The 72,089-nt window shown below is 36.0% G+C and overlaps 1 protein-coding gene and 1 non-coding gene across 2 annotated transcripts; one reads left to right on the top strand and one right to left on the bottom strand.

Moving 5' to 3' along the window:
• The first annotated feature begins 21,233 nt into the window (after window positions 1-21,233).
• Window positions 21,234-21,304, top strand: TRNAG-GCC. Its single transcript has one exon. It is a non-coding gene; the product is annotated as a tRNA-Gly (tRNA).
• A 2,098-nt stretch (window positions 21,305-23,402) lies between these two features.
• LOC120069280 (thiamine biosynthetic bifunctional enzyme TH1, chloroplastic) lies at window positions 23,403-42,257 on the bottom strand. The gene is made up of 10 exons (XM_039020998.1): window positions 41,942-42,257; window positions 40,867-41,094; window positions 39,247-39,321; window positions 38,891-38,966; window positions 38,735-38,810; window positions 33,720-33,854; window positions 32,277-32,341; window positions 32,053-32,180; window positions 24,705-24,961; window positions 23,403-24,048 (listed from the first exon to the last, which is right to left on the bottom strand). The coding sequence occupies exons 1-10, from the start codon at window positions 41,975-41,977 to the stop codon at window positions 23,517-23,519; spliced, it is 1,608 nt and encodes a 535-aa protein (XP_038876926.1). The 5' UTR covers window positions 41,978-42,257; the 3' UTR covers window positions 23,403-23,516.
• Between the last annotated feature and the right edge of the window lie 29,832 nt (window positions 42,258-72,089).

Raw genomic sequence — 72,089 nt, 5'->3', positions numbered from 1 at the left:
TTGCTCATAGGATCTTGAAAGCCAACATTAAATACTATCAATACCAGAACGTCATTGTTGAAAACGATGTTCAAAGTAGAAACAAAAGCAGGAAACATGTGTGTGAGCGAAAAAGGTCGGCGACCTGGCGAGGATGGTCATCAAAAGTTAGCCAAGACGATGGAATTCAAGAAATGGTTACTGAACCAACGATTGCGAACATGAGATTGAGAAGGAGAAAAAGAGATTTTAGGAGGCGTCTAAATGAAAAAGATGAAGAAAATGAGATTTAGGGTTTTTTATTATCTTATTTTAATAATAATGATAATGATAATATTAATTGTTATTAATATTAATATTAATAATAAACTGAACAATATATATATATATATGATAACTTGTAGAAATACATGTTATTGTCTATTAAAGGTTGAAACAATTAGAATTCATAGTGATAAAAACACATTCATATCAAGGAAAAACTCATGAAATTCCTTAACCCATCACGAACGCTACAAAAGTAGTATTCTTGTTAAATCTGCTTCACTAACGAAGTTGATTGCAGGATATCAAGACATTTCACCAAATGTTGCAGACCAAGCTAACGTGAGGACATGGGTCCAAATATGTCCGATGCAAAAGAGATACGTTGGCTCGTGTGTTTTTTTTTTTTTTTTTTTGGTCAAATCATCGGTTGCGGGTATGGGCATCTAATTGGCAATGTCTGAAAAGCTCTGAAATGGTAAACAGCTGACCAGGGCATAGAATTTAATGTATCTTGTCACAAGTTGCTGAAGAAAATGCCTATAAATAGGGAAGCTTGCTAACAAGAGAAACAGTTGGACACATTAGAAAACTTAGAGTATTTAAATAGCTAGAAGCTCTGCAATTTCAAGAAGAATATAGGAGGAAAAGATCCATTGTCATCGTTGATCAAGAAGAGTTGTTGGAGACTAAGCTCGAGAGAGAATTCTTCATCACCTCTTTACCAAGTTGGTTGCAGCAAGCATTTAAATCAAGCCAAAGGGACAAGAGATTGAACTTTGCGACTTGACTTCTTTCTCTTCTTTTACTTCTCACTTTTATTTACCATCTCATTCGATTAAGTTGAGATTGTTGTAAATATATTTGCTATCTTTAAATTCATTCTTATATTTGATAAATCCACTCTTGTTCCTCTGTTTACATTCAAATTTATGTGTGCCTGCCATTTTTTTTATTTATTGCATACTTGAATTTCTTGCTTTAATCATCTTGATCACTTGATTGAAGTTATTACATGGTTAAACTATTCGAGAGAGTAGGTTAACTAAAGAGCGCATTAAGTCAAAATGCATAGTAAGTTTAGAGATAAAAATACTTGCGCTTTTTTACCATTCTCTGTCACCAACATATGCACCCTAGAGATAGGAATATATGTGACATTCACATTGAGAAATTCTGAACAACACGATCTAAGGAACAGAGACCTAATGCATACACATACACTTGGTTTGTAAACAAGCATCCATATCATCTTCATTCCATTCTCACACCTTCACACTCTTGTTCATCTAGTTTGGAATCAACGCATATCCCCAAACACTTAGCACCATTCACCCCTAAATTCCCCTTTTTTCTTGAACTTCTATGTTTTCTTGTATGCATGCATCGAGATTAGTGTAAATAATCTTCACTCTCACTAATCTGGGAACCATCTACAATTGAAGCGAAGTAAGGACTACGTTAAACTATCCAAAAAAATCTAAGTGTTTGACTCTAGACTTACCAGGAAGTCTAAGTTAGATTTATACTTGGGTTTGATTCAAGAAAGGTTGTACAGATTATATAACTGTGCAACATCCACTTCGACGCATCGCGTACTCTTCTTGAAGGAAATCAGACATGAGGATTTCCATGAGCAGTAGAATGATCATTCGAAATTCCATTCAAAATTGATCATGCAGAATTACAGTCAAGAAACGGAAATTAACCGATCATGCACAATACGAAATTACAGCATGTTTTACAAGATAATAAAGGAAAAGTTTATACATACCTTTGAAGACTCATTTTTTAAACTCCCTCGATCATGAACGCTCATTCAGTCTCCAAGACAGCAACACATGAACGCTTGAACTCAACAATCTCCAAGATCACAAACCCAACGAACGGCCTCCAAAACCTCGAACTCAGTCGAGTTGAGTGAGTACACCACCACAATGGCTACCTTGGTATTCTCGGTGTGAGAATCCAGAAGTGCGAGCTCTGTGTGGACTTGGTTAGAGGAAGAGAACGAAGGAAAAATAATCGTGTAAACGATTGAGCAAGTGGAGATGACAAGAGTCTATCATATAGACGAATGCTCAATCGTGTAAGAAAAGACAATCTATCATATAGAAAAAGGCATGTGATCGTTTAGCTACGATCAGCTGAGTAACTATCGTATAGTTTCACTTCAATGATCGTTTAGCTCTTCTTTTAGCTATCGTTTAGTGAAAACCAATTCACTTGACAGAAATCCATGAGTTCCTTTTCGAGAAAATAGCAACTCTACTAAATTAGGAAAACATTTTCCCTTTTATCTCACGGTTACAATAAAACCACCAGTAACTTCCCACTCAATTTGTTATTAAGAAATAGAGATAATTATCCATAATAATATATATATATATATATATATATAATATATATATGATAACCAATTAGCATATTAATATTTTATAACCCTATAGTTTTTTAATATTTCATCTCATGAAACATATTAAACCATAGCTCTTTTTTCTTATTTTATGGTACTTAATGTAAATTGCTTCATTTACCATTAATCTCCACTTGATGTATCTCATACACCACACCGATCAATCATATATAATCTAATTTTCTCCTGGTCAATTTAAAATTTTCAAATCAACACCAAGACTGATTTCTCAACTTTGAATCCATTGAGTTACGTGTTATAACTGACTAACTCTGAGTCAAGAAGATCCACCATCGTAACTATCAGGCACTCCACTAAAAAATGACAGATGGCACTCTCTTACTACAGATATATTTTTTTGTCCATGATCAACCAATCAACAGGGTGCAAAAATAAACTCTTCACCATATCGGCTCGTAGTTAGCTGGGCCAAATAATCTTTATGCCCTGAAGGTTACATCTAAACTTCTTTAAGTAACCACTGAATCCCTCTATGAACATAAATCATAGTCCTACTATGACTGAGTCCTCTCTTCCAAAGAGAAGTTGTGTGGCACTATGTTCAAGACCCGAAATCAGCCCTTAAGGAGTAATGTATCACTTAACCTGCTCGGGAAGGAGTGAATTCCATATTTTGTAACTTGAGTTTCCCAGCTCCCAAATCAGACAAATCCCGAAAAGGTAGTTAGGTTAAGTGGCAATTTGGCCACTCATCACCCATTACTAATTAAAGAACCACCCTCAAAGGCAGAAGTTTTTAAACACTCAGATTGATGTCATGTCACCTATGGTCGTTAGGTGAGATTGTAAGTCTCAAGTATCAACGGGCCATTATATAAAGAGACTAGTCACACGTGTCCGGTCTATAACAAACTTTTGTATAGGACACCCCCGCCGCATTTGTCTCCACATGAATGGTCCAGATCTACCATCTGTAGTAGTTCACAACCACTTGTAACCTCTACAAAGAGGTTCGTTATCCATGTGATTCACATAGGATCAGGTATCCCTCCTTAATCCTATATTACATACTTTAAGTATATCACGGTAAGGCATGATCCACTGGATATATCTCATATACATGCTTATGTTTACATATAATAACCATGGAGCTTTGTTTATTGGATATGAGTAAATGCCAAATAAAAAACTTTATTTACATAACAATATGTTAAGTTTTACAAAACTTACGGAGACTCCAAAAGAATTTAGGACACCAATCCAACAATCTCTTCAACTTGTCCTAATGCCTCGGAAGACTAATGTACATTATGAAAAATTACAAGCACAAATCATACAATAAACTAAGACATACCTATACCCCAGTATCATCTCCCACTTGCCCTAGACAAGATGTCACATGTCCTGTAGACCCAGACTCTCCAGATGACCCTCGAACACTTTAGCCGTGAGAGCCATTGTAAACGGATCAGCAACGTTGTGCTCCAATACGATCTTCGTGACTATCACATCACCGCGATGCACAATCTTCCTGATCAGGAGGTTCCTTCGATTGCCACAACCCCACTGTTATCACAATAAAGAGTGATCGGCAAATCCATATTTGGAACAACTTCCAAATCTGTAAGGAATTTCCTCAGCCAAACATCCCTCTTAGCTGCTTCACAAGCGGCTACATATTCGGCTTCCATAGTGGAGTCTGTGATGCATCCTTGCTTGATGCTTCGCCACACTACAACCCCTCCATTCAGAGTGACACTGACCCCGATGTCGATTTACGAGAATCTCTATCAGTCTGAAAGTCAGAGTCTGTGTATCCTGTAAGGATGAGATCCTTATCTCCATACACGAGCATGTAGTCTCTCATTCTTGAAGATACTTGAGGATCGTTTTGATCGCTATCCAGTGATCTAATCTTGGATTGGACTGATAACGACTAACAATCCCCACTACATAGAAAATTTCGGGTCTGGTACACAACATTGCATACATTAAGCTTCCAACAACTGAAGCATAGGGAATCCATCTGATCTTCTCAACTTCTTGAGGTGTCTTAGGACATTGATCCTTAGACAAAACAATTCCATGTCTGAAGGGTAACAAAACCCTCTTGGAATCCTGCATCCTTTACCTGATCAACATTTCATCGATGTACAATGCCTGAGATAAGGCTAACCTCTTATTATTACAATCCCAAATGATCTGGATCCCTAAAACATACTACGCCTTACCCAAATCTTTCATTTGGAACTGGGCGGCTAGCCACTTCTTAATGTCAGTCAGAAACCCACATCATTCCCAATGAGTAGGATATCATCCACATACAGTACCAGGAAAGCTACTGAGCTACTGATGATTTTCTTGTAAACACAAGACTCATCAATGTTCTAATCAAAGCCAAACGATTTGACACACTGTCAAATCTAATGTTCCATGATCTAGACGTTTGTTTTAGCTCATAAATGGACCTATTAAGCTTGCAAACTCTTTACTCTTGATCTAGAACTACAAACCCCTCTGGTTGAGTAATGTAGATGGTCTTCTCAAGATTACCATTAAGAAAGGCAGTATTGACGTCCATTTTCCATATCTCATAATCATAAAATGTGGCTATGGACAAGAGTATCCGGATAGACTTTAGCATGACAACAGGTGAGAAAATTTCCTCATAGTCCACTTCCTCAAACTGATTATAACCATTTACCACGAGTCTAGCCTTAAAGGTTTGTAACTTTCCATCTACATCTCGTTTTCGCTTGTAGATCCACTTGCACCCTATAAGTTTTACCCCATCAGGTTTATCCACAAGCTCCCAGACATTATTGAAGTACATAGACTCCATTTCCTAGTTCATGGCCTTAATCCACTCATCCTTGTCAACATCCTCCATTGCTTGCTTAAAAGACAATGGATCCTCAACCTCATCATTAGAAATGACGTTTTGGGCTTCAGTCAAACCCATGTAATGGGTGTTCATAACCCTCTCATTACGTCGAGGCAATCTCAACTCTTGAGCTGGTTGACTAAATATACTGACATCAACAACTCTTGTTGATCTATCGGCCTATTCAACAACTCTTGTTGAACCTTCAGTAATCTCAATATCACTAGAAATCTCACGTAAAACAAGCTTACTTCGTGGCTTATAATCCCTGATGTAATCTTCTTCTAAGAAGAAAGCATTTGTAGAAACAAACACTTTGTTCTCACTCGGATCATAGAAGTATCCACCCCTCGTTTCCTTGGGGTAGCCTACAAAGAGGCATACTTTCGAACGCGGTTCCAACTTCTTCGGGTTAGTCACAAGCACATGGGTCAGACACCCCAAAATCCTAAAGTGGTGTAAACTACCTTTACGGCCTCTCCACAACTCAAAATGTGTTTCAAAAACACTTTTCTAGGGAACATTGTTCAGAATATAGCATGCAATCTCCACTACAAAACCTCAAAACGAGTCTGGAAGATGAGCATAACTCATCATAGACCGAACCATGTACAACAAGGTTTTGTTTCTCCTTTCTGATACACCATTCTGTTGAGGTGTACCTGGGGCCGAGAGTTGGGATGTAATTCCATGTTCTATCATGTAGTTCTGGAATTTGAGGTCCATATACTCTCCACCACAATCAGATCGTAGTGTTTTTATCTTCTTACCTAACAAGTTTTCAACTTCAGCCTTATACTCCTTGAACGTGTCAAGGGCTTCAGACTTATGTTGCATTAGGTAGGGATACCCGTACCTTGAATAATCATCTATGAAAGAGATGAAATATTCATACCCACCTTGAGCTCTAACATTCATCAGACCACAGAGGTCTGAATGTACAAACTCCAAGGCTTCCTTGGCTCTGTAATCTTTTCCAGTAAAAGATTGTTTGGTCATCTTGCCTTCGAGGCATGATTCACACACCAGCAAAGAGTTTCTTCTAAACTCTTTAGAAGTCCACATTTCACCAACTGCTCAATCCTATTCAGATTGATGTAACCTAACCTTGGATGCCAAAGATGGGTGTTTTCCTTAGGAGAAATCTTTGATCTTTTAGCTGTTGTCGTCTGCTGAACATTTCAGTGTTAAACAAGGCTTTTATGACTAACAGCCTTAGAATATATAAGTTACTTTCCATTGAACCAAAACCAATCTCCATACCATTCTTGAAAATAAATACTTTACTCTTAGAAAAGGAGATGGTATAACCTTATTCAATGAGACAAGAAACCGAGATTAAGTTCCTCTTGATATGAGGAACTACAAAAATATTATCCAGTAGCAGATAACATTTCTTGTCTAAAAATAACTTCAGCCTGCCTACAGCAACAGCTGAAACAATCTCACCGGTACTGGCTCGAAGAGTTATCTCTCTATGTGGCAACATTTGTCAGGAACTAAATCCTTGGTAATAAGAGGAGCTGACGTGGTTAGTAGCACCCGAATCAAGGATCCAAGCATAATCATGCTTCTCTACCAAACACATCTCTAAGACTAATAAATCATATTTACTGTCTTTAGACATCCTCCTCTTTTGGAGAGTAGTGGGATCAGTGTTAGAACCTAAATAAGCTCCATGTTCAATGTCAGAGAACACTTTTTGTCGATGAACTTCAATAGAGTCAGCAATACTTGTTGTCTCTTCCTGAAGTTTAACTTGGGAAATGACACTAGTGGTATTGTCATCCATCCCTTTATGCTCAAAAAGTAAGAACTGACATTCAAACAATTCTTGCAACGAGTCTATGATCTTACGTGCAATGACCATGTTCTCAACCCTTTTGGCCAAAGCATCAGGTATGCTAGCCAATATGTGAATTCGAGCCAATGAATTAGCCTTCATCCACAATTCATATGCATTACGAACACGTCACGGTGCATCAAGGGTCGAGACTTGAGGACACTCCTCAACCATGACAAACTCGAGGTCGTTTACCACGAAATACGTTTTACAAGACTCTTTCCACTATATTAAATTGATCAAATTAGAGACATTTAACGAAAAAACAAACATGTTGTTGAAAACAAAAACACATTGACCTACGTTAGGTTTTAGGCAAATACTCATTGAAAAAACATACAACTGAAGGATCTCTTACCGAAGAGTTCCATGAGCATGTTCGGATCGCTCTTATCTCATAGTGACCGAAATACATATTATACATTCAAAACATATAATTATGCAAACAAACACTAATTATCGGCATGCTATGAACAACAAAATAACAAGGGAAAGAGTGCCATATTAGTTGAAGACGTTCTTCAAACTTCAGCACTCAACGTAGTGGAAAACCTCCATGCGATCTACCAACACCCAGCAGAAGCGTCGACTACAGCAGCACGAACAACTGCGAACATGAACGTCGTGGGGACGACACCATCAGAAAAGAGCCCCGGGTATTCTCGGAGTGAAAACCCAAAGCGTGGTCTTTGGTGAATTTGGTAGAGGAAGGAGGAAACACTAATCGTGTAAGCGATAAGCAAGTGGGAGGGAAAAATACGTTGTCGCATAACAGAATGCTTATCGTTTAGGAGAAGCTACACGATCGTGTAGGTTTACTGAACGATCGTTTAGGAAATGGTATACGATCGTTTAACAAAATTGGACTATACGATCGTTTAGAGAAGCTATGCAATCATGTAGGAAATAGTGTGCGATCGTTTAAGCACGCAGTGGACGATCGTTTAGACGCGAGGCAACTATCGTATAGGCTGTCAATTCTTTAAGTGGTCCTTTAACTTTTCACCAACGCACGCTCTCTCTATCTTTCGGACGACGATTAAACTCACCAAAAAATGAAACAATTTCATTTTTATTTCATCGGTTACAAAAACCGACTCATTCCCACTAACCCACGTCCAAACGTGAAAATTGGCTTAATTATCATATAATTAAACAATTAATTAATAATAAATATAATCATATTATATTTTTATCCTATAGTTTGATATCACATATCTACTATAGTATTTTCTCCTTTATTTGATATAAATCATATTTATATCTAATTTCCTCCAAAATAATGTATCTCATACATTTAGCCAATTATATCATATATATAATTAACTAGTCCAATTATATCATATATAATCGAATTTCCTCTTGTCAATTTGAACATTTCAAATTAACCCAAACACTGGTTCTCGACTTTATACAAGCTACCCAGGGGACCAGATGGACCTGTGGCTCGAAGCTCCAATAGTCCGTGAATAGCTGACTAAACTCTTTAGCCACGAGATCCACCATCTGTTAACTGTCAGGCATTCCACTAAAGACCAACAGCTGAACTCTTCTTACCACATGAGTACGATGACCCTTTACAGATGCTCGTAAATACAGCTGGGCCAAATCATCGTTTTGCCCTGTAGTTACATCTCACTCCTTAAGTACCATTGATTCCTCTAATGAACAATACAACATAGTCCAACTATTTGTGAACACCTCTCAGGCCAAAAGAAGGTGTGTGGTGCCACGTTCAAGCCCCGGATCAGCCCTTAAGGGAGCTACCTATCTACTTACCCCTGCCTCGGGGAAGGAGTGAATTCCATCTTGTGTTGCTGAGTTCCCAACTCCCAAATCAGATGAGTCCCCAAAATGGTAGGTTTGAATCGGAAACCTGGCCACTCGCACCCATACAAATCAAAGGACCGCCTTCAATGGCAGGAGTTCCCAACTCACTCAGGATTGAGGTCATGTTACCTATGGTCATCCTAGTGAAGTGAAGTCTCTTTCATGAACGGTGTTATATAATGAGATGTTAACACTTCATGGTCCGATCTTATACAAACTCTTTGTATTGGATGCCCCCACTCGCATGTCCCCAACACGAATGATCAGGATCAGATCATCTGTGATAAGTCACAACACTTGTGACCATTCCAAAAAGCGAGTCGCGTCCGTAGCGTTACCAGGATAAGGTTTCCCTCTTATATCCATATACTACAGACCATTTTGGTTATCACTCAAGACATGATCCACTTGTATGTCACCACATATATGCTTAACTCACAAACAGATAACCAGAGATTTTATATTTATTGATTTGTGGTAAAGAAAATAAAACAAGTAACCGAGCAAAAAAAATGTGAAGTAAATATCATATATTAACAACACAAGCGTTCGTACAAACTGTTTACAAACTACAGAACACGAGACTTTAGGGCATCAACCCCAACAACAACATCCAATACGGTTTAGCAAAACTAACATGAACCTCGTGTAACATCTAGTTTTGCAATGACGCTTCAAAGGTTTAGGAAAAGAGTCGCCGAAGGGTGGTCAATTTATCCCTCCTCTGAATTAAGACATACTCAACCAGTCATTAATACCAAAACAACTCTTGCTCCTATAACGACTAGCCATTATTAATTTGGTCAAGAAATCATTAACTTAATTAACAATTTTTCGTGAGAGTAACCTGCCATTTTAGGCCCTAGAATTTTGCCCCAAGTAGCCAATCCGAAGGGAAAAAATCGATTGAGGAAAAAACTAAAGTGACCTTATCCATTTCTGGAGTTCACCTTGATATTGACCAACTGCACAAAACCCATTCGGAGGGGGACACTCCCAGGGCACCACGAGGGAGTTTAGAATGATCTCACAGTGCGAACCAATGACAGAGACCGTAGGACATGTTGACACACACCCTTTACCTACTTACTGTAAACACTCTCTCCATCCACCTTGATATTGACTCATGCAAACACCATCCGAAGAGGGATGCTCCCAGGGCACCACAAGGGCAAGCATCAATCTCATAGTGTGAACATTCAGGGAGAAATGTGAGTGGAATCATTGACATATGAGATACATCTCTTCCTTCCACTGAGTATTTTATAACCTAGGATTTAGTGTATTTAGAAAAAAACACAGCTAAGAATTTTAACTAAGTGACTTTTTAGGCTTGCCCAAGAGTAAGATTTACCTTGGATAGTTGAACAACTTCTGATCATCATCCATTAAAATCTTTAGCGGAGTCTTTGATCAACTGTCGCATGCTTGCAGAAATCTATCTAATTCACCTTTCCAGGTAGGTTCCTAGGTAGGAGTGTTCCGTTTCCGTCAGCTTAAGTACCCCAGCCTAGATAGAACCCATCTTAGACAAAAAGTCCCTTATAGATAGATTTAATACAATTTTAATCTTTTATGCTAATCAATTTAATCCTGTTAAACCGATTTAAAAGATTAAACTAGGTTACTAATCCCATTAGAACGTTGAACTTAGGTCTATCTCAATCCAATTTTAAAACATGAGTTTGCCTAAGTCCGCATGCAACTCTTTCTTATTGATTTTAGTTCTAATTTCTATTTTAACACTTATAATAGAAACAACTAAAACCAACCACAACGCAAAACAAACACATACAAGGCATTCATAACTTTTACAAACAGCCTAAGTGCTATGCTCCATGTATTGCTCATTCATTGCTAGTTTTATATAACACTTATACAACACAGCAACGAACCAAGCAAAACATGCTTACATTCACCCTTAACTATAATGCTTATAACATAAAGATGATGCACTTACTACATGCATGAATATAACTCTTATATTTCATGATGCAAGGGCATGCATTCTTGTAATTTCATCATGCCATATTATAACACTTATAATAAATGATGCATGAATAATTGCACAACCTAAGGTGGGTTTCAAATCTGTATGTCATTCATTATGCCATATAAACCACATACATCTCATGTATATTAAACAAAAGTTGATGAACTAGGATAATTTGCCTCAAATCCTCAAAAACTAAAGCTAACTATTACAAAAACAAAGAATCTCCGGTTCAAATAGGCGAACCGGGTCTAAAACTATTCGGTCGAAGTCCGCGTCTCCACTAATCGTGTACCAAAACCCAAGCGATCGTCTACATGAAAGAATAAATGCTTTACTCAATCATTTACCTACACTTCTAGAGCTAAACGATCGTTTACCTTTTACTATGCGATGAAGCATGAGGTACGCGATCGTGCAGCGGGCAACACGACGCAAGCCTTATACGATCGTCTAAATGACAGTGATGCAGTGAAGCACTATCGTTTAAACAATCACTGAGTGAGCGCCTAAGTATCATATACCGCGTGATCATGTAGTCAGTAACTATGCGATGAGGCATGTTAACTACACGATTGTTTAGAGCGTGCGTCTTTTAATAAACAATGAGCATCAAATGCTCCCACTCGATCGTTTACCTCCAACGTCAACGCAATTAAGCAACCAATGCTACGAGATAGAGCAAACATTTTACCCCATCGATTAGCATTAGCTAAACAATCATTTACTAAATATTACACAATCACATGCTTGTAATTACTACATGAGCTCAACTCCACCTCAAGAATTAAGGGAACCTCGACGTAATGGGAGGGTTGCGAACCCGTCTGATCGCTATCTGGGTTTCACGAAAATCCTAGCTATGGTGACAGATGGCGACGTTGAGGATCCTTGTCTATAAAAAGGCAATGGAGGATGTTGATCGAGATGAATGGGTTAAAGCCATGAATCTCGAGATGGAGTCAATGTACTTCAACTCGATATGGGATCTCGTAGATCAGCCTGATGGGGTAAGACCTATAAGTTGTAAATGGACCTACAAGCGCAAACGGGGTACTGATGGGAAGGTGCAAACCTTCAAGCCTCGACTTGTGGCAAAGGGTTATACCCAGGTGGAGGGAGTCAACTATGAGTAGACTTTCTCACATGTTGCCATGTTAAAGTCGATGCGCATCCTCTTGTCCATTGCAGCTTATTATAATTATGAGATTTGGCAAATGGACGTCAAGACGGCTTTTCTGAATGGCAATCTTGAGGAGACCATTTACATGGTGCAACTCGAAGGATTCATTGCCCAAGGTCAAGAGCAAAAAGTTTGCAAACTGAATCGGTCCATTTATGGGCTAAAGCAGGCGTCTCGATCTTGGAATATTCGATTTGATGTTGCGATCAAATCGTATGGCTTTAACTAAAAAGTTAATGAACATTGTGTTTACAAGAAAATAGTCAACGGTTCAGTAGCTTTCTTAGTATTGTATGTAGATGATATTCTACTCATTGGGAATGATGTAGGTCTACTGACTGCAGTTAAGAACTGGCTAGCGACCCAATTCAAAATGAAAGATTTGGGAGAGGCTCAGTTTATTCTGGGTATACAGATCTTTCGGGATTGTAAGAAAAAAGTGCTAACGCTGTCTCAAGCATCGTATATTGACAAAATCTTGCTCAAGTACTCGATGCAGAACTTCAAAAAGGGCCTATTACCATTCAGGCATGGAGCCACTTTGTCTAAGGACATGTGTCCTAAGACGCCTCAAGAGGTTGAGGACATGAGACGGATCCCATATGCATCTGTCGTTGGCTACACTAGGCCAGACATTTGTTATGTTGTGGGAATAGTCAATAGGTATCAGTCTAACCTAGGCCAGGGTCACTGGACCGCAGTTAAGAACATCCTCAAGTATCTTTGGAGAACGAAGGACTACATGCTCATGTATGGGTTTAGGGATTTGATCCTTACTGGATACACGGATTCTGACTTTCAGACTGATAAGGACTCTCGAAAATCCACTTCAGAGTCAGTATTTACTCTTAACGGAGGAGCTATAGTGTGGCAGAACACTAAGCAAGGGTGCATCGCCGACTCCACGATGGAGTCCGAGTACATAGTGGCTTGTGAAGCTACTAAAAAGGTCATCTGGCTTAGAAAGTTCTTGACAAAGCTGGAAGTTATTCCAGATATGTCTAGGCTCATCACCCTCTATTGTAACAATAGTGGTGCTGTGGTGAACTCCAAGGAGCCCAAAAGTCATAGACACAACAAACACATAGAGCGAAAGTATCATCTGATCTGCGAGATAGTGCATCGAGGAGACGTGATCATAGTGAAGATCGCCTTGGAGCAAAAAGTTGTTAATCCATTTACGAAGGCTGTCATGGCTACAGTGTTTGAGGGTCACCTTCAGAGCATGGGTCTACAGAACCACCCGCAGCTGGACTAGGGCAAATGGGAGATTTTGTTGCACTTGGTTTTTATGCCCTACTTTATTGTTTTGAACATGTTTTTCTATACTCCCCACTTCGCTTTAGGACAAGTGGGAGATTGTTGGGGTTTGTGGCCTAAAGTCTCTTGTCCTATAGTTTGTAAACAACTTTGTAAGAACACTTGTGATGTATAATATATATGATATTTACTTCACTTCTTGACTTTGCACATTTAGATGTTTTTTATTTTACCACAAACCAATAAACTTAATATCCCTGGTTGTCTTTATGAACTTAAGCATATATGTAGTGACATACAAGTGGATCATGTCTTAAGTGACAACCAAAATAGTCTGTAGTATATGGATATAGGAGGAAAACCTTATCCTAGTAACACTATGGACGCAGCCCGCTTTGTGGAATTGTTACAAATGTTGTGACTTGTCACAGATGGTCTGATCCTGATCATTCGTGTAGTGGACATGCGAGCGGGGGAGTCCTATACAAAGAGTTTGTATAAAACCTGACCTCGAAGTGTTAATGTCTTGTCATATTTCATGATTGAGACTTTACTTCACTAGGATGACCATAGGTTACATGACCTCAATCCTGAGTGAGTTGGGAACTCCTGCCATTGAGGGCGATCCTTTGATTTGCATGGGTGCGAGTGGCCAGAACATCGACTCAAACCTATCACTTTGGGGACTCGTTTGATTTGGGAACTAGGAACTCAACTTAACAAGATGAGTTCACTCCTTCCCCAAAACAAGGGTAAATAGATAGATTGCTCTCTTAAGGGCTGATCCTGTGGCTTGAACGAAGTGGCGCCACGCACCTTCTCATGGCCCGAGAGGTGTTCACACATAGTAAGACTATGTTGTATTGTTCATTAGAGGGATCAGTGGTACTTAAGGAGGAAGATGTAATTACAGGGGAAAAACGATAAATTGGCATGCTGTAATTACGAGCATCTATGAAAGGTCATCGTACTAATGATTGGTTATATCCAATGGACATAGAAATATATCTATGGTAAAAAGAGTTCAACTGTCAGTCTTTAGTAGAATGCCTGACAGTTAACAGATGGTGGATATCGTGACTAAAGAGTTTAGTCAGCTATTCACATACCGTTGGAGCTTCGAGTCTTAGGTCCATAAGGTCCCCTTGGCAGCTTGGATACAAGTTAAGAGTCAAGTTTTGGGTCAGTTTGAAATGTTCAAATTGACAAGAGGGAATTCGATTATATATGATATAATTGAACTAGTTAATTATATATGATATAATTAATTTTGTGTAAGAGATACATTAATTTGGAGGAAATTGGATATAAATATGATTTATATCTAGTGGAGGAAAAATACTATAATTAATATATGATATTAATTTATATGTTATGAATATGATGAGATCACATTCATTGGACGGTTAAAAAGGAAATGGGATGGCGTCTCTTCTGTTTTAATAACAGATGAGTGTGTTGAAACACTTTGAGGTGCATAAATAGCTCACGGTGTGTTAAGCATGAGATGCGCGGACATTGTGTTAAAAAGTGTGTCATTGCTTAGAAAATCAGTGTCTATACGATTGTGCCTACACGATCGCTTACATATACGAAATTTCTAAGCGATCGCTTATCGATTACACCTTCACGCACTATTTACTAAACTATCGTTTACCTTTTCCTAAGCGATCGTTTAGCTCCGGATATTTATTAAACGATCGTATAGACGATTGTTTAGTTTTTCCTACACAATCGTTTAGACGATAGCTTACCCTTTTTTCCTACACGATCGTTTAGACGATCGCTTATTTTTTCCTACACGATCGTATACTTCACCTAAACGATCAAGCATCTTTTCTATGCGATAGACGAGCTCATCTTCCACTTGCTTGATCGTTGTGCACGGTCTCTTTTCCTCTTCCCCTCTACCAAACCGAACAAAGCCCACACTTTGGATTCTCACTCCAAGAATATTGAGGGCTCTAAGTGGTAGTGTCATCTCCGTTTCCTTCTTTTCGTATGGTGATTGTTTGAGGTAGACGATTGGGTTTTAGATTTACTGTGAAGAAGAAGTCTTCAACTGGTACGATCTCTTGATCTCTTTAGCATTACGAATGCATATTAGTATGTTTTAATGTATATGTGGTAATTCTGTCACAATGAATTGGAAAGATCCGCTTCCACTCGTAGGTACTCTTGAATAAGAGTTTCTTCAGTAAGTCTCAAGTATCAATGGCATTATATAAAGAGACTAGTCATCTCGTGGTCCGGTCTTATACAAACTCTTTGTATAGGACACCCCCGCTCGCATGTCTCCACATGAATGGTCCAGATCTACCATCTGTAGTAGTTCACAACACTTGTAAACCTCTACAAAGAGGTTCGTATCCATAGTGTCACTAGGATCAGGTATCCCTCCTTAATCCTTATATTACATACCTTTTTAAGTTATCACGTAAGGCATGATCCACTGGTATATCTCATATACATGCTTAAGTTTACATACAATAACCTGGAGCTTTGTTTATTGGATATGAGTAAATGCCAAATAAAATAACTCTTATTTTATTCATAACAATGTGTACAATTTATAAACTACGAGACTTCGGGAGAATTAGGACACCAATCCCAACACTTCTCACATAGAGAAGCAATTCATCATTCATCACTATTCATCAGTTATCATCTTTCACCTTCATTCATAAGCACTTTTAAATACAAATCACAAGGCGGACAATATATATATATATATACGCACAAGTTTCAAACATTTAATGTTTAATTCCCATTTATATGTTACTTTTTAAGTACAACAAGCCATTTTTACGTGTTTCTATATGAAAAAATGAAAACATTGAAAATATGAAGAAAAATTATATATCAAATTAATTTGATAAAAATATATATAAAATAAAAAAAAATATTAGATACAATTTAATTTGTAACAACATTTAAAAAAAATTGAAAGTTAGTTGGATAAAATCAAATTTTATGATAAAAAAATAAATTCAAATATAAATTAGTGAAAAAATAAGGAATATTTTGTTTATTGTGATTAATTCAATAAGTAGTTAGATAAAATCTAATTTGATAATAAAATATAAATTCAAATATAATTCAAGGGTGAAAAAAATCATGAAGGGAGTTCGTTGATTTACAATTACACAGTATTCATAATTCCATTTTCATTTAAAGTTTCAACAATTATATTATATTTATAATTCCATCAACCACAAAACCTACAAAAGAAGTCTAACTCGTTGTAGAAGCATAGCAAAAACAGCAAGATTACAAAAGTGAATACTTATTTGTTTGTCAAAAAGACAAATTAATGGTATAATAATATAATAAGATGATAATGAATAAAAGTTGATTAAAGAAATACAAAAAATAATAAAAATTTAAATAAAATATGCAGCTTGTTAGATGATAATATGTATGAAATATGAAGTAAAATCCTAATCAGGATAAAAAAAAATTAATCCGAATTTAAAATAATAAAAAACGAATAAAATTATGTGAAACTTAAAGATATTTTATAAATTAAAATCAAAATGGTGGTAAACAAATTAAAGACAGATTAATTCTGAATATTTTTGAAAAGTAGTTAAATGAAATTAAAACTAATTTGAATCAATTAGGGGAGGAATGGATTGGTTTATTTTAAATAAATTAGTGAAGTAGTTATCAAAATCTAATTTGAATATTAAAAATAAATTCAAATTTCAAAATAGGGCAAAAATTAGAGAATGGCTCTCATTTTCAATTTTGAAATTGGATCTGTTAGATTATAATATGATTAATTTGATTATTAATCAAGCTCTCCAATTTCATTATATTTATATCTGATTATCAATCAAGTTCTCCACTTACACTATACTTATATCTTAGTTATTCATAAAGTTCTACCTTTACACTTAATTAATATTCTGAATATACAAACCAACTAAGGGCAAGTAAGATATTATCAAAATGTCGACTAAAATAGTGAATAAATATGAAATATGTACAACTGAATCTAATAACATGTACAAAACAATTTAAACCTTCAAAAGTATGAAAAAATATTCAGTTAATTTATTAAAAATATGAATAAAATAATGAAAATCAATTCAAACATTTGAATAAATTTAAAATTTGATTAGATAAATGAAATTTGATCATATATGGATATTTAAAATATAAATTTGGTAGAAAAAATTGGATATTTAATTCAGAAAGTGGTTAAACAAAATCTAAATTAATAATAAAATCTGCATTGAAACGTTAACTACGTCAAGAATTCGTCATTGTTTATGATTCTACATTTACCATGTATTTGTAGTTTCATCAATAACAAAAGCTACGAACGAGACAAAGGTAAAACAGGATCTGAAAATCTGTGGCATGTGCATGTCATGTGAGTTGCCATAAATCTTATTATTTATCGGTTTTGCCATTTTTGAAAATCAAACCCTAAACTTTGTTATACGTTCCAACTCAAAAAAATGAAAGAAAAGAAAAGAATTTGAGGCCTAAAGCACCGTCTAAGAAAGTATTCAAAATGGTTCAAATAAGCTTGATGGGTCAATCCAAGAGCAAGGTTGAAATAGTGAGAAATTCAGCTCATGATGACAAAGAATGTCACGAAGGCAGCGCAAAATCAGAAAAGTTATATTCTCAATCAAATCGGACCCGCAATCATAAATGACTAAACCATGAATCACAACTTCAAAGTGGCAGCCAATGTTGTGGAAAATTAATTTTGGACGAGCCAAAATAAGCTAAAAGATAGGAAAAAAGGGTTGATTGCACAAATAACAACCAGACCCAAAATAATTAAAGATGTAGAATAAAGATAAATATATTGGGGATATGACACAAAATTAGCATTAGATATCACCGATAGCAGCTATCAGTCATAGCTTTCAATTTGAGAAATATTAATACAACCTTAAAATAGTAACACTTGAAATATCACCTTTCAATTTTCTATCAGTTTTCAATGGCTATCATTAATATACTTTGATCAATTGGAATCAAACTTAAAATATTAACACCTATATCAATGATAGACTTTTATGAGTAATTATCAACTTTTGAAAAGAAACTATCATCTTTCAAAGATTAACATTTAAAGCTATAAGTGATAGAAATTTATCAATGAGAAGTCTATAAGTGACTATCTTTGATATTTACCTAAGTTATATCACCAATATCATTAATATCATTTATTTTATTGATATATATCTAAGTCATATAACTGATATACAGATATCATTGATGCTATAGCTATCATTGATAACTTCAATCAGTGACTATCACTGATAACTTTTAGCAGTGGCTATCAATGATAGACTTTCATCAAATAGAACTGACTTTTATATCATTGATATCATCGATATATGGATATCACCTAAGTTCAATCATCGATATATTGATATCACCTAATTTCAATCATCGATATATTGATATCACCTAAGTTCAATCATCGTATCACTGATAACACTTATATTATAATTATCGATGATAACTTCTATCATTGATAACATGTTACATAGATAACTTATGTCATTCCTTTTTATCATCAAATAACATGTCATCGTTGATAGCTTCTATCACTAATAACATGCTATTAGTGATAACTTTTAGGCATCTCACTTACACTTTAGTTCGAGATTCGACTTTATTAATTAAATTCACTAAGTTGGCTATCAATGATAGATTTCTATAAGTGGCTATTAACTGTGAAAAAAATCATCAAAGATTAAGCTATCAATGATAGAACATTTTAATGGCTCTTACTGATAGACTTTAATTAGTAACTATCAACTTTGAAAGATTAACACTCAAAGCTATCAGTGGTTATTATTAAGAAACTTAAAATTAAAAACTAGATAAAGGAAAGAAAATTTAAAAAATAAATAAATAAAATAAAATAAAATAAGCAAAAACTGGAGAAAGAAAAAAAAATTAAAACAAGAAAAAAGAAAGGAATCAAAAATCAAATAAATTAAAGAAAATTAAAAAAAGAAAGGGAAGAAGAAAACATCGAAGAAAGAAAAGAAAATAAAAATAAATAAATAAATAAAGGAAAAAAGCAAAAATCGGAGAAAGAAAAGAAAATAAAAAAATAAAATAAAAAAAGGGAAAAAGCAAAAACCAGAGAAAGGAAAGAAAATAAAAATAAAGGAAAGAAAATAAAAATAAATAAACGGAAGAAGAAGGAAAGGAAAGAAAATAAAAAGATAAAAAAATGAAAAAGAAGAAGCAAAAACTAGACAAAGGAAAGAAAAAAAAGAAGCAAAAATCGAAGAAAGGAAAGAAAAAATAAATAAAAACAAACGAAAGAAGCAAAAACAAAACAAAAGAAAAAAAAATAAAAATAAAAGAAAGGGAAGAAGAAGGTGTGCAACCAGACAAGACAAGGGATGACGAAATTGAAAATTATAAAAAATTCAAAAGTTGACTAGTCAACACTTTTATATTTGGAAATATTATAAAGATGTGATATATTTTTAGATTTTTCTCTTATTTTATAATCTATTACAAATATCCAGGAAAATATATACTACGAAAATAAGTCTATAATGAAAGTAGACATGAGCTCAAATGAATTCTAGGCTAACTTATAATTGATCAATAATCCTAATTTATTCAAGATTAGAAAAAAACTCACATCCTAATCTTTAAAGGAAAGAGAAATCATATGTCATGTCATTGTAACCCCATAAAAGTAACTTTAACTTTTGACTTCTTCATTTAAAAAGTTTTTCATGGTTTTGGCATCAGAGCCATCTTTCTTTGTTTTGCTAGTCATCTTTTTTCTAAATTACAAATTTACCGTTAAAGTATTCTGAAGGTTAGGTGAGATTGTCCAGCTATGTACCTAAAGATTACTTGATACATAGTATGACAGATATTTGCTCTACTATGTGTCTTGAAATCACTCGGTGCATAATAATATAGAGATTGTTCTACTGTGTGTATTTAGATTACTCTGTGCTAGCATGACAAAGATTTATGTACATATTTGGTGATGGTTTTTACCAACTTATAACTACTTTTTCCAGAGCTACTTCTACAAAACTTCTATTTTTTAGTTATCTCGAAATTTAAAATTGCTCACTAATCATATAATTTTATAGAGTTTCAGATTTCTATTGAGAATGTGAAAACTTTTGTTTAAAATTATTTACTTATTTAACTACTACTATTCATTGGACTTTTTAGCTCATTCTTTTCTTAATTTTTCCACCAGATAGCAATTAAATTTTCGATAGATCTACTGGAGTTTAGATCTATCACCAGTTTTATTTATACTACATAGAATTGCATACGTTAATGTAGTACAATTATTTTAACTTATAATTAAACAAAATGGCTAATCATAGTTTGAAATATTTGAAAAACAAAACTTAGCATGTTCTTATCCGACGAGTGTTCATGATTTCGTTTGAATGTTGTGTTTTGAATTTTATTTTCATGAAGTTGAATAATGAGTTTCTTTTCTCTTGGTACAATTTTGTAGAAGTTTAATCATATGAGATTGCTAATATTTCAAATACAACCTTTATTATTATTATTTCCATTATTTTAAAATATAGTGAGTGTCCTTAAAACATTAAACTTAGTCTAAAATATCGTTGACATCAAATAGCACCAGTGGTCTAGTGGTAGAATAGTACCCTGCCACGGTACAGACCCGGGTTCGATTCCCGGCTGGTGCATTCTTTTTTTCTCACTTTTTTTTTCCTTCTCTTTTAGTGAATTTTATGAAACTTCTTTATAATGTGAAAAGTGTAAGTGTTCCAATTTTATTAATAATCAAACTTTAGCTTTTAAATTTTGTATCTACTAGATTATTAATTTAAATTTTAATAAATTCATAAGGTCCTTTTTGGTAATTATTTCATTTTTTATTATTTGCTTTTAAAATTAAGTCTATTTCTTTTCCATTTTTTGAAATAATTTGCATATTTCTTGAGTACAATTGTTGAATTCTCAGATAAATTCAAAAAACAAAAACAAGTTTTTAAAAGCTATTTTTGTTAGTTTTCAAATTTTGGCTTGTTTTTTAAACCATTGGTAAAAATAGATATCTAAGAAAGAAATTTGGAGGTAGAAATAATGCATATAGGCTTAAATGTCGAAAAAACAACAAAAAAAAAATGTTACCAAAGAAGGACTAAAATTTTGATTTTCTTTTCAATAAACTCCTTACGTATTTGAAAATTTTCAGACTTAATTTTACTATTAGACATAAAATTTAATGTTATGAACAAAAGATTCGTGAATTTGAGAAAGTTTTGCCAACATGAGTGTAGCTCAATTGGCACCGTGTTTGTAATATTAATCTCGAGGTCAGAGATTTGATCCACCCACCCCTTATTTAATATAATACCTTTGCAAAATAAAATTGAGAAAGTTTTTAGTACTTTTTAGATTTTTTTAAACTCAACGAATTAAATAGACATAAATTTAAAATTTTGAGAACTAAAATTATAATTTTTTTCAATTAATGTTATAGGCTTAGATTTACCATTTCAATTTTTATTTAACGTGGATATTATTCATTTTTTAGTGAGAAGTTTATGAGAAAGATAGTGAAATGGATGCTATTTAGATGGTTCAGATATTACCCTATTTGAAATATATTTTCAAATATTTAATTTAAAAATAAGTCATTTAAAAAAAAAATTGAGTGTTTGATAATCACTCAAAATAGTTTCGAAATGTATTTTAAACCATTTTGATAAAAAATACTTAAGTAAAAATGAATTCTTTGAAAATACTTTTTTCTCAAATCAATCTAAATGGGTCTGAGCATCAAATTTGACTTTAGAGACTTGCAATGTTTAACTTAAATTTAAATAATTATCACAAATTTTTACCTTCTAATGATCATTCTCTTTTTCCATTGACAAAAATTGAAAAGATCAAATTTTTTACCTCTAAATTAATCGATTCATGTCAATTTTCACTATAAACTGTGTCATCAAATTAAATCAAACTTAATTGTGATTATTTTTATACCATGTGCAGATTTCGCTAAATTCACCATAAATTGTAACTGAAAATAAAGTAGAAACCTTCAAAAACACACTAATTTCAAACAAAAATTAAGTTTTGCACAAAATTTATATCTAATTAATATACTAGATTGGTGATAAAAAGGACATTTGCAATGGATAACACTTTTAGTGTTAATAATTAAGTGTATACATATTTTAATAATTATAAGTATAACAAAATTTATTCGTAATAGACTCTATCATTGATAGAGTCCAATCAATAACATAGTCTATCACTTATGAACTTTGAGAATTGGACTTAATTTTTTTTTATATTTGCAAATTTTTTACATTCTATTATATCTACTAACACTTTGAGCATGATTGCTATATTTACAACTGTTCCAAAAAAATGTCAAATTTTTTTAAAAGTTTCATTAATTTAGAACCAAATATTTGTTTTTTATTTATTTGAAAAATTATTAGAGGGTAAGTGTGACCTTGTAAACTTAAAATACTTATTTAAGTTTTAAGATTATAACTCTAATAAAAGTTTGCTAACACATACGACTCTTCATACGATACTAACATTGATATTGGGAGAGAAACAGTATACAAATACGAGAAGCCAACTCATGCTCTGATAGACACCATTTCGTTCTTGGTACTAAATTAATGGGGCGATTTCGATCAAATTCTTCAAACCGACCTCATCCCAACCTACTTGCCCTGACCAGATCTCTACATCAACAATTCTTATTACAATGGATATACCATTATCATGCTTATTACCATGGATATAAATATGCTCTACTTTGTATGAATAGAATCTCATATGATATATATAATATATTGTTATTGTATAGTCACATTGTGACAATTATTTTTATTTCAAAGTTTCTACAAAAATCAAAGCATTATAAATTATTCAAACATTTGATGTTGTAGCCTCCACTAAAGTTGCATGTAACTTTAAGGCTTCCTCTAAAACACATTGCCTATCAAAAAGAGCTGACACAACAGCAACACCTTTAAGATTTGGGACACCAATTTCCATCACAGCAGCAGCATTACTATGATTAATACCACCAATTGCAACCACAGGCAATTTCGAAGCTAAGCAAACTCTTTTCAATCCTTCAATCCCAACAGTCAGATTGTTTGCTTTTGTGTTTGTGGGATAAACTCCACCACACCCAATGTAATCTGCCCCATCAAGCCATGCCTGTTCCGCTTGCTCCGGTGTCTTGCACGACACACCGATGATCTTATTGGGGCCAAGAAGTCTGCGAACCTCATGAGCAGGAATATCGGACTGTCCAACATGTACACCATCAGCATCACACGCTAGTGCAATGTCAATACGATCATTGATCAACAATGGAACTCCATGTGCGTGACAAATTTTTATACATGACTTTGCTGCTTCCAAGAAATCGCGAGTTTTAGCCTCTTTTTCCCTGTTCATAGAAATAAGAGAAGATTAATCACAGAAGAAAACTAACAATTGAATACAAGTTTCCATGAATATGCAAGTATTAAACTTATTGTCAAGTTAATTAAGGCCCCATTTGGTAACCGTTTGATTTTTGGTTTTTGAAAATTAAGTTATCTCCTCTCAATTTCTTACCATGATTTTTCATCTTTTCTTAAGTGAAAGAATTGAATTCTTTGTTAAATTTTAAAAAAAAAAAAAGTTTTTAAAAACTATTTTTTTAGTTTTTAAAAAATTGCTTGGTTTTGAAAACATTGGGGTAGAACGTAGATGTAAGAGATTAAGATAATGAAAATAGAGAGTGTTCATGGGCTTGATTTTTAAAAACTAAAAACCAAAAATCAAATGGTTACCAAACGAGGTCTCTAAGATATTCAAATCTTACGGTCGAGTCTGAATACAGAGAACTACTTCACTATGCCTAAGGAGTACCATTCGGCCTACATTTTATGGGTAAGTTCTAAAGCCATTTAACCTTTGAACTGAGGTGTTGAGAGGATATTAAAATGCAAGAAGGAATTCCATACATTTGAAGTTATGACTTGAACTATACATCAACTTGTGAATGACCTTTTTAACAAACAAAATATCAAATTGATAGATAGAAGCCATTAGACAAACCTTATTTGAATAATAGTAGCACCTCCTTCCACTGCAGCTTTAACAGCATCACTGATAGAACGGTCCCAACGCTTATTCATACCTGAGTCCGTAACGGCATACAAGAATAAGTCAGCTGGATTGAAACAGCCTTGTCTATAGGAACTTTGTTCTCGACTCTTGAGACGGCATAGATGATCGAATGGCCCTTGAGGTCCATTTCCAATGCCGATGTCCTTGCTGTACTTCAATGCTCTTTCAATAAACTGTTTGCTTGTCTGTAAAGACCCACATAAATAAAACCTTAGTTGTGGACAGCCATCAAGTGTTTTTTTTTTTTTTTTTTAGATAAAATACGACATGATTGATTAAATGAAATATCTAAAGATATCAAAGGTACAAAAGACCCATTTCATAGGGTATACAAAAGATGTTTCCAGTTTGCAATAAGAAAGGAAAAGCCATGGCTTTTAATAGCCGATATATCTTTGCACCAAAAAAAGCAGTATGTATGATAGTATCCATAATGTCCTCTGTCAATTTGGATTTTTCCTGAGATTCTTGCATTTTTCATCCCAAATCTTCCACAAAACAACACAAATAAGACATAACCATAATTGATCTTTAGAGGCTTTGAAGAGTGAGTGACTAATCAGTAAATGCAACCAACTCTATATATCAAAAGGGAGTACAATCAACCAGTTAAAGGCATCAAATATCTCATACCAAAGCCCTCTAGAGAAAGTGCAGTTAAAGAAAACATGTTGGACAGAGTCATTGTTGTTTTGGCAAAGGCAACACCAAGAGGGAGAGAGGTTGATCCAATGCAGCGTTTCTATAATCTATCCACGGTATCAAGACAAGAGTTATTGATTTCCCCTAGGAGGAATTTCACTCTTTTTGGGCAAGGGCATCTCCAAAGTCTCTTGAAAAAATCATCTGTGAGTGAGAGTCTGCTAGTGGTGAGGAGATTTGATAACTTGTAGAAATACACAAGTTATTTTACCTTTTTTATCTAAAACAATTAGGAAAAATCATAGAAAATGTGTTAGCCTGACAAGGAAATCATGCAATTAATCACATTATGCGATCACAAGCATGCAAAATTCATAATACTTTGAAAGTTCTAAAAATTGCATCTTTTGAATGCAGAAATCTACTTGAAACAAAATGATGAAGCAAGCTGCAGCCGCATGAACACAGGAAAAATCTTGACGCCTAACTTGGAATCGCATAGTTCTTCGTGATAAGAGGAGACATGATATTTAAATGCAACTGATGCATGGGTGGTGGAGGTCAAATAAAAATGATCAAGTTGGTAGCTGACGTGAAAGGTTCCCGACAAAGCTAATGAACTTCTGACGTGAGGCAGGCGGCGCGACAGGGCATGGAATTTAATGCATGGTATCAGCATAATCATTAGTAAGAGACACATGGGTGAAGACTGCCCATTCTTCAATTTCATCATCCTTTAAGTGTCTTCTAAAATTTAAAGCCCAAATACAATGTTCATTATTCCAAATCTCCGCCACAGATGCATTTTTTGGGCCAAATAACTGATATAGCTTAGGGAAAATCTGTTTTAGTGGGTGTTCTCCAAACCATAAATCATGCTAAAATGTCGTAGATGAACCATTACCTATGTTATAGCAAATATTCCCATAGATAAGATCCTTTTGCTGCAGAATAAATTTTCAAGGCCACCTAGAAGAGAGGGTTCTATAATCTGTTACCTTTAGATCATAATGTTGAGAACCATACTTTTCCTTGATCAAGATTTGCCAGAGAACCGTTTTTTCAAGGTGAAAACACCAAATCCATTTGACAAGGAGGGCTTTGTTGTGTTGGTTGATATCAATGAATCCCAACCTGCCATTTTCAGGAGGTTTCTTTATACAATCTCATCTTATCAAATGGGATAGTTTGCTGGTCACTGTCTTTGTGACCAGACCATAAAAAATTCCTGAAAAAGCGTTCAATGCCATCAATGATTTTTGTTGGGGCACGAAAGAGGAATGAATAGTAAATAGGCTGGTTGGATAGGGTGGCATTTATCAAAGTTAATCGACACCTTTGGAGAGAAAGTTGTGCTGCCAAGAGTGAAGCCTTTTGTCAATCTTGTCCATGATTGGTCGCTAGAAGGATGGAGTGTTAGGCCTGCCATATAAGGAAAGACCCAAGTATGTGTTTGGCCAATGATCCACCTTGTATTCATATATTGCAGCAATAGAATCATCCCTGATGCATCTTCAAAAAGGCCAATCAAATTGATGAGATTGTCAATCATCCTCTCATTGTTCGTAGAGAAAAGGATAGTGTCATCCGTGAAGAGGAGATGATTGATGTTTATGGTAGATCTTGGTATCCAATATCCGCAAATGAAACCTTTTTCAGCTGCCAAAGAAAGGATCCTACTAAGACAATCTATAATAAGGATGAAGAGGAAGGGTGAAAGAGAGTCACCTTGCCTTAGTCTTCTAATGGCTTTAGTTTTCCTCTAGGTTTGCCATTAATAATGATTGAGAAATTGGTGGAGGATATACAACCTCTAATCCATGTGTCTCCATTTAGTACCAAAACCCTTCAATTTCAGTATTTCATCAAGAAAATCCCAATCAACCTTGTCAAATGCCTTCTCAATGTCAAGTTTAATGGCCACCCCTTCAGTATTTCTAGAGTGTCAATCTTCAATACTTTCATTGGATTAATGATGCATCTAAGATCTGTCTACCTTCAACAAAGGCCGATTGGTAAGGAGTGATGGTAGAAGGGAGGACTTTCTCTAGGCGATTAGACAAAACACGAGCAATAATCTTGTAGAGACTAGTAAGGCTAATAGGACGAAAATCTCCCACTTTCTTGGCATCAATTTTCTTGGGAATAAGGCAAAATATATGTCTCATTAACATTTGCATTGATGATTCCATTCTAAAAAAATCTTGGAACACTCTAATTAAGTCAAGTTTTAAGATGTTCCGTGATTTTTTAAATAATTCGGTGGTGAAACCATCAGGCCCCGGCGATTTATTGGTTCCCAGTGCCTTAATCGCCATCAAAATCTCTGTCTCAGTGAAAGGAGATTCTAAAGACTGGCTAAGCTCATTATAAATGGTATCCCAAGCCAAAGGATGTGGCAGAAATCTGTTCCCTGATTTTCTAGTGAAGAGTTTTGTGTAGAAAGAAATAAATTCAACCTCAATTTCAGCATTTGCTTACACTAACATTCTGTTCATCGAGGATTTTAGTGCTACAGCCCTTTCTCTTCTTAGCAGCCGCATACCTATGATAAAAGGTTGTGTTTTCATCCCCATTAATCAGCCAATTGGATTTGCACTTTTGCCTCCATTTAATCTCCTCATTTGCATTAAGGGATAAAATCTGTTCTTTGATCTCAAGTCTCCTAAAAGCAAGTGATTCTGTAATGGTGCCAATTTCAGCGGCGTGATCAATAAGACCAAGCTCTTTTTGAAGTAACACCCTCTGTGATTCAATAAGACCAAAGGTTGTTTGATTCTGTTCTTTAATCACTTGTTTGAGTCCCTTTCGTTTGTTGATAAATCCATGTCCAGGGTGGCCTATAATAGGATGGTTGTTCGACCGATTTGCAATAAAAGGAAGGAAGCTTCTGTGGATGAGCCACATATTTTCAAATCTGAAAGGGGAAGGGCCCCATTTCTGATTTCCAACAAGAGTCAGTAGAAGGGGATAATGGTCTGAAGTCGGTCTATCTAATTTTCTCAAAGATGCATCAATGAATTTGGTGATAATGGATTTTGTGCATAGAAAACGATCAATCCTTGTGTGAGTTGGTAGTGTGCGAAAATCGGTCCACGCAAACAAGCCATTAGTAATAGGTAAATCAATGAGTTCTTGATGATTGATAAAGGAATTAAAATCAGACATGGCTTTGTTCATTCTGCAGCTGTTTGAATTCTCGTAGGGCCATCAGATGAGATTGAAATCACCTCTAATAGTCTAATTTTCTTCCACAAGGCAGAAAAGATCTTGTAGTTTAGGGACAAAAAATTCTGTCTTGATTTATTGATGGTCCATAAACCCCTGTTAACCAAAGATTAAAGCCATCAGCAAGAGTGAAAAGGATAGTCAGGGACACCTTTGGTGATTGAAGATACTATAAAAGAAGCCGCATTCCACATTATAATAATGCCCCTAGAAGTCCGATCGCGTCCAGAGAAGCCCATTCAATTCCTCCAGAGTTCCATAGAGATTTGATGAAAACAATATCTTTATCACGACACTTAGTCTCTTGGAGGATGACAACTGCAGGATTTTGTTTAGTGATCAATCTCTTAATGGTAGCCCATTTTTTCCACGATTGGAGGCCTCTAATATTCCATGATAGGATTAACATTAAGATGATTGACTCCCCTCCCAGATCAAGGCCTTTGCTTTCTTTTCATAAGAGATTGAACACTCCAGATTTTTTATTTCTCGAGGGCCCTTTTTCTATTTAAGAGTGTACTTGTTTTTTTTTTTCTTTCTAGTTGGTATTGTCATGATGCAAAGACCACATTCTTCAAACCATGGTGCCAGAGCAATCAGATGAGGCATAGGGTTCATGGAAGAATTGTGTATAGGAGGTGGAGGGGGGGAGTAACATTCGTGCCAGGGGTTTTCCATGTGTGAGGGCGTAGGTTGGACTGTCTTGGGGAATAGATTGAAGTGGGCTAGAGGAGGTAGCAGTCGGAGTCAACTTCTGTTTGGTGGGGGATGATAGAAGTGGAGTGTTTGGTACTGGCAATGAAAATGGTTGGCTTATGATTGATAGTAATAAGTTTGGAGGGGGATTGAGGAATGTTTGATGGTTCCGGAAGGTCTAAAGGCAAAGGAGAATTTTGGTTTGTTGCAACGGGCGAGTCTGGGTCAATGGGCGGGTTAATGGGTAGTGTGTTTGATGTGGATGGGTGAGAGGATGAAGTACAGATGGGGTCCACAATGGTTAAGATTTGACTAGATGGATTGTTGCTTGGTTGGCGTGTTTGGGGAGTAATGTCAGTGTTAAGGACAAATGGTTGGTTGGAAACGACAATAGGCTGACTAGCAAGGACAATAGGCTAGCTGGCGAAGACAGAAGGCTGGCTGGAAAGGACAGTAGGCTGCTATGGAAGGATAGATTTTTCAGGAGATTGTTATGCAAGGTGGTACTGCATCTGAGTGGGTACAATACAATCAGAAAATTTTGAAAGTGCCTCTTTCTTCGTGCCATTCCTCACTGTATTTTTGACCGGAAAGCCATGGATTCCAACAATAACCCCCACATGATAATTTGCAACAAAAAAAGGGTCGATCCACACAGAAACCTCCGATTAGGATGATGAAGGAAGAATCACCCTTGCTGGAAGGAAGCCTATTTGATTTTGTTTAACTTTAAGGCTTATTTCCATGATATCCATTCTGTTAAGGGTCTTGTTTGCCACTTCAATTAGTCCACCACATGCTTCACCAATGTATTTGAAAGTAGCTATGTCCCACATATCAACTAGCAAACCTCTAACTTTTATCCATCCTCCATATGAGGGGACAACTTGTTCAGTGTGGTATTCTTCACGGTTCCATAGAGAGGAGTATTTGATATTTGTCAATGTTTTTCCAACCTTTGTAGGTACCCAAAATCTTTGCTTGCTCACAGTCTTGACAGCACAATATTGCTTTGTTTGGTTGAAAAGGAGCAATGGAACCAAAAGCAGTAACTTCAGCTTGAATGGCCCCGAGAATGATGGAAATTCTTCCTTCGGATAACAACTATGTTGTTTGTAAAGAAAGGGACCAAGGAGGGTACTGGCAAAGTCGTCAACTGGTTTGCAACAAGAGAGGCGATTGGTTCTTTAATTGTTCCATTGTTGACTTCAATCCGTGGGGCCTTATCCTTTTTCAACAATGTATTGGTCTCTCTCTTCTTAATGAGAGTACCCTTGAATGTTGGTGGCTGGCCTTTGTAAGTTGTATTAACAGCATCAGAGCTATAAAAGGAGGTGACCTCTACAAATGACTTCCAACCTTTTCGATCTTCACCAGCGGGGATGATGAGGCGGTTCTTTCCCCATTGTAATCCAGTTTTACCAATTCAAAAGAGAATCCTCTCTTGCTAGTGATCTTTTCAGTCCATAGAACATGATCATCTACTCGGGTTTCTTTGAAGAATTTTTGGTTCAAAGGTGAAATGAGTAAGCTCTTTAGGGTGTCAGTGATCCATCAAAGTGTACTCCAATGGATCAAGATGGAGAAGGATCTATCCTTGGCTTTTTCTGTAAGACTAACCTTTGTGCCCCGGAAGAAGGATCAATCTCGATCAAGAACTTCTTCCTTTCTATTGAAATCTGTCGATGTTGTTGTGTACGGTTCATGATGAGAGGGAGAATAATGTCGGTGTGTTCTACATCTTGTTGCTTACATTTAGGAGTGGTTTCAAATTGAAGCCAAATTTTAAAAAATAGAAAAGGTAGGAAACTTGTTTTTATTTTGAAATTTTGGTTAAGAATTAAAATGTTTAGATATAAAAGAGAAAAACCATAATTAAGAAATGGTGGAAAAACAAGCATAATTTTCAAAAATAAAAAATCAAATGGTTATCAAAAACCATAGGTTGACCTAGTGGTAAATAAGGGAACATCCCCTTAATAAAGGACTAAGAGGTCATGGATTCAATCCATGGTGGCCACTTACTACCTAGGATTTAATATCCTATGACTTTCCTTGACACCCAAATGTTGTAGGGTAAGGTGGGTTTGTCTCATGAGATTAGTTGAGTGCACGTAAGTTGGCCCAGACACTCACGGTTATAAAAAAAAAATAGTTATCAAATGGAGCCTTAATTTATAGTTTTTAGTTTTCGGAGATTCAATTTATAAACATTTCAACCCATGAGTTTCTTTATTTTGTTATCTACCTTTAAGGAGTGTTATCAAAACCCAAGCCATGTTTTGAGAACTAAAAAAAGGAGTTAAACCTTGTGTTTGTTTTTGGAACTTGGTTATGCAATTATTAAATGTTTCTTCGAAAGATGAAAACCATTGTAAAGAACTGTGAAAAACAAACACTTTTTAAAAATCAAATGGTTGTCAAATGGAACCTGAGTTTTTAACTCGTAACTTGTGGGGTTGAACTCAAGACAAGATGGAGGTAATCTCCAAATATCTCAAGCCCTAACCACCCCTTAGGGTAAGTGAGCATACATAGTGAATATAGCATTATTTTAAACAATTGTTGTCCTACAACAAGTAGAAAATGGTTCATAAGTTTTTATTTATTTGTCTGTTTAACTATTCAATAGGAAGTTGTATTATGAGCCCCTGAGACTTGAAGCTTCTTATGGCTTAAGTTATTAAAGAAGAGATCCATAGACAATTACCTTGACAGCTGAGAACATTGAAGACCCTTTAGCAAGTTCAGCTGCAATGCATGATGCTAAGCTGCATCCAGTACCATGAGTGTTGCGAGTCTTTATTCGCGAAGATCGTAGCTCATGCAAATCCTTGCCTGTAGAAAATAGTTCAAAATTTGAATTCAATGGATATGTTTCCTTCATCACAAAAATTAATATCAAATTATCAGAATTATGCAATATGTACTTACCATCAAAGAATATATCAACGGCATCCAATGAATCAGGAAGGTCCCCACCTTTGACAAGTACATTTCTGAAAACAACATGACGCTCTTCAGCATCTCTCAGGATTAGGTTAAATTTTAATAAATATAAAACCATTAAATCAAATGCCAACAATATCCAACAATGTATATTGTCTTAAAACGGTCAGGCCTACACAATGAAACCTTCTACAACCTAAAAATGACAGTATGAAACTGAGGCATCTAAAATGTGCAAGGTTCATTTTAATTGGGTAGAAAATTGAATTTGAAATTATTATAGTTATTATTTGAGTATAACATTAACAATTGTGGGGATGGAGAATTGAATCCTCCGACCTCGAGAAAGGGAGTAGAGCTAAGCTTATTTTGGCAAATCGAAATTATCTATATAATTAATAACTTGCAGACTGAGAAATTAGAAAAAAAAAATATTTAAAAATCTAAGAGAAATTTGGGTGCTTTTCTTTTGAGTAACCCAAGCCTAAACAACTAGCCATTTGCTTCTCTCAACTCCTGTTACTCTTTTTATAACTCCCTATCTTTATTTCCTTCTTTTGGATTATTTCATTCTTCAGTAAAATTGTTTCTTGTCCAAAAAAATAATCAATAAAATAAAATAAATTGTTGTTCTCTTCCTGAATGTTCTATAACTCCCTATCTTCTTTTTTTGTCTTCCTTTCTTTGATATCCATTGATCGAGTGTCTAAGCTAGCTGGTGTCCACCTTAACTAATTTCATGGACACCCATGTGCACCATAACATTTTGTTGTTAGAAAACTAGTAAGATTTTGATATTCAAGATACATAGCTAAAGAACGTTTGAATCTATTCCTCCACAGTTTTGATGACCGGCCAGTCCATGATGGTTTATTTACATTCTCTTACTAGCAAATTCCTTGACTAGATACAAATGACCAACAATATGCCTAACAGAACTTTTAGTATCTATCTTAATAATATTCTTAACAAAATTCTTGCAGAAAACTATACTAACAAGTTTTAACGTATCTTTGTTCTAATCCAAACAACCAAAGAATTAGAACCAAAAAAGATAGTTGAATTATAAAAGATATACATGAACGCTCTTTGTTTCAAAAATAAGTTGCAATATTACAATCCAAATTTCTACGCTAGATCATTACCATATTGTTTCATGTCCTAATTTTTCGTCCGAAATTCTAAAAGATTTGTACTCCTAGAGTAGTTTCAAAATTTAGGTTAGGTGCAACTTTTGAAAGAAAAGAGGCACCTGCAAAATGTACTTTTTTATAATTTAGCCTGAAAAAGTCTTCTTTGAATGAGTGCCAAAGTTGTTCTCTGTAACCAGAGGTGACAAAATCTCTCTTTATGAGAAAGATGGATTCCTGCATTAATTTCAATGAAATTACAAAAGAAGGCAAGCATATCTGATGATTAAAGACCTACTTTGATCCCATCTGATGGATTAATGTTGCAGCATGACGCATGTCAGAAATTGTTTTAAGTGGCATACCACCAAGTAAGGCAGATGCTTCCTTCAAATTTGGAGTTACCAAGTCAGCCATTGGTAGAAGCTCTTTCCTGCAAACGGAAAACATGTAATAGCTTTATGGAAAACAGACATATGAAGATCAAACATGAATTCTGAATAAAGAAAAATAACTGTTTTCATTCAATTAGCAATTTATGGCTCTAAATTTATTTTGTGGCTTTCCAACACACCAAGGACATGTCATCTGCAAAAATAAATAAATAAAAGAATGAAACAAGACCCATTATCAGCGGCCCATTTAAGGGGCGCTTTAAGCCCATTAAAATTCAGTCAGCCCAGCTTTTTTAAAAATTTAGGGCTTTGAGACACTTTCTCCACGCTAACACACTTCACCTTATCAAGACTTGACCCACTATTTGTCTTATTCAAAAAATAAAATATAAAATAACCCACGATGCTACCCAATTCTTCTTTCTAGCTTCATCGACGCAAGCGACTTCTGTGACTTCTTGGACCAACTTCGGCGACTTATCTTACTATTTGTTTTTTCTTTCCAATTTCAGTTTTTTCCTTTCGTTTCTTTCTTTTTTCCCGTTTCTATTTTTCCTATTGTTAAATCTTTCTTTTTCTTTTCTTTTGTTTTCTTATCTCACACTATATGACATTTTTTATTCAAAATAGGACGGCGGAATCCACGAAAATTAATTAAAAATGACCAATACTGAAGATGAAACAAAAAGGTTGTGGCAATATGTGACAAAGAATGAAAAGATTAAAGGCAGGAGGTGGAAAAATTGTTTGGCAGTGTAATTTCTGCCAAGAAAATAGGAAAGGTTCTTGTACATGAGTTGGGGCATACTTGCTGTGGATTTAGTATGTAAAAAGGTCACCCCTAAAGATTTTGTTGGCATGCAAAAGTTGGAAGATGAAACAAAAACTCAAATTTTGAAGAATGTTACTAGACAAATTCCTCTACCACCTTCACAACATATCTAATCTGAATCTCGATCTTTTGGAAGTATGAGCGGCTATTCTTATCCAACTATGGAACAAAAGAATAGAAAAGGAAACATTAGTGCATTTGAGAAGTCATTTAACTTGGTAATTCGTGATCAACTGCATGCAGAAATAATGTTTTATTCTTCAGGCTTGCCATTTCATTTGGTTAGAAATCCACGTTATGTAAATGCATTTGCTTTGGCCGCAAATTATGTATAGTCAGGTTATTTACCTCCGGGGTACAATATGTTGAGAACAACCTTTCTACAAAGAAAAAAAAGAAAATGCTGAAAGATTGTTGCAACATATTAAAAGTACGTAGTGTGAGAAGGGGGTAAGTATTGCCAGTGATAGATAGACAATAGGCAGAAGACACTCTTAATTAATTGTATGGCAATTACAAAAGGAGGATTAATGTTTCTTAAAGCTATAGATTGCTCACGTTAGATTAAAGATAAATACTTCATAACAAATCTGATGGAAGAAGTCATAAATGAGATGGGACATCAAAATGCGATTCAAATAATAACCGACAATGATGCTAATTGTAAAGATGTTGGACAAATTATTGAATCACAATTTTCAAACATAATTTGAACACCATGTGTAGTTCATATTCTCAAACTTGTTTTGAAGAACTTTAGTGCAAATTGATAGCGATCAACATGTATTTGCAAAATGTAGTTGGATTTCTAAATTTTCTGATGATGTGTTTGTCAAGTACATTATCATGGGGCTTGCTATATTCAACATGTTTGTCTTTGAAGTGACTTTCAATAACAAAAACATAATTTGCATCTACAATCATTGTGCTTCAATGATTTAAACTCATTCAGAGTGAATTGCTAATAATGGTTATTAGCAATAAATTGGGATGCTACAGAAAGGATGATGTGGGGAAAGCAAGATATGTTAAAAAAAAGTCGATACTTGATGATATTTGGTGGGATAAAATTGATTAGATTCTTTCTTTCACACCTATATATGATATGATCAGAGATTTTGATACAAACAAATCGAGCCTACAATTGGTAAATGATATGTTTTGGACACCATGATTGCAAAAGTGAAAGTTACAGCCTATAAATATGAAGGAAAGCATGCAAATAAATTCTCATATTTGTGTGATGTGGTGCATCAAATTTTGATTGATCTTTGGAACAAAAACAACACTAATCACCATTGTTTGGCACATTCTACAAATCCAAGGTACTTAGGTTTATTTTATATTATTTATTTCTAAACACATTCTAAAGGTTGATATATTTTAAGACTTTATTTAGGTAATTATAGTGATCAACGACTTCAAGAAGACAAAAATTGAGTCCCACCACATAAGATGTTGATGAGGGTCATACTCAAATTTGTGAAGATGATAAGAACAAGGAAAATAGGTATAAGGCTTGTGTGAAACTTTGTAACTTTGTTGTGTTAAACTAATTGCGAACTTATTGGAACCTGAATATTGTTATGACAAGTGTTTTCAAGGTGACCCAAGGCGTTCGCTTATAGCAAGAGGTGAGACGACCTTGGGCCAATGCACCTTGAAGGAAACTAAGGCTAGCCTAACTCCACCTTCATCATACACGAAGACGAGTATCGGTCTTTCTTTTTCTTCCTTTTTTTCCAATTTTTTTGTAACAAGTGAGAAAGAAAGGAGTATAATCAAACAAATTTTCTACCTATTTTCCTCATTCTTGTCCTCTTCTCAAATCTAAATTTAATCCTAGTCACCATCTTCAGTAAAAACTATAACTTCCAATTCTAGTTAATCCAAAGATAAATTATAGCTCCTTTTGAATATTCAAAAGTTCTTGATAAAAGAAGTAGATTGCTATGGCTATATGCCGAGTCTTCTACATGTTGTGGTTTCTATCTTGTTCCTTCTCATGTAATTCACAAATGAATATATACTCCAGTTTCTCTCACAGAATGCGAAAGATGAAGGTTGCACAAGCAACTTCATAGCTATCGACCTTAAAGTCGAAGTAGATGCACTATGGACGGCCTAACAACTCTTAGGATCCATATGATATCTATCACGTATAGAATCAGTTTCAGTAAACTCTACAGACATTGTAGAGATATTGGCAAATTGTATGTTTACTTTTTGTGTGCTCGTCCTCTAAACTAAAATATATCGTGATACACTCCATCCTCTCTCTCGATACTTCTAAATCTTTATGTGATGGGACTCGATACTTCTAAATCTTTACGTGGTGAAATCAATTCTTGTCTTCTTGAAGTCATTGATCACTATAATCCCTAAATAAAATTTTAAAATATATTAAATCTTAGAGTGTGCTTAGAAATAATAAATAAATAAATAAGATAAAGATCTAAAATATTTATAATACCCTGGATTTAGAGAATGTGTTTGTTTCAACGATCAATCAGCATTTGAAGCACCACGTCATAAAAAGATAAGAATTCATATGCATGTTTTCCTTCATGTTTATAGATTGTAGCTTTTACTTTTTCAATTATGGTGTATGCCATATCATATGAGGACAAGGTTTGCCAGTTTGATACACACCATATGTAGGAGGAGTAAAAGAAAGAATATAAATCTTATCCCACCAAATATCAAGTATCAACTCTTTTACATGTCTTGTTTTTCCCACATCATCTTCCCTGTAGCATCCTCATTTATGTTGATAATCATTATTAACTTCAAAGACAAACAAGTTGAATATAGCAAGCCTTGTGCAATGATTCATGATAAAGTTCTTGACAAACCCAACATCATCAGAAATTTCAGAAATCTAACTACATTTTACACATACACGTTGTTTACTCTCAACATTTTTTGTAACACAAATATTCTTCAAAGAAGATTGAGAGTATGAACTACACATATGATGCCCAAACTATATTTGAAATTGTGATTCAATAATTTGTCATGCACCTTTACATTTTGCAACTTCGTTGATGATTACTTTTTTCAAATTCTAGTGCCCCACTTCATTTATGACTTCTTTCATCAAATTTTCTATGAAGTAGTTATCTTTAATCTCACATGAGCAATCTATAGCTTTAAGAAGCATTGGTCATCTTAAGGGGCTTCTCTACAAATCGCTCCATCCATGACTAACAATATTTACCCTCTTCTCACACTGAGTACTTTTAAATTTTTAATAGCTTGCAATAATCTCTCAACATTTGTTCTCTCTCTTTGAAGAATGGTTGTTCTCAACATATTGTATTCTGAAGGTAAATAACCTAACAATGCATTATTTGCCACCCAAGCAAATGCATTCACATAATGTCGTTTTCTAGCAAAATGAAAAGGCAAACCTAAATAATAAAATATTCTAGCTATTTCTGATCATGAATGGCTAAGTTAAATGACTTCTCACGTGCACTAACATTTCATTTTCTTTTCTTTTGTTCCATAGTTGGTCATCCCATTCTAACCGATGTGGAAAAAAGGTAACCCATACTACCTTTGTTCCTAAGAATACCCCATACCCGGAAAGCCGATGTCGTGGTAGCTAGACTGACAGTACTTCACTCAGAAACCCCGGTCAGAACCATTCGCCCATGCTCCTCTTTGGAACATTGATAACTGACTCTGACACCATTGTTAGGTACTTAAGCACTTTGGAGAATCACCCCCCAAAAGCTAGCTATTGAGGTGAGAGAGTCAAGCCACTTAAGTACCACAGTGGTCATTCCATTCTAACCGATGTGGGACAAAGGTAGCCCATATTATCTTGGTTCCTAACAAATCTCAAGCCTCAATAGGTTCTAACTTCTAAGGTGCCTCAGATGTAAGCTTTAATGCTAAAAGTGTGAGTTACACACATAAGTTTCAGTCTTTCAGAGGCCTTTTAAACCAGAAAGCACTGTCCTAATTAAGAAGATATTTAAAAAATAAAAACATGGAGCACAGAAGTTATCATAATCATACAAATAGAACCAGCTTGAAGGACTGATAATATTCCCTTTAAAGAGAGAATCAACTTACTGTAACACTGAAATAATGGTAGGACCAGCCAGAACATCTCCACTGGTAGACACCATGACAGGATCAACCACCAAAGCTGCCTAATTACATTAAAATTTTAAACAACGATTATTAAATCAAAGAAATCCACCAATAACTTCCTGAATTACTTTATACCTTGAACAGGAAACTCCTTCAAGCATTGATGTAGAACCCGAACAATGCCAGTAGAAGGTAGCATTCCTGTTTTCACCTAAATTAATGTAATCATTAGTAATCTTCTATTTGTGCGTCCCAGCTTACATAAAGTATATATTAGTGTGTACTCTGAAAGAACAATAACAGCTAGCCTGTGCAATATCCTAATCATGAACAGTCCACATTCTTGTTCGCATGAGCTCCTAAAAAGCTTTCAATAGCCAATCATAACTTGAAATTTCTTATTTAAAATATATATGTGTGTGTGTATATATGTACATATATTGTTGAACCTACGAAGGGGTTACTCTCAATCCTAATTTAGTTATACTCACCACATCCACTTGCATATCAGAGAGAACAGATTTCAGCTGCTCTGAAACAAATCCCTCCGGCACAATGTTTACATCCTGAAAAAGTTATTACACCTTAGTGTTAAAGAAAATTTGTGTTACAGGCAATATAATTTAGGACAAAACATCTTTAGTTAATTTGATTTCAAAACAAGCAAAAATTAAGTACAAGGACGTTGTATATTCTAAGAGTGAGTTTAGGATGATTTTTGCAAAGATGAAAAGTGCTTTGTGCTCATCAAAAGTACTTCTCAAAATTTTCATAATGTTTAATTAGAAATTTAAAAATGATTTTTAAAAGTGATTTTGAAAATTATTAAAACAACTACGGATGAATTAGCGCTTATAGACTAAGCGTTAAGTACTTCTCTGATTACACCATAACTCAGTGACATTGTACTCCGATTTCATTTGCAAATCCAAGAGATTCTTCAGTGGGTCCATTCATTCATGTAAAGTCCTCAATATTGTTTCACTTAACTTTATATGTAACTCCTCTAATCCATGGTCATAATCGACCTGCTCTAATACCAAATTGATAGGAACCCAAACACAACCAAACTATCTTGTAACTTTATATGTGAATCAAACTTACAAGATAGTCAAGTAATTCAAGGTACTTGGAGACCCTCCCCTCTTGAGAACTCTCTCGAGCCTTAATTCACTCACCGCAATATTGCCTTACTACTCTCTCCCTCTCCCTCAAAATTTATAACCAAGTATCCTAACAACTTCTCTAACTAATTACTAATATAACCCTTAGTACTCTAATAACATTCCTATTATGCACCTCGGGTCACATGGAAAATATTGGTAATTACAAAAGATCTTCGAAAATCAAAACCAAACCCCACCCAAAGGGAAACATAAAATCAATGAGAGACCAAAGATCATTAGAATCCCTTTCTAACCCTCTAATAAACACTATTATTCCACAACCCCAAAGACCCCACAAAATAACGCACACTCCAGCAAGGCACAAGAATCAGCTTTTCTCACGAAATGGATGGAAGAAGAACTCTCTCATCATATCACTATTGTTTTGGGAATGAGACAAGTGTTTTTCACCATGCCTTAGAACTCAAGGACACAGATGAACAACCTATAGAACAGATCCTATTCAAGTAAGGTCGTGGTGTTTTTCACCGTGCCAAAAGCATCCATAAATACACCCTAGACAGCACTTAATAAATAGTGCTAACAAAGTATGAGCTTTCACTCAAAAGCACCTTTTTTCAAAAATCATCTCAAACTCCCCGAACATGTCACTAGTGCTGTGGAAATGAGAAAGGTGTTTTTCACCATGCCAAAAGCATTCCTAAACACACCCTAGACAACACTTAATAAAGTGCTAACAAAAGGATGAGCTTTCACTCAAAAGCACCTTGTTTTCAAAAATCATCCCAAACTCTCAATAACATTAGAAATTGACCATTGCAGCATGTTAACCATTTTCTATACCCCAATATACCAAAACGTCCAGATAGGCAGCAAGTGAACATTTGTTTATTTGTTCACCAGTCCTTCCCATTGTTCTTTCAACCCAAAACAAAGACAACAATTCATAAATATAGATAATAACTATAAGTGCGTGATAATGACCTGAACTCCCACAGTGTTCTGTGCAGTAATAGCAGTTATCACAGTGGAGCAGTACACTCCACGAGCAGCACAAGTTTTAAGATCCGCCTGGATTCCAGCCCCTGCTCCTGAATCAGAACCAGCAACACTCAACACATGTGGAATCCTCATCTCATAGCGATCACTTGAAGCTACAACGGTTTCTTCATGCTTCTTCATGGCCACACAAAATCTAGAAACTTGATTGAACTAAAAAAGACAACAGTAAAAATTAAGGCACAGAGAGGAAAATCTATAAATATTTTCATAATAGATAAAAGCTACCCCCTGCTTGGAACTCCTGAATGTGGAAGGATTTCAACCCAATTTTGGATGCATAAAAAAGGGGCAGGAATTTTGATATCAGTAGTGATTTGAAATCTTGTTTTATTTAAAAATAAAATAAAATATATTGTTCTACATGGATCTGATTTGAGAGGATTTTAAACTTTAAAAATTATGTTTCCAATTCTCCTCCATATGAGATTTTTAGAATAATAAAAAAATAATAATAATAATATCTGCCTAGCCACCTCCATATGACAGGATAGTTTCTTCTGAATTCAACAAGACTCAATGTCATTCAACCAAACTAAACTCAAGGTTAAGTTTTTCTATTCTGTTTGTGCATTGTATTTTGGAGGGTTTTTTTAATTGATAACAATAATTTCAATCTTTTAAAATAAAGTTTTTCAATTCCAACAAGTTTCTTATAGCCAACAAAACTACAGGGTTTCCTCTTCGCTTTGTTCATTCTTAAACAGTATTTGGCCTTTTTATTTATTGATTCAGACGAGAATTGATTTTTTTTTTTCTTGTTCTTTTTACTTCTTAGTTCAATCTGTTTTTTTCTTTCTAGTTTGTGAGGTATGCATTATTAGTTTTATGTTTTCATTTAGACTAGTATAACATTGGTTGTCAAAGAAAAATCAATAAAATTAAAGATTAAAAAAAATAGTACTCTTGATTTTCTTATCCGTGGATAAACCAACATAACCCAACGAAACAATATTAAAAAAAAAAAAAAATTTTAAAAAAGAATTAAGAAGAAGAAGACCTTGGGGATCTGAGAAATGAGGGGCAGTGGCACCATTTCACCAACGGCGCCGGTTAGGGGCTGAATTACTGTGTTTCTGAGAAACAAAACAGAGATATGTAACTCTGGTTGCTCGGAGAGGCGAGAGAGTGTGAGAGGGAGGAGGCGACGGCAATTGAGCAGCTGATAGTGCAGCGTGCGGCGACACCGCTGAGTCGGTGGTGGCGGGGGTCCGGGCGGAGTGCAGTTGCTGGTGGGTAGGACGTGGCTGACGTGAAATAGGGTTTTGAAAAAGGACAGCTACAGTGGTTAAAAACAATTTTTTACAAAACTAGTAATAAACTCGCTTGTGCATTCAAATTTAATTCTCAACGTTTTAAAGCAGTAAGGGGATGTTTGGAATCGATATGAAATGGTATATCTCAATATCCTATGTCATCTAAGTGTTTGGAAGTTCATTATTCTATCTCACTGATTTTAATTGTTTGTAGACCCATTTTTAGAACGTGTTTTGTATTTCACCGTCATTTTCCTTCCATATATTGTATATCATCTCAATGCTTGAACATGCTCGATCATACTCAATTGTTCATATTCGATCAGAACTCTCCACATTCTATATCATCTCAGCGTCTCAAACAGCTCTTAATAAAAATATTAAAGAATATCAAAAAATATATATATCATAAAAAAATTGTCAAAGTTTCAATATAAGGTTTTAAAATGGTATTTAATTATCTAAAAAAAAAAAAACAATCTATCTAGAGATGTTCATTTTCCATGGTGGTGGGTCCCGAGGGGACCTATCCCGAACAAGACGGGGAATGAGTGAGAGAATGAGGAGGAAAAGTTTCCAATGGAGTAAATGGAGACAGGGATGAGGAATGCATTTCCCTCCCCGCCTCCTTAGTCTCTTTTATTTATTTATTATAATAATTTAATGTTATTGTCAGGATATTGAATATGTTGAATTTAGCTTTTAAAATTAAATTAGGGTAATTGTTTTAAATGACAATACTATTGGAAATATTTTCAAATATAGTAAAATGTCATTGCCTATCAACGATAAACACTAATAGACACTGATAGTCGATAGACAATAGATAGTGACATTTTTCTATATTTGTAAATAAGTTGACTCATTTTCCTATATTTGAAAACATCCATCTAGATTATATAGAAATAATTTGATCGGTAGTTATTTCTTTCTACTTGAAAATTTGAGTAATTTTCTTGAATTTCAAATTTACTTGTGGAACTAATCATATGAAAAATTTCATTATTCAAGGTATTGATTTTAAGTTAATCGATTTTTTTACATAAAAAAAATTAAAAGATCAAACGATAAAAAAATTCCCAAAGAACCCAACCCTGCGAATTTTTTTCGGGTGAATCCTCGTTCCGATCCTCGTAGAAAATTTTTCGGGATGAGAATGAAAGGGGGAGCAAGGATGGAAAAGCCATATTCGACTATGTATAGTATAAATCTATCCATATCTTTACTATTTAAAAGGGTTATGGGCAAAAAATTTATTTCCAAACCACTACTAGTTGATGGTAGTTTCTCATTTAAATCATTAAATAAATTTTTTTACTATTTTATTTTTATTAATTCATGTTAAAATTAAAAAAAAAAAAGATATCATATTTTATCTCTGATTCACGTTGAAAAAGAAAATACTCTCTTAATATATTTTTTTTTATTCTCTAATTCACATTAAGAGAGACAATTTAAAAAAAATATATATATATATCATCCTACCACTCACGTTAAATGATATTAGAATTTCAAAAAAAAATTACGTTTGGTCTCTATTTCACGTTAAATGATAAACATTTTTAAGAAAAATCTTATGTTATCGAAAAAACCTCCACGCACTTTTTCCCCTATTTTATATCTAATTAATTCAGGTTTAAAAATGCACCTTTTATCTCTAATATACCTTAAAAGATATTTTTTTAATTAAAAAATCTTATATAAAAATATGCCATTGACCTTAATGATGGTAGATTTAATTTTTTTAAAAATAAATAAATAAAATAAAATAAATAACCACATGTTATCTTTAATTCTTTTTTTTTTTTTTTTAATTTTGTAAAACCAAATAATGATTTCAAATCTAAGTTTTCTACCTTTAGTGTCTATTAGGTATCTTCTTTAGTTTCCATTAGTTTTTTTTTTTTAGTTTCCATATGAGGCATCTCTTCCAATTTTTCATTTGTTTCCATTATCTCCCATATTTTTTTTCTTCTTCTTTTAAGTGTAACAACCCCAAAAGTCAATACTAAACTAGGGAATGTTACTAAAATTCAACTTGTTACTAACTCACTTTAGAAAAATGTTGGCGACACTGTCACAAAAAAAAAAACAATTTTTTTACTGTGACCTATTCAAGAAAACACCTCAATATGCATTGATCGCTCGTGAAAGACAGGATTATAAGCTAACTGAATAGCAGATTTATTATCACACCAAATTTGAGGTGGATAAATACCAAAGATATGTAAATCTTTAAGTAATTGATGCAACCAAAATAGATTTGCAGCAGTGATTGCTAAGGCATAATACTCAGCTTTAGTAGAACTTCTTGAGACTGTATTTTGTTTGTTGGCAGCCTAAGAAATGAGATTGTTGCCCAAAAGAATTATGAAGCCAACTGTAGCTTGTCAGTCTAACAAGTCTCTGGCCCAATCAGAATTTTTAAAGAAAAGGTAGTAAGATGAAGATTAGACGATTGTTTGAACATAATTCCTTGTGAAATAATTCCAACAATGTAGCGTAAAACAAGTTTAGCAATAAATAAATGACTGTGAATGGGAAAATGCATGAACTACGATAACTTGCTTATAGTAAAAGCAATATCCAATCGTGTAAAGATAAGATATTGAAGGGCTCCAATCATTTGTGGATATAATGTACTATCCTCCTCAAAGTAATGATCAGTACTACCAGTAATATTGGTAGATTAAGCAATAAGAGTTTGATATGGTTTGCAACCACTCATGCCAAAAAGGGTATAAAATGTCTTGAGTGTACTTTGTCTGTGGTATAAAAATTCTAGCAACTCTAGAGTTAACTTCAAGCCCCAAGAAATACTTAAGATGAAGAAATCGAATTCCTCAATAGAAGCACATGAACGCGTGTGCCATTGAATTTCGTGTGGAAAACTTGAAAAATAGAGAAAAACATAACAGGATAAACATACATTCATAAGCATGTTGTTCACAGAGATAAAAATACATACCCTTGAAGACCTTCTTTATGTTTTCCTCCGCACGAACTCTTTGAAGACTTTCTTCAACAAATCCTTCACAATCTCATGAACAGCCACGAACAGGGACACCACTATATGGAAACCTTGCTATTCTCTGATAAGAATCGATATGGTGAAATCTCATTTTAGAAAATTTGGAAGAGGAACTTCACAGAGAAATTTTCTATAAAATTCTTTCTTTTGAGAGAAAGGTGTCTTGTTGTGTAAAGAGGAAAAAACGTAAGAATATTTTCTTCTCTTTATTCTGTAAATCTTACCGAATGGAAAGTTATTCCATTAAGCCAGAGAGAGGGGGGAGTTATTCAAATTTAATTTATATATCAAATCTCATTTAATATTTAATTAATTAATCAATAAATTAAATATCATATATTTAACTAAAATTATATTTGAATCATATTCAAATATAATTATCTCTCATGACCTATAGTTTAAATACGAATCTCATTCATATTTATTATAACCTATAGTTTTTATATGAAACTTATTAATATAATCAATATTTGAATCTTATTCAAATACATATCTCTCATGTAACCTATAGTTTTAATATAAATCTCATTCATATTGATTTAACATATAGTTTTAATATAAATCTCATTCATATTAATTTAACATATAGTTTTAATCTGAATCTCATTCATATTAATTAATATTTGAATCTTATTCAAATATTTACCTCTCTCATATAATAAACTATAATTTTGAATCTTATTCACTTAATATTATAATATATTCATATACATCATTGATAACTATCAAAAAGAGCTGCATTTCCTTGCTTAATTTAGGTTTGTTAATGGATTTTATGTGTTTATTGTCTTATTTTGTAGGTATCATGCAATCAAGAGGTAGAATTAGCTATTTGATGAGAAACAGGGTTAATTTGCAGCAATTTGGAGGTGATTTGAGCATTCAGACTTCAAATGAGAGGACATTACCAAAATGCCTTTGTGACAGAGTTGCAACGCTCGCCCAACGCTCACCTAAGGCTATAAGACAGAATGTGAAATTGCAGGAACAGTGTTGCAACGCTACAAATTTTGGTGGAAAAGTGTTGAATCTGCGCACGTCTCAAATTTGTACCAGCGTTGCAACGCTGCCTCAACCCTACCCTGACGCTCGGGGTTTGAATCAATTCTAGTGTTGCAACATTGTGCCCATTTTCTATAAATATTATCTTCAATTTTAGGTCAAATGAGGTTATCTTTTGGAGATTGAATTGTTGGAGGTCGAGATGGAGCTTCAATCTCCTTCTTTCTCCTTTAGATTTTAGTATCTTAGTTTAGGATTTATATTTGTTTCTTGGGTTGTAAATGATGAATTAGACTTTTCCTCTTCCTATTGTCTATGGGATGTTGAGGTAACTTCTATCTAATTTTTGGAGCAAGAACCTAACATTAGATAGAAGTTGCCTCAACATCCCATAGACAAGAGGAAGAGGAAAAGTCTAATCCGTCATTTACAACCTAAGAAACAAATGTAAATCCTAAGCTAAGATACTAAAATCTGAAGGTAAAAGAAGGAGATTGAATCTTCATCTCGGCCTCCATCAATTCAGCCTCTAAAAGATAGCCTCATTTTACCTAAAATCGAAGAGAATATTTATAGTAAACGGATGCAGCGTTGCAACACTGGAATCGATTCAAACCTCGAGGGTCAGGGAAGGGTTGAGGCAGCGTTGCAACGCTGGTGCAAACTTGAGGCGCGCGTGGATTCAACACTTTTTCGTCAAAATTTGTAGTGTTGCAACGTTGTTCCTGCAATACCACATTCTTCCTTATAGTGTTGGGCGAGCGTTGGGCAAGCGTTACAACTCCGTCACATGAACATTTTGGTAATTTCCTTTCATTTGAAGGCTGAATGCTCAAATCACCTCCAAATTGCTTCAAATTAACCTCGTTCCTCATCAAATGGCTAATTCTACCTCTTGATTGCTCGATACCTACAAAATAAGACAATAAACACATAAAATCCTTTAACAAGCCTAAATTATGCAAGGAAATATAGCTCTTTGCAAGATCTATCAATTATACTAATTGTATCTCATACAATTAATTTTCTTATTTAATTTGAACAATTCAAATTAATATGAAATTAATTGATTCTTGTTTTACCCTTAGTACGCTAGCAATGAGACCTTATGGGCCTATATATTAGAAACTCCAATGATACGAGATTAATTATTCAAACTCTTCAATTAAATTAAATAATATTCATCAATTGTAGATCACTCATCTAATGACCCACAGCTACACTCTTCGCAATGTAGATGTATTTGTGTCCACGAATATAGCCAATCAATAGTAAGTCAACCCTTCACGAATAGCTCGTAATTACAGCTAGTTCAAATTATTGTTTCACCCCTATAATTACATCTAACTCCTTAAGTCCCATTGATCCTCTAATGAACAACTTGTTTATGGTCCTACCATAAACAAAACCCTCTTAGACCAATGAAAGGGAGGGGCCTCATTATTCACGACCTAAGTCGACATTTAAAGAAACAATTCATCTACTTATCCTAAAGGCGGGAATGAGTGAATTTTATCTTGTGTAGCTATGTTCTTAACTTTCTACTCGGACAAATCCCCAAAATGGTACATATATTGAGCTGACAAATCTGGCCACTCTCACCCATACAGATCAAAGGATTGCCCTTATAGATAGAAGTTGATAACTCATTCATAGGCAACAACGTTGTGTTGGGATTGGTATCCTAATTCTCCGAGAGTCTCGTTGTTTGTAATTATACACATTGTTTATGAATAAAATAAATGTTATTTCATTTTGGCCACTACTCATATCCAATAAACAAAGCTTCATGGTTATTGTATGTAAGCTTAAGCATGTATATGAGATATACAAGTGGATCATGCCGTAAGTGATAACCTAAATAGGTCTGTAGTATAAAGATTAAGGAGGGATTCCTGATCCTGGTAACACTACGGATACGACATGCTTTGTAGAGGTTTGCAAGTGTTATAAACCACTACAGATGGTAGATCCTGACCATTCATGTGGAGACATGCGAGCGAGGGTGTCCTATACAAAGAGTTTGTATAATACCGGACCACGAGATGATTTGTCTTTGTATATAATGCCATTGATACTAGAGACTTAAATCTCACCTAACGACAATAGGTGACATGACCTCAATCCTGAGTATTTTGGGAACTCTTGCCTTTGAGGGCGGTCCTTTGATTAGTATGGGTGAGAGTGGCCAGATTGTTAACTCAACATACCTAACTTTTTAGGGACTTGTCTTATTTGAGAGCTGGGAACTCAGTTACACAAGATGGAATTCACTCCTTCCCCGAAGCAGAGGTAAGTAGATAGATTGCTTCCTTAAGGGCTGATTCCAGGGCTTGAACATAACGGCCACAACTTCTCTTTAGAAGAATGGACTCATTCATAGTAGGACTATGACTTATGTTCATTAGAGGGATCAGTGGTACTTAAGGAGTTAGATGTAACTACAGGAGCATAATGGTTATTGGCTGAACTATACTTACAAACGATTTGTGAAAGGTTATCGTACCGTTGATTGGTTAAGATGGACACATAATATATTTGTGGTAGAGTTCAGCTATCAATCTTTACTGGAGTGTTTGGCAGTTAACGGATGGTGGAACCCGTGACTAAAGAGTTTAGTCAGTTATTCACGTACCGTTGGAGCTTCGAGCTACAAGTTCATAAGGTCCCCTTGGTAGCTCAATGGATTCAAGTTGAGAATCAGTTCTTGGTGATGATTTGAAATGTTCAAATTAACAAAAAGTATTTTGATTATATATATGATATGATCGGTATGGTGTATAAGATACATCTAGTGGAGGATTAATGTAAATGAGATTTATATTAAGTGTCATGGAATAGAAAAAGAGCTATGGTTTATATGTTTCATGAGATGAAATATTAAAACTATAAGTTATTAAAATATAGTATGATAAGTTGGTTATCATTTATACTTATAATAATATTAATTATTGGATAATTACTCTTTTTTCTCTAATACCAATTGAGTGGAGGTTATTGGTGGTTTCATGGTAATCGTGAGATAAAAAGGAAAAATGTTTTCCTATTTTTAGTGTTGTTGAATTGAGAATTCCATTCTCGAAAAGTTTCATGGAAAGGTTGTCAAGGAAATAAGATTTACTAAACGACAGCTTGGAGAGACTAGATGATCGTGGAGTGTTTCTACATGATAGACACTCAGCTAGCAGATGAGCTAAACGATCGCATAGCTTTTGTTAAACAATTGGGCATCGTCCTATAACGATAGGCTTTAACATTTCCCACTTGCTCAATCGTTTACACAATTGTTCTTCTCCGACTTCTCGCCTCTAACCAAGTCCACACAAAGCCCACACTCTGGATTCTCACACTGAGAATACCAACGTAACATTTTTGGTGGTGTCATACTCAACTCGACACTATTTGAGGTACTATGGAGGTCGTTCGTGGTGTCGAAGTGTTCGTGACCTTGGTGATCACTTGGATCGTGCAGTGTAGCGGTCGTTATTGTACGAGCATTCGAGTGTTGCAGTGTTGCTGATTGTTCGAGCGTTCATGATCAAGGGTCTTGAAGATGAGTCTTCAAAGGTTTGTTAGTTATATCCCTTGATCGTTTAGTAGAGCATGTTGTAATTTCATTTGTGCATAACCGTATGATTCTGTTTGTGACTGTAATTGTTGTTGTTCATATAATTGAATGAAATTTGGAACGATTCTTCCACTGCTCATGGAAATCCTCATGTCCAATTTCCTACACGTTGCGACGCTGATGTCTAGCTTAGCAATGCTCTGCAGAGCGTAGCATTACGTTGTGGCAAGAAAAGCTAGCATAGCTACGCTTTGGGCAGAGTGTCATTACATTCCATGGTCGACATCCGTGAGAGCAGTTGATGTCCAATTCGTGTGTTGGAATCTTTGGCCAGGTAGTTTTGCAGCAGTTTTTGTATTTTTTTTTATTTTTAATTAAATTAATATGATGTGATTATATTAATTTGATTAATTTTTTTCTTAGGGGTGCCAAATTTGGTCTATTTTTGCTGTTTATTTCATTGATGCGTGTGATGTATGATTAAATTTTATATGTTGCATAATATATGTCATATAGTTTAAAATTCCACCTTAGGATAACATTTTTATGTATCATATTTAATATAAATATTATATTATATGATTGTATGATATGACAAGCATGCACATGCATCATATTTAATATAAATGTTATATTATATGGTTGCATACTTCATAAAGCATATCCAATACTTTAATATGAGTGTTATTTTATATGATGGATATGTACGATTTTCTTTAGAGTTAATATAAATGTTATATTATATGATGAAAATGGTGATGCATTGAACATGACATTACCTAGTAAATATAATTATTGTATTTAGCTAATGTCATTAGAATGCATGTTATAAGTTAGAATAATTCATTAATTTATAAGAGTTATAAGTTTAATGAAATAGATTAAAATCTATAATCAAGAGTTGATGCAAACATAAGGTCTAACTAATTTTAAATGGTTTAAAATTAATTCATTTAGACTTATGTTAAAAATATTTGTAGTATGATTAGAAATAGGTTAAACTTTTCTTTTCTTTTTAATAGGATTAAATTGAAAGCATAAAAGATTAAACTTATAAAATATTTGCCTATAAGGAACCTTTGTCTAAGGAATGTTCTATCAAGAATTGGGGTATTTAAGCTGACGAAAATGGAACACCCTTACCTAGGAACCGACCTGGAAGGTGAATTAGACCAATATTTTATAAGCATGCAATAGATGATTAAATTTATTAAAGTGTTTAATATATGATAATCATACATTGTTAAACTATCCAATATAAGAGTTATATTGGGCCAATTTAACAATGAACTTAGATAAATTTATTAGACAGATTTACCTAAGTAATAAACCTTAGGTTTTAAAATACTTAGTAGGAGGAAAAAGATGTATATGATATTTCATTTTTCCATCATGTTTTCCCTTAAAGTTCACACAATGAGACTCATGCTCGACCTCTAGGCACCCTGGGAGTGTTTCCCTTCGGATGCTGTTTGCATGGGTCAATATCAAGGTGAATGGAGAAAGTATTTATAGTAAGTGGGAGAAGGATATGTGTCAATATATTCTACGGTCTCCTTCATTGATTTTCATCGTCAGATCTTTTTATATGGCCATGAGGCGCCCTGGGAGTGTCCCCTTTCAGATGGTTTGTTCATTACGTCAATATCAGGGTGAACTCCATAAATGGATAAGATTCCATTAGTTTTCGCCCCAATCGATTTTTCCCCTCGGTTGGCTCATTGGAGCAGAACTCTAGAGTCTAAAATGGATTGTCACACTTACGGAAAATTGTTAAGCAAGTTAATGATTTCTTGACTGAACTAATAGTGATTAATTATTATAGGAATAAGAGTTATTCTGGTGTAATAATTGGTTGAGAGTGTCTCAATTCAATGAAGGGGTGATTGACCACCCTTCGGTGGCTTTTATCCTAAATCACTAAAGGATCATTGCAAAATTTGATGTAAAAAGGGTTCATTAAAATTTTGCTAGACATGATTTTATTTAGAAGAGTTATGAAAAATCTAATGTAGATCAATTAATTTTGTTGCAGCGATATGTCAAGTAAAATTCTTTCATTGTTAACCACTATAGAGTTGACAAAAAATAATTATACAACATGGAAAGATTTACTTGAAACTATTTTCATGGTCGACAACCTAAATTTTGTCTTGATCGAGGAATGTCCTACAATCTCAACCCCTGATGCAACACGAAATGTTTGTGATGCATATGAAAGGTGGAAAAAGGCCAATAATAAGGCCCGAGTTTACTTATTGGTGAGCATATCTGATGTCTTAGCCAAAAGATATGAGAACATATCGTTGCACTTGAGATCATGCAATCATTAAAATTTATTTGGGCGAGAGTCCTCACAATTTGAGCAGAACGGGGTTATAAATGAAAAAACCAGTAATGTCAGCTCCCCAAATGAACTCCAATCCTTATTGAATGTCAAGGGACAAGTAGAAGAAGCAAATGTTGCCAACTCAAATGAAGTTTATCACAGTAGTTTGACATTTGGGATAAAATTTGGAGTTTCTAATAAAGGGAACGAAGTTGGTCCCACTGTTCTCCATAGAAGGAAGAATTCTAATGACGACAAATGTATTTGCTTGTCTTAGAAATGTGTTTAGTGGAGAATGATAATTTTGTCTGGATAATTGATTCAAGGTCCACTAATCACATTTGTTCTTCCTCTCATGGAATTAGTTCCTAGAGGCAGTTGGAAGCTAGAGAGATGATTATTCCAGTTGGTACTAGAGAGGTTGTTTCTGCTATTGCCATAAGCGGACTCAAGTTATTTTTGAACAAGAAACAGTTTATGTTATTGGATAACGTATATGATGTTCCTAAAATTGAAAGGAATTTAGTTTCAGTTTCTTGTTTGATGGAACAAATGTATTCTCTTTCTTTTTTTCAAAAAATAAAGTGTTTGTTTTTAAGAATGAGATTGAGATTGGTTCTGCTTTAGTAGAAAATAATTTGTATGTACTAAGGCCATTAGTTACAAAGGTTGTCCTAAATACTGAAATGTTCATAACGACAGCAAAAACTAAAAGACAAAGAATTTCTCCTAAAGGAAATGTCCACCATTAGCATCTTTACCAGTATGTGAGATTGAGAGATTGGTTACAAAGGTTAGGTCACATTAATTTCAATAGAATTGAGAGATTGGTTAAGAGTGGACTTCTAAATAGTTTAGAAAAAAAATTCTTTACCAGTATGTGAGTCATGCCTTGAAGGAAAAATGATTAAATGACCTTAAACTGGAAAATGCTATAGAGCCAAAAAGCCCTAGGAGCTTATACATTCAAATTTTTGTGGTTCGATGAATGTAAAAGCAAGAGGAGCGTAAAGATATTTTTAAAGCTCTTGAAAAGTTCAAGGAGTATAAGATTGAAGTTGAAAACTTGTTAGGTAAAAACATAAAAACACTTCGATCTGATCAAAGTGGAGAGTATATGGACCTGAGATGCGAGGACTATATGATAGAACATGGAATAACATCTCAACTCTCAACATCTGGTACACCTCAACAAAATGGTGTATCAGAATAGAGAAATAGGACCCTGTTGGACATGGTTCAGTCTATATTATGCTATGCTCAACTTCTTGACTCGTTTTGAGGATATGCAGTGGAGATTGTAATTTACATTTTGAACAACATTCCATAAAAAAGTGTTTCTGAAATACCTTTTGAGCTTTGAAGAGGTCATAAAGATAGTTTGCACAACTTCAGGATTTGGGGATGTCCGGCTACATGCTAATGAGAAATCCAAAGAAATTGGAACCTCGTTCAAAAGTATGTCTATTTGTAGGCTACCCCAAGGAAACGAGAGGTGGGTACTTCTTCGATCCAAAAGAAAATAAAGTATTTGCATCGACAAATACTACTTTTTTAAAAGAAGATTACATGAGAGATCACAAACCACGAAGCAAAATAGTATTAAGTGAGATTTCCATTGAAACTATTAAAACTTCAACATGAGTTATTGAAGAGGCTAGTACATCAACAAGAGGTGTTGATGTTGGTTCATCTAGTCAAGCACACCCATCTCAAGAGTTGATAATGCCTCGACATAGTGGGAAGGTTATAAACCCATCGGTTTGCTATATGGGTTTAACAGAAGCCCAAGACATCATATCTGATGAGGCGTTGAAGATCCATGGACTTACAAGCAATGGAAGATGTCGACAAAGATGAGTGTACTAAAGCCATGAATCTAGAAATGGAGTCAATGTACTTCAATTCTCTTTGGGATCTTGTAAATCAACCTGATGGGGTAAAACCTATAGATTGTAAAAGGATCTATAAGAGGAAAAAGAGTGTAGATGGTAAGGTATATAACTTTAAGGCTAGACTGGCAGTAAAGGGTTTATACCTAGGTTGAGGGAGTGGATTATGAAGAAACTTTATGGCACGTTGTCATGCTTACGTCTAACCGGATTCTCTTATTCATTGTCACACATTATGACTATGAGATATGGAAAATGGACGTAAGACTGCCTTTCTTCTCGTGTAGCTGTATTCCCAGCTCCCCACTTAGACAAATCCCTAAAATGGTAGGCTTATTGAGTTGGCGAATCTGGCCACTCTCACCCATATAGATCAAAAGATTACCCTCACAGACAAGAATTCACAACTCAGTCAAGATTAAAGTCACATGAATGATTAGAATTAGATCATTTGTAACACTTTACAACTATTGTAACAATTATAAATTGGGTCGTATCCATAGTTGCACTAGGATAAGGTACCTAGCCTTATCCATGTACTACAGACCATTCAGGTTATTACTTAAACACGATCCACTTGTATGTCAACTACATATATGTTTAAGTTACACTAAATAACCTTGGATCTTAGTTTATTGGATTGAGTTAATGCACAAATAAAATAAAATTTATTTTATTAATAAAAAATTGTTTATACAAGTTTACAAACTACAAGAACAAAGAGATTTATGACACCAATCCCAACAATCTCTCACTTGTCCTAAAATAAGTAGAGTGTACAGTACAACGTACAATACAAGTAAAGTACACAATACAATAAACTAGGACATATACTATACCTAGTAACGTCTCCCACTTGTCTTACACAATACAAATGACACATTTCCCAATCTCACATTCACAACAACCCAATACAAACACCACCATGAGGTCTTTCTTGTTATTCTCAAGGATGAGAACTGTTAGAGAGTAGTGGGCTTCTAGGAATTAATTTTGGGAGAAGGGATTAGGAGTTTGATGAGAGTTACATAGAGCAATTTTTTTCATGAGGATGAAGATGAAGATCTTTTCAATGAGAGCACTCTCCTTTTCTGTAAAAATGTGAGAACCCCTCTTTACGTATTTTGGGTTGAGAGATTAAAGAAGAGAGAGGGGAAATTATGAAACTAACTCCCACTCTCAAAATTTTAAAATTCAAAAATTAAAAATAGAGTTTTTAATTTTAATATATAATAACCAACTTATTATAAATAACCATATGCTATATCATATATAACATATAATCTATAGTTTATATTATATCATATATAATATAACCTAAAGTTTATTAATATCTCATATAACCTATACTATTAATATGAATCATATTCATATTAATTTTAACCCATAGTTTTTATATGAATCATATTCATATAACTAATATTGAATCATATTCAAATATTTATTTCTCTCATTAAAACTTTATATTATAATGTATCATATACTCTATATTGATTATATATTATATTATTAATTCGCTTCAATTAATTTGAACAATTCAAATTAACCAAAAATTAATTCGATTCTCATTAATCATAATTGAGCTAACGAGGGGACCTTGTGGATCTATAGATTAAAGCTCCAAGGGTACTTAATTAATTAATTAAACTCTTTAATTACATTAATCAACTTTTATTAACTGTATGTCACTCCACTAAAGAGTGACAGTTACACTCTTCGCACTATAGATATATTTTTTTGTCAATTGAATATAACCAATCAACATTGACCCTTCACAAATTGCTCTAAATACAACTTTGTCAAAATTACCGTTTTGCCCCTATAGTTACATCTAATTCCTTAAGTCCCACTGATCTCTCTAATGAACAATTAGTTATAGTCCAATTATAATCGAACCCCTCTCAGGCAAATAGAGGGTATGGTACCACATTGTTCAAGCCCCGAAATCAACCTTTAAGGGAGCAATTTCTCTACTTACCCTAACAGAAGGGAACGAGTAAATTCCTTCTTGTGTAGCTGCGTTGCCAACATTCCAATCAGACGAGTCCCTAAAATGGTAGGCTTATTGAGTCAACGAATCTGGCCACTCTCACCCATATAAATCAAAGGACCAGCTCTAAGCTAGAAGGAACACAAGATTGATGTGAATGAAGATGAGTGGTAAATGACTTCTCTAGGTGAGAAGAATGGTTGATGTGTTACACTCTATCGCACTTGCAACAAATGTAGAAGGGTTCTAAATAAATGCTGAAAAAGTTTTATCTACACTATTTTACTGCATGCGTACAAGAAGAAACAAGAAAACGAAATACAGGGTTTAATAAAAGAATGGTGCTAAGTGATAGGGGGATGTGTTGATCCAAGTAAAATGAACACGTAAGAGTGTGGGTAGGGATGAAGATGAGAGATGCTTGTTTACAATCCAAATGTATGTCAATGCGTTGGGTTTCTGTTTATCTAATTATTCAATATTTCTCAATGCGAATGCCACATGCTCCTATTTCTAAGGTGCATGTGTTGGTTACAAAAAGCAGTGAAGCACAAGTATTTTTATCTCTAAAGCTACAGTGCGTTCTGGCTTGATGTGTTTCTAGCTGTCCTATTCTCTCGAATGGTGATAGATGAAATTTATATCTTTATCTATTGTATCTATTTCTATATCTTATCGCTAAAAACTTGTAATGATTTAAAATGAATGAATGAATGTTGATGGCTCTACACGCTCAAGTTGCTTTGCGATAAAGATAATGTGATACTACGTTCTAAATGTATGTGATGATGATATGCTTCGTAGTATGCGTCCGTGTAGTACGTGTCACAAGTTTTCTTACGCTGGAACCAAGTATAATTCCAATGCAATTTTCTCAGATTGACCTGAGGTCGAACACGAGGATTGTTGTGATTAATGTGATAATAATGTGGTATATGCGACCAGTTTAACATAAAGAATAATGAATTGGGTGTGCAGAAAAGTAAGTTGCAATGAAAAGTAAATTGCATTAAAGAATAAAATGAGATGGTAAGTAAAGTGTGATAAAGTAAATAGCAGTGATAAAATAAATGACTAAACTATTAATGATACAAGGTGAGGACTGGCTGTGAAGTTGTGCAAAAGAATCTGATGAATGCATTGGCAAGTCTTATGAATGAATCAGAAAGAGAATGGGTTGAGAGAAAGGACATCGCAAGTTCATCAATCTTGTTGAGGACGCAACTAAGGTTCCGCTTTCCCTTGGCTTACACCTTTCAGTGATCGGCCGCATTCCCATACGTCTATGGTGAATCAGGGATGAACATGATGAACGCAAGGTTGTTTTCATCTCTGGAAATACTTCTTGCTTTAGTTAACGCATTCTTCCAACCTTCTTTCAATAGGCGGAATAACATCTTCACTTCTGCTATCACAGGTGAAGATGTCGTCGAGCATGCTTTAGCTAAACTCAGCTGATTTCCTTAACAAGGATTAACTCACTCACTTAATCCTTCCCCTTTACCCAGGGGATTAGTGACACATGATGAAGAAAATAGATGATGAATGTGTGGAAAAGAACAGAGAGATGATAATGATTATGATAATGATATTAAATCTAAAGATTAGCATTTGATACAGATGGTGAATGAGAGATTAAAGATGGATGAACACAGTAGATGAATGGAAAATAAGAACAAATACGGAAAGAGTGTCAATGTCTTGACACAGATCCCGATTGAAGACGTTTTGCTTGTCGGTGTGTGGAAGAAATGGAGTGGAAAACTTCCCTCTCAGGCTTTCTTTCCAGGTAGAAGTGACCTCTCGCACAGAGCTTCTTCTTCGGGAATGGAAAGGATTTCTTGCTCGGAGACTTACCTTTCAGTCTTGTCTCATCGTTCTTCTGGATTTTCTCTGGGTTGTCTCTTCAGACCAGCCTCCTTAACATTGAATTTGAGGAAGCTATTTATAGACCTTGGCTCCTGTATTAGTGGTCCCACTTTGAAAATCTGATAATTCCTGCCATGGCGTAGTGGAAATGTCCACTCTGCTCCACGATCAATTTGTCAGAATCGTACAATAGAAAAGTTGTACACTTGTTAGAAGTCCTTGCGAATGCGTTGCTCTTCACATTTTCGATCGATCGCCGCATGTGGTGTAATTGTTTTGATCTTTTATCAATTGCCACATGTGGTGGAAATGCGTTGATCGCTTGAATCCATGATCGATCGTCGCATGCGTTGCAATTGTGTTGTTCTTTCTTTGTTCTTGAATGATTGCCGCATGCTGTGTAGATGTGTTGTTCATTTTTTTCCTCGAGCGGTTATCGCATGCAGTGACCTATTTCCTACAAAACAAAGACTTGGACATTCCATTTCACCATCGCAATGGGGTTAGCAGGTGTGTTCACGACACTTTACAATTTTCGTATTTCTAAGCCAATTTCTATACTGTTGACGCAAATTTTCCTTCTTTTTGCTGCATAATCTAAATAAAACGGAATAAATAACTTGTATTTCTACAAGCTATCACACCCCCAAATTTAGATATATGCTTGTCCTCAAGCATATCCTCGACTAAGGCAATTCAGCTCAACTCCCATCCTAACTTTGCGTCGATCGGCTACTCTGAATGCTCCACCTCTACATAATTTCTCAACACCGCAAATTCCTTCTATCCTTTAACAATTCTTCAACATGCTCTATTTTATTCTTATCTAAGACAAACCTCTACCCAAAGTTCCCTTCTAGTCTTGAGAAGAATGTTTTACCTTTTCTTGCGAAAACAACGAAGTGCGTCTTTATGCGGTGGCCTGGTTTGCTTCATCTTATAGAGAATGTTGATCATGGTTATACCCTTCGTTTTGGCTTGCTCCCACGGGTGCCATGCGAGCATCCAACTTCGGTTGTGTATCAATCTCAACTTCAACTCTTGATCTTCAGCCAAGTTTTACTTTTGCTGGTCAGAGGAGTTGTCTCTTTTATCCTTATTTTCTTTCTCTCTCTCTCTCTCTNCTTCAACTCTTGATCTTCAGCCAAGTTTTACTTTTGCTGGTCAGAGGAGTTGTCTCTTTTATCCTTATTTTCTTTCTCTCTCTCTCTCTCTCTCTCTCTCTCTCTCTTTTTTTTTTACGATAATGATGAATGAATTTTCTTGACATGACCACATCCACTTGATTGCATCTGCTCAGACCTTCCCCACCCCCAAATTTAGAGATGCGCAAGGTCCTCCTCATTGCGTTGTTTTGGATAGAAAAGACAACACTTAGTCAAAAATTTAAAAAGAAGGTTTGAGCAGAATCTTATAATAGAGAAGGTAAAATAGAGCTATTGCGATGAATTGTCTAAGTGTTAGGCAGAAAATACAATATATAAAGAAATTTTGCTAAAGATATGCATAATACTCATCATGGCAGCGCAATTAAACAATGCAAAAGAAAAGACAAGAATTACCGCAATAATTGACAAAGGATGATAAAAGTAAAGAGTCCAACGCATAAGGAAAGAATGATTACTCAGTTGTATAAAATTTTTCTAAGTACACAAAGAATTATAAGTATCGCAACACAAAATTGTAAGTATGTACAAAAGAATACAAGTTATAGATTTCTATATATAAAAAAAATGAATGGTCACAGATAAAAAATTGCAAAATTGTGGAAAAGGTGTTACACCCCCAAATTTAGAGTTGCGGCGGGGGCTCTTGATGAGGAGGATGTTGCGGAAGAGCTCTTTGTGGCGCTTCTTGAAATTGCAGAGGTTGCTCTAGATGTGGAGGCACCATGGGACCATGTAGATATGCCGTTAAAAAATTGAAGTACTCATGGTTGCGCTCAGCCATCTGTCTTTGGTTCAGGCGAATGGTAAAGACGTTGCGTTGAATATTGACCATCGTCTGTCGCATCATTGTATTACTATTTTGCAACTCTACGTTGCTCTCCTACAACTCCGTTATTGCATGGAGGAAGAAGTTGAGCTGATGAGATAAGAAGGCCCGCATATCTGCTAAGTCAACAGCAAGGGATGCGGTGGTGGGTTGCGCCGTCGATGTTTCACCAGCATCGGTTTGAGGTTGAGTGGAATGGCCTTTTCCCAAACCGTATGATTCATCAACATGCGACGATGTGGGTGAAAATTGACGTGGAGATGGATGGTGGGGGGACGCTGCTGGAGATGCGGGGTTGGAATCAGGAGCAAGAAGGAGGTTTGTGAATTGTTCGGGAAGAGGGGAAAAGGGTTCGCTTGGAGGGCTTGGTGGGCGAATTATTAAAGGCAAAGGGTCCAAGGGTAGACTGGTTTGCTTCTGCAGTGATCGTTCTTGGACGATTTTCTTTCCTTTAACATTGTAGTGCTGCTTCTTTGGCTTTGGCGGTTGCGGCGCATTTAGATCAATGAGGGGCCTTTTTGTTGGAAGCTCGGGGTAATGTGGTGAATCCTTGAGAAGCATTCTCAGGATCTTCGTGTGGATGATGCTGTTGAATTCTTGCATGGGCATATTCGTCAATGCCTTCACCCATAAAGAGGCACAGGCTCGAAATTATCCACGAAAAGAGATATATGACCTCTCACACGGCCAACAAAACCTCGAATCTGCTTCACAATGAGCTGGCCCACATCGATCAAAATGTCGCGCGCTATGCAGTATGCGGGCATGACTCGATCCCTTGAAATTTTTTTGTCATGCGTTGTTGGGATAGTCGCCGTTTCACCAAATAAACCCAAAGTCGCGTCTTGCAGCAGCTTTGTTGGAGGCGAGGGTTTTTATGCCTGTTAATGACACCGACCACTTGGTGCCCAGTTGCGTTAATACCTTCAGCGCATTCCTCCATGTGTTCATCTTCAAGATCATCAATTATCTTGTTACCTGGTGCTTCCGGGAGGTCCTTCAACTTATAGAGTTCATTGATGTCCTTTGCGCTGAATGACACTACCCTACCTTCCATAATCACCGCATCTTCGGTGTCATGGAGCCGGCCGTGATAGAAGTGTGAAACCCGGATTTCCATTTTTCCTACTTAAGCAGGTGGTTAAGGAAATTAACTAAGTGAAAGTTAAATCCTATGTTGAAGAGAAGGAAATTTCTAACTGTTGAATAGATTTTCCTTGAGTAGTTTTGAGTTAAACTTTAATTAATGAAATTTGGCTAAGTGTAAGGTAAAAAAGGACCCATGCGTTAAGAGTTAGGAGACATTAACGCATAAGTTGAAAAGGTAACCATGCGTTTGTAAGGTTGGACGCATGATTGGTCGAAGTATTGGTAAGAGGCATTTCCAAGAGTAACCATGCATTGGAAGCCAAGGAGAAATATGACTAATTATTTGACAAATGCATTAGTGTGTGCCATGCATTGGCCATTAGACTTTGAGAGGTTATTTAGGAGGTTAGTAGAACATGCAACAACAAATGTCTTGAAGAGGTTAGAAAACGTATGCGGCAGCCTCAAGTTGTGCATCAAAGGGCGCTGGACGTTGGATGGGTTGGATGCGATGGATGCGTTGGATGCGATGGATGCGACGAAGGCAGGTGCGATGGATGCGTTGGACACAATGGTATGCATCTATGTGGCTGGAGATTAGATCAACGCATGGGGTGCGACGACTGCGATGGATGCATTGGACACAATGGTATGCGTCCATGCGGGCGAAGGATACAGCGGAAGGAGATGCGTTGGTAGGTTACGATGGTGCGATGGCATGTGGTGATGGGGGTATGCGTCGATGGTATACGGTAGCACTATGCGTTGGTGTCACACGGTGATGCTATGTGGCGGTGGAATGCGTTGGAGGCATGCGACCGAAGGAATGCGTTGGTAGTATGCGATCCATGCAACGATGGATGCGATGGATACGATGGATGCAATGGCATGTGGTGATGTTGTACGATGGATGCGATGGCATGCAGCGATGGATGCGATGGACGCAATGGATGTGGTAGTGCTATGTGATGGTAAGCAGCGTTGGATGCGATGGATGCGGCAGTGCAATACTATGCGTTGGTGATGCATTATGTGTTGGTGATGTGCTATGTGTTGGTGATGTGCTATGCGTTGGTAATGTACTATGTGTTGGTGATGTACTATGCGTTGGTGATGTGCTACGCGTTGGACATCCGAGGGCATGTGGGCGCATTTGTGGTTAATGCATATGAGGTTGGATGAACGCATAAGAAGGATGAACACATATGAAGGATGAACGCATTCAAGGACGTCATCCAGACATGTGGCTTGTTAGGAAGAAATCTTAAGCCTTAAGTAAATGAAGTGGATGCATAAAAAGACATGCAAGATTGAGGGCTATGCATTGGTAAAAAGGGAGCAAGACACCTTGGGTTGCATTGATGTAAGAATGCGTTGATAGTGTAAGGAAGAGACACTTGGACATGCGGCCAAGTAGAAGGTGTCGGCGTTAGAGCAATCTTGGACGCATATAAATAGAGCCAAGGACTTCAGATGAGAACTCAAATTCTCTTCAAATGACATAAAGAAGAGTGTATTGAGAGGAGACTATCCGTTGGTAGCAAGACCATGCGTTGGTCAAGAGGTTCCAAGAGGGGAGATGCTGTCGAACAGAAAGGATAGGAAGTAGCATCAAATTGGGACGAGGAGTTCTCCCAGAATACTCGTGCGTTTGGAGTGACTTTAAATCCATCTGAAATCTAGGAAAGTCTAGTTTTCAGGGTAGGGCTGCCGGAGAAGAAGCTCCAAGGAATCAGGCTGGAGAATGAGGAAAAATCAGAGGGGTCGAGCTGTCGGGTAAGCTAAGCCAGTCTTGATGTTTTGATGTTTCAGGTTAAACCACGAGAAGTTATGAGCTAAGATTTTGAGATAAGCTTTCTGAGACATTTTAGAGCATATTTGTAGAAGGAAGTATCTCGAGATAAAGCCTAGAACTATGAGTAATCTGAGCATTAAGTTGAATCTGGATCATAGGGTTCAAAAGGGAGCCTAAGGTGACCAAAGGAACTTCTAGAGAGAAAGGTTCCTAAACGATCAAGGTGAGTGACTAAAATGTTTGAATAAAATATTTACAATGTTTTAAGAAACTATGTGCTAAAGAAAAATCTTTCAGATAAAGACATGTTTTTTAAGTTTTATTAAAGAAAGTCATTGTATGACTAGTTTTACTTGAAACTTGGTACCGAAGGACGGTTGAGAAGGTATCCGAGTAGCTCGATATTGAAGGACACAATTGAGAAGGTATCTGAGCAAAAGTACCCAAGTGTGGGGTAGTTCTTTGATAAGAATCAGTTTTTTGGTCACTCACTAGACTTTATAGCTCATGTTTTCCATGTTTTATGTTTTACTCCCCCCCCCAGGTAGCGGAAGGTGAGGAGTTCTAGGGTGCTGCTATGGTTAAGGTCTGCCATAAGCCACAGTTGCACTTCCGGAGGGTTTTACAGTTGTTCTTGTAAATTTGTTGTTAAGTCTTGGAGTTGTATAAACGTTACATTGTTGTAATTAAATGGGCCTACTTAATCAGTTGTTGTTTGCCTCCTCGACTTAATCAGTTGATTGTTGAATTTGTTCATTGGTATCAGAGTTATTTCCGCAAGATTTATTAGGCAGTAAGTGTCAACAAAAGGGTTGATAACTGCTGCAGTCATGCCCTCTCCTAGGCTCAGAGGGTAGTCTAGGACGGGGTGTGACGCCCTCACTACGGTAGGAATAACGATGGACGGACATTGGTAGAAAGTTTCCCACCCATGTTTCACCACCACACTCGTGATGAGATCCGGTAGTGGCGTCGACGCAGGGAAGAAGCCCATTTCCATCAGCAGATCATCATTTTCTTTCTTTGTTGCTGGGCGCCTCCTGGTCGACGTAAGCTTGCTGCTTTCGACTTTTGCTTTGCCCTTGTATTGAGCGAACGGAAGGTGGAATTTTTGTCTTTGTTTTCGTTCCCTTGCCTTGTGTTGCTTCTTCCTTTTCTTTTCCCATTCTTCCACTTCCTTTCTCTTCCTTTCTCGCGACGCGCTGCACATTTGCTTTGCGGCGTCTTTCCTTCTCCTCCTTTCCTTCTTTTCTTTTTTCTCTTCTTCTCTATCTCTTTCAATTGCTCTGAGGCAAGCAAAATGTGCTGCTTATCCTCGAGCCTTCTTCTTTCTTCTTCGCGCCGCCCTTTGCGTTGTCATGGCGAACCTCTTCATTCATGGAGTTTTCTAGCCAAATCGCTTGATGCGATAATTGTGCGTGCACGTGACAGTCTTTTTTCTTGCTTCTCTTCTGCTTCTTCTTTTCTTTTCTCTTCTTCCTCTGCTATGCGTTGAAAAGAATAATGGGTCACCGCTTGTAAGACCTTGCGACGCCGCATAAGAGGGTGATGTCAGGTCTTCTCTATCTTCAGACGCAACCACATCTGGTACTGCGATGTTGAACTTGTAGTTGTGCTGATTGCTCTAACTTTCGTAGACTCCCTCTTCCACCCTTTGCGGTGGTTGATTCTCCGTCAAATCTGGACTTTCACCCCTTTCTTTCTCCTCCTTCTTTCAGCGATTTTCTCTCGCCTGCGTTTTTGCTTTCACTTCTTCTTTGTTTTCTTCTTTCTCTTTCTCTAATCGGCTGCTTCATCTTCTTTCGCCCGTTTTCTTTACTTTTTTCTCTTCTCCTTCTCTTCGGCTGTCCCCGGCTGGCTTCTTCGCTTTTATGACCTCCAGCAACAGCCCTGATGGGTCCCTCATTAGAGTCTGTGTTGAATAGTCTCCTTTAGGATCCAAAAGTGGCCAGGGTCATTCTCCGCGAATCTTCTGCCAACTTCCTCCTCTAACGGCAGTGGCTGGTTCAACAACTCCAGCTTTCGATAACAACCCCCCCCCCTTATTTTTCCAAATTGCTCAAAATACTCCCAAATACCTCCTTGTCATCCCTTCGATTCAATTCGCTTTCAGTCGAAGGTACTGGGAGTGCCACCTCAGGTCTGATGGCAGGGGCACTCTCTGTGCTCGGCCCCTCTCGGTTGGTAGGTGGTTTGGCTACTACAGAGATCTTTTGCCGAGGTTTTTCGGTGATTCTTGGGGAAGGCTTAGGCTGGGCGGCGAGGCGACGACTGGCAGCAAGGAAAGCCACCTCTTGTGCAGTGACGGGGGCTTGGAAAGGGGACGATGGTAGGGAAGATGAGTGGGAAGATTGTCCGGCCATTTTTATGGTTGAGGTGAAAGAAATTGGAAAACTTTTGGTCTTAGGAAGAAAATCGGAAGGGTATGGTATGCAGAGAATTCTTTAGGGATTTGCTTTCGCGAGAGATGCAAATGAGCTCCTCAATTGTAAGAGGTGTGATTTATAGGTTGGTCCTTGATGGGCCCAACGCAATAACTTCGTGGCAAGCTTCGGTATTCCAAAAAGCCTGCCGTCGCGCCCCTCCCATTATGATGAAGCAGAAAGGACGTCCTTTTGTTTGCTAAGTCATAATTCCCTCGAAAGCTGAAGCGATTCGACTACTCTCTCTGCGAATATTTTATCATTTTTTTTATTTGGACGGGCGCAATGTTAAGTGATCAACGCAATGCATCCGTTACCGCAAATGCATAAATGCGGAGGATGGGCACAACGTATGCATTAGTACAACACACCCCTCAAAGCAACACATTTCTGGAGGATGGGCGTACGGTATTTCTACCAGCGCAACACTACCTTTGACATAGTGCGTTTTTGCTGAGGGTGGGCGCAGTGTACATACGCGCGCAACTCATCCGTCAACGCAATGCATTTTCGGAAGACGGGCGCAAAGTGTATCTATTAAAGCCAGATACACCCGTCATCGCAATTGCATACCGGATGTTTTTTTTATGGTTTCATCAACATCGCAACACTTATCCCAAAACCAAATTGATAAGACGTTTCGGTGTTCATTTTGTGTAATATTCATTCACAGAATTTAAGATCAATGCAATACTGAGACAGGAATGTAAATAAATTCAACAAAGCATGAAACTAAATTAAGCAAGCAATAAACTAAGTTTAATAACGCAATAATAAAGCAATAAACTAATTTATGAAAGCGGTAAGAAAGCAGTAAAGAAAGCGATAAAGAAAGTAGTAAAAATAGTGTTAAGGATGCTGGTTAAAAAAAAAAAAAGTTCTTCAAGGTTACCGCAATCCGCATCCCTGCAGGTGGTCAAACTTGCCTGCACAATGTCACTACTGACATTGCTCCTTCCCATGAGATCTGAGGGCTTCTGAATTACTGGGCAGCGTTCTCGGTGTTCTATTTCGAAGCTTGGCTGCCAGTTGCCTCACCTGGACCTCAAATTCCTTATGGAAGATGCTTGCGATTGCATAACCGCATCGTTTTTCTTGATATACTGCTTCAACACATCTTCCAAGGACGATGTATTAGTTGAGGTGATGGATGTGGAAGGTTGGTTGTGCGATTGCCTCTATTGGTGGTGACTCTGATTCAGACTTTGATGAAAAGCCAGAGGGTTTCCTTGATTCCCGGAGTTAATCTGTGAATTCCTCTAGTCTCCCTGGTCATTGTGCACAGCTTATCGCTGCCACTTGTGCCAGCGCATTGGTTTGCGTTGCACCCTGGGAAAGGGTTCCCTGATTAATTGCCATCATCTGGTGAAGAGAGGTTACTTCAGCCATTTGTGCGGCCAAGGTGGTCATTGTATCTGCAGGTACAATGTCACTTTCTGCTTTTCTTCTCTCTGGGCCTCTTCCCCCGTACCCGTCATCTACCCAGTCATCTGTGTTTCGCAAAATGCGATCCAAGATGACCTTGGCTTTAGTGTACATTTTGTCCATGAATCCTCTTACCGCGAAGGCATCAGCAACAGCTTGCGTTGATCTGTCCAAGCCATTATAAAAGGTTTCCATCAGAACGCAATCGGGAATGCCGATGTGCGGATAGTTCTTTACCAATCTTCTGAATTGCACCCATGCGGTGCTAAGAGTCTCGTTTTCCATCTACTTAAAATGCAACACGTCCCTCCATCTTCTTACATTGACTGTAGACGGGAAGAATTTCTTCATGGATCGTTCGACCAACGGTCCCAAGAATTAATTTCATTTGGCTCTAATGAATGAGCCCACCTCTTCGCCTCATCCCGAAGTGTGTACGGGACGAGGTATAATCTAATTCCTTCTGGAGTCACGCCAGAAATGGAGAAAGTATTGCACACTTCCACTAAGCTTGTCAAGTGTGCGTGCGGGTCTTCACCTTGCATACCTCCAAATTGCCCTGCATTTTGGATCATTTGAAGCATGACCGGCTTTATCTCAAATTATGCATTCTCCTCAACCATGGGTCTTGCAATTTCGGGCGAGAAGTCATATAAGTTTGGTGTTGCATAGTTCCTCATTGGGATATTGCGATCAGTAGCTAGAAACACTGGATCTAGCAATGTTTCTCCTTAACCCCTTGATTCCCATCGGACCTATCATTGTTATTAGCAATGTTTCTTCTTCTCCTAATATAGTTCTAGCATGCTCGTGCACGAAAAGTACGCTCGATCTCTGGGTCGGCTTCGAATTCTGGTTCAGTCCTAGTACTCATAAACCGTTAGCCTGCTCTCTGCGATAAACAGACAGTACATCAAAGATCTGTCCTGTAAAATACCACAAGAATATTCAACACTAAACGTTACCAGTCCCCGGCAATAACACCAAAAACTTGATAGATGAAATTTATATCTTTATCTATTGTATCTATTTCTATATCTTATCGCCAAAAACTTGTAATGATTTTAAATGAATGAATGAATGTTGATGGCTCTACGTGCTCAAGTTGCTTTGCGATAAAGATAATGCGATACTACGTTCTAAATGTATGCGATGATGATATGCTTCGTAGTATGCATCCTGTAGTGCGTGTCACAAGTTTTCTTACGCTGGAACCAAGTATAATTCCAACACAAGTTTCTCAGATTGACCTGAGGTCGAACACAGGGATTATTGTGATTAATGCGATAATAATGTGGTATATGCGACCAGTTTAACATAAAGAATAATGAATTGGGTGTGCAGAAAAGTAAATTGCGATGAAAAGTAAATTGCAATAAAGAATAAAATGCGATGGTAAGTAAAGTGCGGTAAAGTAAATAGTGGTGATGAATGATACAAGGTGAGGACTGGCTGTGAAGTTGTGCAAAAGAATATGATGAATGCATTGGCAAGTCTTGTGAATGAATCAGAAAGAGAATGGGTTGAGGGAAAGGACATCGAAAGTTCGTCAATCTTGTTGAGGACGCAACTAAGGTTCCACTTTCCCTTGGCTTACACCTTTCAGTGATCGGCTGCATTCCCATACGTCTATGGTGAATCAGGGATGAACATGATGAACGCAAGGTTGTTTCCATCTCTAGAAATACTTCTCGCTTTAGTTAACGCATTCTTCCAACCATCTTTCGATAGACAGAATAACATCTTCACTTCTACTTTCACAGGTGAAGATGCCGTCGAGCATGTTTTAGCTAAACTCAGGTGATTTCCTTAACAAGGATTAACTCACTCGCTTAATCCTTTCCCTTTACCCAGGGGATTAGTGACACATAATGAAGAAAACAGATGATGAATGTGTGGAAAAGAACAGAGAGATGATAATGATTACGATAATGATATTAAATCTAAAGATTAGAGTTTGATACAGATGGTGAATGAGAGATTAAAGATGGATGAACACAGTAGATGAATGGAAAATAAGAACAAATACGGAAAGAGTGTCAATGTCTTGACACAGATCCTAATCGGAGACGTTTTGCTTGCCGACGTGTGGAAGAAATGGAGTGGAAAGCTTCCCTCTCAGGCTTGCTTTCCAAGTAGAAGTGACCTCTTGCACAGAGCTTCTTCTTCGAGAATGGAAAGAATTTCTTGCTCGGAGACTTACCTTTCATTCATGTCTCGTCGTTCTCCCGGATTTTTTCCAGATTGTCTCTTCAGACCAGCCTCTTTAACATTGAATTTGAGGAAGCTATTTATAAACCTTGGCTCCTATATTAGTGGTCCCACTTTGACAATCTGATAATTCCTGCCATGGCATAGTGGAAATGTCTGCTCTGCTCCACGATCAATTTGTCAGAATCGTACAACAGAAAACCTGTACACTTGTCAGAAGTCCTCGCGAATGCGTTGCTCTTCACATCTTCGATCGATCGCCGCATGCGGTGTAATCGTTTTGATCTTTTATCGATTGCTGCATGTTGTGGAAATGCGTTGATCGCTTGAATCCATGATCGATCATCGCATGCATTGCAATTTCGTTGTTCTTTCTTTGTTCTTGAATGATTGCCGCATGCTGTATAGATGAATGCTCATTTTTTTTCCTCGAGTGGTTATCGCATGCAGTGACCTTTTTCTTGCAAAAAAAAAGACTTGGACATTCCATTTCACCATTGCAATGGGGTTAGCGGGTGTGTTCACGACACTTTACAATTTTTGTATTTCTAAACCAATTTCTATACTGTCGATGCAACATTTCCTTCTTTTTGCCGCATAATCTAAATAAAACGGAATAAATAAATTGTATTTCTATAAGTTATCAAATGGTTTTAGCTGAGATAACTTCAACCAGATGATCAAAATTAGCATGCACAACGTTACAAATGCATTTAACATAGTAGATTGTAAGTAGAGGAAAAAGTGATAGATCAAATGCAGGATTTTATAAAGAACGAAAATTTTACAATAGCAACACTTAATTGTATGAGATGATAAATGGAAATGAAGTGAAAATAAAAGAGTCAAGCCGCAGTGTTCAATCTCTTGTCCTCTTTAGCTTGATCTTAATGTGTGTACAATCAACTTGTTAAGGAATTGAAGAAGAGTTCTCTCTCGAGCTTGGTCTTCTGCAATTCTCCTTGATCAACAATGGCAATGGTTCTTTTCCTCTTGTGTTCTTGCAACAATAAAACAACTATAATCTAAGCTCTAAAGTGCTCTATCTATGTTATGCTCCTTTCTCTGGCTGCAAGTCTTCCTATTTTTAGGCATTTTCTCTCAGCAACTTGTGATATGACAGCATTAATTTCCATGCCCTGGTCAGTCACTTGCCATTTCAGTTGCTTTTCAGATGCCGACATTCAAATACCAATACTTGCAAGTGGTCATTCGACAAGAACAACATGAACCAATGTATCTTCTATGCGTTGGAAGCCTTCAAATGCATGCTTTTGCGTTAGCTGAGCCTGCGACACTTAATGAATTTTATTGAAATCCTGCGATGAGATGCGTTAGTGACACAATTTTATCAAAAATAATGTTTTTGTAAAGCTAGTAATGTTTGAAGAATTCCATGCGTTTTATTTAAGATAAATGCATTTTTATCATTAAAAATCCTAATTGTTCCAACTTTCGAGATACAATAACTTGTATTTCTACAAGTTATCACACCCTCAAATTTTGAACAATCCTCGTCCTCGAGTATTCCAAAAATAATTCTTTATCATCTCTATCATCTTGATGCACTCGCTTCACCTCTCATCATGCTAACTTGTAAGTATTAGGGTTGGCGTTTGAAAAACATACAGGTTTGTTCCTTCTAAAAAAAGAATGTGTCGTATCTCGAATGCAATAAGCCTTTTGTCAGTGACTCCTTTTGTTTCCCAAAACATTCTCATCTTTCTAAACCAACAATGCGTTGGATGCTACTTTTATAAAAAGCTCTTTTAAAAAGAATGTGAGCTATTTTTTAGGACCACTCATGCATTGATTCAGGTGACCCACCTTCGTTTTGGCTTGCCCCCACGGGTGTCATAAGAACATCCCACTATGGGTGAGTGCCCTTCACAACTGAACTCATATCTTAGTATTTATATGTTTCAAGAAGACAGTTTTTCTTAAGCTAGATAGTGGAGTTGGGATGCATTGGTCTTGGATACTTAACTTCATTTTTGCTTACCCCTACGGGTGTCATGCGAGCATCCAACTACGGTTAAGTGTCATTCCCAATCATAACTCTTGTCAACTTGAAGTCTTCTTTTATGAAGTGCTGACAGAGGAGTTTGCTTATTACATCTAAAACTTTTTTTTTTGTTTTTTTATGGAAACGCATCAACTTGAACCTCCCTCACCCCCAAATTTTGGAGATCAGCAAGGTCCTCATTGCTAAAAGAGAATTATAAAAAATTCTTTGAGATTTTCAAAAGGAGGTTTGAGTTGAGGCTTGCATGCGTCAGAGATAAAACATATGCTTGATTTTTTTAGATAAGTTTAGACTTGATTTTTCTTAACACCTAACTCTAGACTTAGAAGTTTTACATTAGTAATATCATCGAGGTATTAAGTTAGAGCATAAGATAAGAAAACAATCAAGGAATCAAGAAAGGTATACACAGGAGAAACACAAGGATGAAAAATGAGATATTTCATTCAATACTTAAAGAATGCATTGGGATTACTCATACAAAACTAACTTCTACAAAAGATTAATTAAAATTCACAAAACACAAAAAACACCCCTAGATTCCTTATTGCGCTGACGCATCATCCCTGCATTCAGGTGCGTGGTCTTCATCCATGAAGTGTAAAGGGTTAACTAGGTGGGCAGGCAGAGGGGGTAAGGCAAACATCCCCATTAGGACGGTTAATATATTGCATTGTAAAATTGAACTGGTCCTGCAGTCTCTGCATTTTCTACCGCATATAATCCATTAGTACCACATTCTGGCACTGCAAGATTGCCATTTGCATGTGGAGCGCTTCCATGGATGCGGCCATCGGTCTGATTCGCTCCTGGATGAACTCTTTCAGCTCATCCACGTTGGTAAGCGCTGGAGGTGAGGCTTGGGTCTCATGTGTCTCCCCAACTGGGTCTTCTGAATGTTGTGCGTTACTTGTTCCTAACCTAGTTGGTTCATAAACAATGGATGGAGGGATGAAAGAGGACAAAGTAGGAGATTGTAAAGGAGAAGGGCAGGGGCTAAAGGTCTCGCCAACTTGATCTTCATTTGTGTCAGCTTGATGCATCAGATCAAGTGGTTCATCGACTGATGGGGGTAAAGTTAGGGTAGGGAAAGGAAAGTTTAAATTGAGGCACGCTTCTTCATGCTACAAAGGTGCTTCAGATTCTTCATTTATGGAAGCATCATCGTTGTGTTCCACTTTTTAGACTCATCTTTTCTTTGTCATGAGTTTAGAGGGTGGAGGTTTTGCTGTCGTGGTTCTAGGAGG

Source organism: Benincasa hispida, unplaced genomic scaffold (assembly GCF_009727055.1).
Source record: "Benincasa hispida cultivar B227 unplaced genomic scaffold, ASM972705v1 Contig306, whole genome shotgun sequence".
Taxonomy (NCBI): domain Eukaryota; kingdom Viridiplantae; phylum Streptophyta; class Magnoliopsida; order Cucurbitales; family Cucurbitaceae; genus Benincasa; species Benincasa hispida.
This window is presented reverse-complemented; position numbering and strand designations above follow the sequence as displayed.

Coding starts and splice junctions, on each gene's coding strand:
- LOC120069280 (XM_039020998.1), bottom strand. CDS start 41,977: ATGGTGCCACTGCCCCTCATTTCTCAGATCCCCAAG. Junction 41,095..41,941: donor TCATTTCTCAGATCCCCAAG/GTCTTCTTCTTC, acceptor TGTCTTTTTTAG/TTCAATCAAGTTTCTAGATT. Junction 33,855..38,734: donor ACCATTATTTCAGTGTTACA/GTAAGTTGATTC, acceptor TTCCGTTTGCAG/GAAAGAGCTTCTACCAATGG.